The sequence below is a fragment of the Peromyscus eremicus genome, chromosome 1 (genome assembly GCF_949786415.1).
Source record: "Peromyscus eremicus chromosome 1, PerEre_H2_v1, whole genome shotgun sequence".
Lineage (NCBI taxonomy): Eukaryota > Metazoa > Chordata > Mammalia > Rodentia > Cricetidae > Peromyscus > Peromyscus eremicus.
The window spans coordinates 153,982,180-154,054,268 of NC_081416.1; the positions used below are offsets into that span (position 1 = coordinate 153,982,180).

At 45.1% G+C, this 72,089-nt stretch overlaps 1 long non-coding RNA gene across 1 annotated transcript; it reads right to left on the reverse strand.

Moving 5' to 3' along the window:
• Positions 1-36,546: 36,546 nt before the first annotated feature.
• On the reverse strand, positions 36,547-37,943 carry LOC131902376 (uncharacterized). Its single transcript, XR_009377075.1, has 2 exons — positions 37,831-37,943; positions 36,547-37,248 (listed from the first exon to the last, which is right to left on the reverse strand). It is a non-coding gene; the product is annotated as an uncharacterized LOC131902376 (long non-coding RNA).
• Between the last annotated feature and the right edge of the window lie 34,146 nt (positions 37,944-72,089).

The following is a 72,089-nucleotide window of genomic DNA, read 5'->3' on the forward strand; positions in this document are numbered from 1 at the left end:
AGATTGGAAGCCTTTGAGAGGATGTGGCTTCTGCTATTCCAGAGGTCAGAGTTGAAAAAGCAAGGACAGAGGAAGCCAGTGGCAACAGAGGTGGGGCCGGGAAGATGTTAGAGCTCTTGCCACTCAGGACAGTAGGCTTCGGAAACTGGGTGTCCTAACTTTGAGGGTTGCTAATGTTAGGGGAAAGAATTGCTGCAATGACCTGGCTTTCTCTTGTGTCCCGTTAGATACAACAGGAGGCAGGACAGCTGATGCTTAAGAGACTGTCATCCGAATCTGTCCAGGGTGAAGGGCAGCCCTTTGTGTGGAGGATAACAGGTGCAAAGAGGACATTCATGCCCTTGTGGGTGATGAGAAGTTGCCAGGGATGGGCATGATGGCACACACCTTTAATCTCAGCATGGTGAGCATAGGCAAGCAGAGCTCTGTGAGTTTGAAACTAGCCTGGTCTGCATAGAGAGTTCCACACTAGCCATGGCTACACAGTGAGACCCTGTCTCAAAGAAGGAGAAGGAAAAAGAGGAAAAGAAGTGGAAGGGGAGGAGGGAAGGAGACAGGGACAGAGAGGAGTAAGAAGAAAAAACTGGGGCTGGAGAGATGGCTTAGTGGTTAAGAGCACTGGCTACTCTTCCAGAGGACCTGGGTTCAATTCCCAGCACCCATATGGCAGCTCACAGCTGTCTGCAGTTCCAGTTCCAGGGGATCTGATTCCTTCATGCACATAAAATAAAGTTAAATAAACTGTTTTTTTTAAAAGAAGCAACTGTTGCCATAATGCAATGTAACACATAACACATAACAATGTAACATGTTGGGTCACAACTCTGGTTCAATGAAGGAACAGAATAAGCTTCTATCTTTACTGACTTCTTGTTTCCCCTCCTGTTACAGCCTTAATGGATGCTCCACTTCTGTGAACTGCAGGAAACCCTTATGTTATTGCTGAAGCAAAGGAAAAGTTGGGCAGCATGGCTAGTACTGGGCACACGGTGGGCATAGTACCTGTTCTTTGTCTATGTCAGGCATGATTACCAGCATTGCTTTTATTCCTAACTAATATTGAATCCCAAGAAGTATAAGAATGAGGGCAGAGCCACAGGTTCAGTGGTAACTTATTGTCATACCTTTTTTCTGGTTTTGTGTCCCCTTTAACTCTTAGCTCACCTCATATATCAATGTCAGAGGAGTCTACTTGTAAAGTTGATTTCATAATATTGTATCCAATTCTGCCATGCTAATGCTTTGGTTTTTCACTGGTCCCCATGGGATATTTATGACAATAATTCTATTAGACTCCTAAAATACATGAATAAACTCTTTAAAATGTTTTAATGGCCATATTATCTGATTGTCATGCAAACAAACTGCATAGAAGTAATGTGAAATGAGAAACTACTTGAAATTGAATGAACACATTTCTACATAACCCAGTAAAAGACAGAATACAACAACAAACACACTATGTGAAAAACAAGGAGAGAATGACACAGGAGGAAAATTCATGGGCTGCGGCCAAAGCCGTACTTATTATTACAATAATACTCTCGACCACTTCTCTTATTAAGCAAGACAATATTAAAAACACATACTCTGACCATTAGACTCAACAAATCAGCAAAAGTATTTTAAAAAATAAAGCAAGAGGAGGGAATTAGCAGAAATAACAAGCATAAATATTCAGTCAGCAGAATTGCTAAATAAATGAGGTCGGGTTCCCTGAAATGATGAATAAAATATTCAAAACTAAGAAATCTAATCAAGGAATGAGGAGACCAAAATAGGACTGAGAACAAAGATATAATCAAAGATATGAAGGGAGTTTGTAGACTTTCCAGAGACTTCTATGCACAACTCTGCTAAAAATGGAAACCACAAAACATTGAACATCTTCAAAGCAGACACATTGAAGTCAACTTAAGACAATGTAGAAAAAACACATAAACCAAAGACTTCTAAGAAGAAGAGCAGTGTGTGTTTGAAGCCACCCTGGCCTATAGTGAGCTCCAGGCCAGCCAGGGATACATAGTGAGACCCTGTATGAAGGAGCTGTGTAAAAGATGCTGAGACCCCAGAGAGGCCCAGGCAGGGATATCAACCCAGGAGGCAAGGGAGACTTTCATTGTTGATTCCTTTTGTCCTGAGGATTGAACTGTTTTCTGAGTCAGGGTTTCAATGTTAGGCAAGGATGGCCTTGAATTTGTAGTCTTCCCACCCCAGCCTTCCTAGTGATGGGGTCACAGGTGAGCACCAAGTTTGCCTGACTGAACTGTTCTTTAATGATTCTGAAGAATTGAGGAAGTTAGTAAGCTTCTCCCTGTCTCTATATCATAAGCACATATACTTACACACAAAAATAAATTTTATAATGTATTGAGGGTTTTAGCTCAGTGACAGAGTGTATGCTTAACATTCATGAAGACCTTTGTTCAGTCCCCAGCACCCAAAAGCAAATTAAAAAAACGAGGGACTATATTCTGTAGTTCTTTTGCTTGTAATATAACTACATACTTAGAAAACTCAAGAGAATCAACAAGAAACTCACTAGAATTGATAATAAAACCCGGTATGAGCACTATGGGTGAAGTATACTTACTATTTTACTAGAGACAACCAGTAGATAAATATAACAAAAAGATCCTCATTATGGAATAATTCCCAAACAATGCTCAGGAACAAATTTGACAAGAGTCATGCAGAACCAACAGGTGGGAAAAAAAAGCTTATAAAAATGCGTGAAGATGAAGCTGAGGCCAGCCTGGGTTACACAGCAATGACTTGTTTGCAAAAAATTCAACCCCTCTACATTATGGGGAGTTGTAATGTAAAACCTGTACATATAGACACAGGTAGAGGAGGATGGTAGCTAGAACCCAAGCTCAGGGGAGAGAGAGAGGTGGGGGGCATGGAGAGAGAGAACAGTAGGTTCCCTTTTATGGAGTCCAATATTGACCACATCCCTTTGGTCTGGCCTTGAACTTATGGCCTTCTTGTCTCAGCCTCCCCCACACTGGGGCTTCAAAAGAAAGAAATCTAAACAAAGAAAAAGGTGACCACAATAAGACTGAGAATAAAGCTATAGTCAAAGATATGATGGGAGTTGTGGATTTTCCAGAGGCTTCTGTGCACAGCTGGGACACTGCCTGGTTGAGACATTTTAAAATGCAGCATAGAAGTCCTTCCTACAGCCCATGCTGGAAAATTGCAGACGGAATGGATGGAGCATGAATGGAATGGATTGAGCATGGATGGAACATGGATGGAGCATGGATGGAGCATGGATGAAATGGATGGAGCATGAATGGAGCATGGATGGAGCATAAATGGAGCATGGATGGAGCATAGATGGAGCATGAATGGAGCATGGATAGAATGGATGGAGCATGAATGGAGCATGGACAGAGTATGGATGGAGCATGGTTGGAATGGATGGAGCATGAACGGAGCATGGATGGAGCATGAATGGAGCATGGATAGAATGGATGGAGCATGAATGGAGCATGAATGGAGCATGGATGGAATGGATGGAGCATAAATGGAGCATGGATGGAGCATAAATGGAGCATGGATGGAGCATGGATAGAATGGATGGAGCATGAATGGAGCATGGATGGAGCATGGATAGAATGGATGGAGCATGAATGGAGCATGGATGGAGCATGGATGGAATGGATGGAGAATGGATGGAGCATGAATGGAGCATGGATGGAGCATGAATGGAGCATGGATGGAATGGATGGAGCATGGAATGTTACATGGTGTAGAGCACTCTCTCTTCATTGTCTGCATCCAAATCAGTGAACCAGAGGCATCTGCATTCCTTGACAACAGACAAGATATGGGGTCAACCCTGGTCCCTATATATAGATGGATAGGTAAAGAAAATGTAGTACCTATGTGGCATGGTACCTTCTGAAGCTATCAGAGACAAATCTTACTTCCGAGATGTTAGTGAGAAATCCTCACACCCTGGATGTGTGGTCAGGAAGTGAAGCAGAGGCAGCACAGATTCTGTGCTGGGGAGAAGCCTGAACTACCACAGAGTTCCCACTAACTGCAGTGAGACACCCAGAGGAGAGCTGAGCAAGAAAGCCTTTCCTCCCACTGAAGCTGGGAGATCAGCTGTGCTCTCTTCCTTCTGGGAGTCTGTGTGTGTGTGTGTGTGTGTGTGTGTGTGTGTGTGTGTGTCTGTGTGTGTGTGTGTGTGTGTATTTGGTGTGGTATGTGTGGTGTGTGGTATGTGTGTGATGTGTGTGGTGTGTGTGTGGTTTATGTGTGTGTGAGTGTATGTGTGGTGTGTGTGGTATGTGTGTTGTGTGTGTGTGGTGTGTGTGATGTGTGTGGTGTGTGTGTGGTGTATGTGTGGTATATGTGTGTGTGTGGTATGTTATGTGTGTGTGTGTGGTGTGTATGTGATATATGTGTGTGTGTTGGGTATATATATGGTGTGAGTGTGTGGTATCTGTGTGGTATATGTGTGTGTGGTATGTGTGGTATGTATGTGTGGTGTATGTGTGTGGTATATGTGTGTGTGTTGAGTGTGTGTGATGTGTGTGATGTGTGTGCGTGATGTGTGTGTTTGGAATATGTGTGTATGTTGGGGGTGTGTGTGGTATGAGTGTGTGTGTGATGGGTGTGGTGTGTGTGTGATATGTGTGGTGTGTGTGTATGGTGGTGTGTGTGTGTGTGTGTGTGTGTGTGTGTGTGTGTGTGTGTATGGTGTATGTGTGTGGTGTGGTCACCACCTCCCCAAACCCCATTTCATGTTTTCCACCCTGACTGCTTCACAAATAGTTCACCTTCACCTCCCAGGTGAACAAGATCCACATTCCAAGACCCGGACTCTGGATTCATATTACAGCTCTAGAGCCTGCACAGTTGCATGCTACCCAGAAGGACTCTCTTCACAGTGGATAATGATACTCAAGCTTCTGCACTGATCTTGTCACTGTCTCACCTGGGCTTGACACTAAAGGCGAAAGAAGGTAGTTTTAATCCGTCTTGTGTAGTTGTTTCCTTCAGGTTGAAGGAGGGAGGCTCATGAATCTTGAAAGAAACTTAATAAAAGTCTTGAGGCTTCTCCCCACGTTATAAGCAGTGTGCATCCATTGGGGAAGTGCATCCTTTGGTGGTGTGTCTGCCCACACATTACACACTGTGCGGTGGTGGGGCTGCCCAAGAGTCACTTAGAGCTTCTATAAGTAATTCCAACAAACGCTCTGCTTCTCCAAGTAGTCTTGGGCAGAATCTTTTCCTGATCTATTAGTTGTACTTATTGTGTGTGATGAAAAGAAAGAATGTCCCCTGGGGAAAAAAAAAATCTCACAACATGTTTGTTAAAAGCCTCAGAAGCTAGTCCAGCTGAGTTACCTGTGGCTGTCCACACCGATATATAGGGCACTTATTTTTCACCCTCCACCATCTCTTTCTCTCTCTTTCTCTTCTTCTGAGACAAGGCATGTATCTCACTATGTAGTCCATGGCGATCTTGAACTTGTGGCAATCCACCTGTCTCAGCCTCCCAAGTGCTGAGATGTCAGATGTGAGCCACTGCGCCCACCCATTCACTATGGTGTCTGTAAGTGGACTATCCTATGGTCAGCTTGCAGGAGACCTACTCCTCACATTACAGATGCTTTCGTGGTCCCTCTCTGAAGCCACCACAGATACACCTGAGCTGCTTTTTTCACTGCTGTATCAAAATGCTTTGCAAGAGCAACCATATTTTCATGGTCTGTTCATCCACTGATGGCATCTAGGCTCACTATTGTAACTAGAGCTGCAATGAATATGAATGTGAGTCACATACAGGAGGATGTGGAAGTAGGAGGGGCCTTACTGGGAAGAGGGTTTCAGCAGAGAAGTGCTCGAGAGAGAGGAAAGGATGCTGAAAACAACTGAAATTCATTTTGTGTGTATATTAAACCATCAAATAATAACAAACATGGAGGAGGAGCCACTTAAGGCAGGAAGGATTTATTTTAGCTTACCGTTTGAGTATGCATTCCATTGTGGTGGCAGCAAGAACCTGAGGCATCTGGTGACATTGCCTCCATAGTCTCTCATTAGGTAATGAGAGGAGGTAAGAGAGATGAATTCTGATGCTCAGCCCATTTCCCTCTTTTTAGTCATTCCAGGACCTGTACTTTCAGACTGGGTCTTCCCTGCTCTATGAAACCCTTCTGGAAACATCCTCATACATACACAGAATTATACTTCTGTGATGGGTCTAAATCTAGGGGAGTTGACAATGAGCACTGACCACCATTACATGATGCCAATAGAAACAGTGACACAGGACTGTGAACGCCTGCATGGAAAGAAGTGTCTTAACTTCCTTTTAGCCAGACAACTATCTAAATGTATCCCATGGGTGAATTTCAGAGCCTCTATTGTGCCCACATACAGGTGGATTAACACCTGCCTCTGGCCCCTGTCATTTCCTGTATACTCTAGTTTGTAGGGTTATTGTGATGTATGCAAATATACTCCTTATTCTTTAAAAAAAAACTTTTTATTGATTCTTGGTGGATTTCACATCATGCATAGTCCTTATTTTTTTGATGCACCATTTTAATGCAACTCCATATCTAAGACATAGAAAAAGCAAACACTAGGATTTAAAATAATTTTTCTTATCAATTAACTAGTCAAGCTAACTATTTGATGTTATGTACTAGCTCAAGTTACAGCCAGTATCTGAAGGGTCCAAGGGGTTTTGCAGAAGTTTCCTGATTTTGTGCAACCAGCTAGCTCTTGGCTGTTCTCCGTACCTACGTGGGCAGTCAAGATGAATGAGGGAGGAAAAGTATAACAGGAAGGCCCTGAATAGATTCAGTGGTCAGGAGGCATTAATCTTGACATGCGAGGTCTGCTTCTCTGAGGAGCCATCGTCACCCTTTCTGACCACCACACTTCATTTGTCTGCTTAATGTCCCATAATCTAAGCCTTTTGATTAACCCTGTAAATGGGCTCTGCCCCTGGTGGGTCTTTGCCCCTTTGAGTTGTCTGGACAGTGCAGAATACTGAAATAGTTTCTTCAACCTGTTCATGGTTAGAAGCCTTTTCCTCCAGCCATCAGAGTCTGTCTTGATCCTTGTTAACTTCAACCTCACACAATCTGGTCCTATCAATGCTGCAACTGATTAAATCCTGGGGGAAAGGATTGGCACGCCTTCTCTGAGCACATACTTTGTGCCAGGCTCTGCATAATGTGCTGCTAGGAACAGGATTTGATGAACACCCAGTTTGGGAGGCTTTAACTGTTTCACCTGTTGGGACACAGTTTGCAGTGGAGGGATAATCCGAGAGAGGGAAGCAGAAAAAGTCAATGGCTGAGTCTCAGATGGGGTGATCCAGGGCGGCCCTGCGAAACAGGTGCACATTTGCTGGGCTAAGATGAGCAAGGTGGAGATCACAAAAGGTGCTCAAATTTGGTGTGAGAAAAACTTCAGATATGAGGAAGGAGCAGAGAAAAGCCAGACCAGGCTTCAAAATGGATTTTCCACCATATATGGTGGCATAAGCCTGTTGCTATAGCTACCCAAAAGCTTGAGGCAAGAGAATCACAAGTTTAGGATCTCTTTAGGCTATAGAGTGAATTGAAGGCCAGATGGAGTAATTTGGTTAGGTACTATCAAAATTAAGAGTTAGAAGATGGTAGAGAATGTAGATCTGTCATAGAGCCCCTGCCTAGAATCCCCCATGGAGGGGCTGGGGTATGGCTCAGTGGTAGAACCCCTGCCTAGAATCCCCTAGTGAGGGGCTGGATTGTGGCCCAGTGATAGAGCACTTGTGTAGAATCTTTCAGTTAGCAGCTAGAATAATGGCTCAGAGATAAAATTACTTGCCTAGCATGTAGAAGCCAGTAGCTTCAATCTTTGTTACCCTGAAATATTAAAAAGAAAACAGGTTTTTCCTTTCTCTAAGTTGCAAGAGGCCCAAAGACAGTAGGTGCTGTACTTCCTACAACGTCCTTCCTAACAGACACTTTGACTCTCAGATGAAGCACCTGAAAATTGGTCATATGCATCCTGACCCCTTCATAATCACACCGAGTCTCTTAAAAGGCTGAGAGAATACAGATGGCAGAAAGATCCACGTGACAGATTTAACTGCAAAAACTTGACTATGGCAAACACCCCTCCCTTGACTTTGCCTCTAGATAGGCGAGAAATACATATACAGGACTACCTAGACATAGGCGCGTACCTCACATCCTGGACTGCATCTCTGTTCCAAGATGCCTCTCCAATGGGAAAGCCCAGACTGGCAGGCCTGGCAGCAGAGACAGAGAGTTTGGTAAATTGATCTAGGCATGCTGATTGGCAGGAAAGCTTCCCATGGGCCACACAGGAGAAGGAACTTGTCTGTGGGGTACAGCCAATCCCACAGAGGGTCCTGAAGGATGGACCCTCAGGACCAGCCAGGCTGAAGCTTATCACCTGCTTCTTGCACATGTTCATCACAGCAGAATGTCACCAAAGCCAGGGTCAACTTAAAGTGTCTCCCAGATGGTAGAAAGCTTCACTGGCTCCCTAGGTCTCTCCCTCTCCCTTGATCAGACTGAGCAAGACCAAGAAGCATCAACTGGGAAGCAGAAGGAGATGAGCATGAAGGCAGCTTCCCAGTCAGTCTTCCTGCTGGGCAGCAACTCGCTTAAAGGGAGGGGTCAATGAGCAGAAGTAGCCAGCCTCTTAGAACAAGTTTGAAAGTTTCATGGTTTGGAGGTAAAATGGCCTCCATGGGCTCATGTGTTTGAGGACTTAGTACCTGGCTGGTGGTGGCTGGGAGGATGTAGACCCTTAGGAGGATGTAGACCCTGGAGAAGATGTGTAGCTGGAGAGGTTAAACTTGAAGGCTCTACTCCAGGTTCATTTCAAGCCCAAGCCCTCTCACTTTCCTGATCCACTGAGATGTGATCCACAACTCCGGCATCACTGGATGGAGCCCCAGATTCCTTGTTCACTAAATGGAAGCAAAACAAACCTCCCCAACTAAGTTGTTTCTGTCAGGTATTTTGGTCTCAGTAAGGAAAAGGTAACAGATTAATGATTATATGAGACTAGCTTTTACAGTTATTCAACTGAGTCTCTTTTGTGAATTAAAGCTATTGGAAGAGTCTCTTACTCCTATAACATACAAAACCATGGTTTGATTGAACTTGGAGGCAGAGGAAGGGATAACCTACCTGAAGATGAATGGGGTACTGTAGAAAGGAAGTGTCTGTTAAGTTGTATGCCAGATGCCTTCTACTTATTCCACACAGCACAGAATTTGGCCTCTGATCGAATGGGTCACAAATGCGTGCTTTTCAAAGGTGCCAAACTTTATGTGTAAAACTTTAGCTCTGAATGGCACTAAAGAAACAGAACATCTCTGAGGGCTAAGGTTGAATGGCAGCTCTTTTGGGTGGAGGAAGTTCTGGGAGATCAAGCACACCTCTGAGTGGTCTGTGACAGCATTCCAGGGGAAGAGATGCACTAGACAGCAGCAACAGTGTCTCATAGGCTATACAAAATAGTCAGAAAAAGGAGAAAGCCCACCCAACACAGGTATATTCTCTCTGTGTGTCTCTCTGCTTCCTCTTGGCCATGAGGCAAATAGCCTCTTCCTCCATATGCTCCTGCCAACAAGGCATCTGCCTCACCCTATACCCAGGATCAACAGAGACAAGAACTATAGGCTGAAATCTCCAAGACTGTGAGTCAAAACAAGTGAACTTTCCCTCTGGTCCTTTCGTCAGGTATTCTGGTCAGAGCTGTGCAAATGCAAACAGTAGAATTGGGGAAACCTCACTCCCTAACTTCTGCACTCACTTTTGTATAAGCAATATAGATGCTTATGGAAATGGAGAAGTCATTTTTCAACATTGTTATGCAGTTTTCAAAATTCTAATGACTGCATAATAGTCTACTTAACCAATCCCTGACGAATGGACATTAGGTTATTTCCAATTTTTCACCATTATAAATAACGCTATGATGAATATCCCTGTGCATAAATCTTGGTGGTCACCTCTGATCACGTGCTCAGGTGAAGGCAGTAGACATGGATTAGTGAGCTGAAGTAATGAGAAATTTTAAGGCTTTTCATACATAATTCCAATTTCCACAAAACCTTGTATAAATTTACAGTCCTATGTTTTTGCTTTAACCCCATGTTTCCAAGCAATGAACAAGAAATACGTTCAAGTCTTCTCGACCTAAAAAGGATAAATGGTGAGGCAGGAGATGTGGCTCGGCAGGTAACATGCATTTCTGTGCTCTTTTGGAAGACTGGAGTTCAGTTCCCGGCACCTGGGTTCCGTAGCTAACAACAGCGTGTAACTCTAGCTCCAGGAGATCCAGTGCCTTCTTCATGTGCTCGCGTGCACACACACACACACACACACACACACACACACACACACACAATTTACAAACTGAAAAAATAAATGCCATGCCAAAATTTTAATTTGTATTTCTTTAGACTCTAGTGAGAATAAGTAAATTTTCTATGTTGACCAAATGAATTTTCTTTACCTCTTTCTGAGTATATTTTTTCTTGTTTAATGAGTCTTTTTTAATGAGTGTTTTCCATAGCTGTTTACATGTACTCCATATGATAAAATTTCTAATCACATAAAATCTCTATTAAATTTGATGTATATTTTATCTACAGGTGTTATTTACCATTTGAGTTAGTACTTTTTGATATCTGAATATCTTATTTATTTATTTAAAATTTATTTAATTTATTTTATGTGTATGGGCATTTTGCCTGCATGCATGTCTGTACACCATGTGTATGCAGAACCCATAGAGGCCAGAAGAGGGTTTGGATCCCCTGAAATGGGCATTAACAGACAGTTAGGAGCTTCCATGTGGGTGTTGGGAACTGAATGCAGGTCTTCTGGAAAATCAGTCAGCGCTCTTAACCACTGAGAAATGTCTCCAGCCCTGATACCTTTAAATACTGTGGAGTAAAAATCCTTAGATCTGCCCCTGTCCTGGGCTCCACACTAGGGCCCACAGCCCCAGGAGCTTAACTGGAGGCCAGAGTAGTCTTAGGGAATCCCAGAGAAGACATAACCCACCATCCAGTTAATTCCTTTAAGCCTATCCAACAACCCCAGCCTGCACCTCCACCCCATATCCTACTACTTTGGAAGAAGTCTTCGGCTTTACAAGAGGTGAGCAGGATCTAGGAACCACATAGGCCAGGCTGTTTCTAGGGACCCAAGAAGAAGTCTTCGGTTTTACCAGAGGCCAGGCAGGATTTAGGAACCACAGATGCCTAAACGCCAGTGTAAGAACACAGTCAACAACAGAAAGGGCAACATGGCACCACCAGAGACCAGCTGTCCTACAACAGCAAGACCTGAACAATCCAACACAGCTAAAGCACAAGAGAATGACCTTAAAATGACTTTCTGAAGATGATAGAGGTCCTTAAAGAAGATATGAAAAAAAATCCCTTAAAGAAATTGAGGAAAAGACAAACAAAAATTGGAAGAAATTAGTAAATCCCTAAAGTATATAGATAGATAGATAGATAGATAGATAGATAGATAGATAGATAGATAGAGAGAGAGAGAGAGAGAGAGAGAGAGAGAGAGGGAGAGGGAGAGGGAGAGGGAGAGGGAGAGGGAGAGGGAGAGGGAGAGAGAGAGGTCATGAGTTTGAGATGGGGGTGGCACAGGAGGAATTTGAGGGAGAAGAGGGAGGGCTGGAAATGATGCAAATGCAGTCTGCTGATGTTTGAAATTCTGAAAAAGATAACTAGGGGCTGAAGAGATGGCTCAGCAGTTCAGAGCTGTCGTAACTCTTGCAGAGGACCCAGGTTCAGTTCCAGCACCCACACGGTGCCTCACAAGCATCTGCAAGTCCAGTTCCAGGTAATCCAACACCCTCTTCTGATCTCCGAGGCCACCAGGCACACACATGGTGCACAGACATACATGCAGGCAAAATGTTCATACACATAAAGTAAAAGTAAATAAATCTTGAAATAAAAATTTAAAAACAAATAGTTCTGAAAAAAAAAGGATGCTTGAGTCCTGGCTGGCCATAATATGTTGTCAACCTATGTCTCTGTGATAGGTGATTTTATAAAGAAAAAAAAAAACCCATATGTCACCAATTCAGTCACAAAAAGAGTGAAATCCAATTATTTGCAACAAAATGGATGGAGCTAGAGGGAATTATAAGCCAGCTACAGAAAGAAAAAGACAAATGTTTTCTCTCATATGTGGAAACTGAAAATGTTGATGTGAGCTAAGCATATTGACACATGCCTGTAATCCCAGCCCTCGGAGGCTGCAGAGGGACTGACAGACTAGTCTGAGCTAAACATGGAGAGATTGTGTGAAAATGGGGAAGAAGCTGTTTCTAGGAAGTTGGAGGAGAGGACATAGAAGAGAAGATGGAACCTAGCACAGGGTGAGGCTCTTACACCCCGCACCACTGTGGACCTGACCATGTTCATAACAAAACATTACACATTTTATGGGGAACTAGAAGAAAGCCTGGAGAATGCCAACATAAAGGAATGTTAATGAGATGCAAATTCTAGTTCCTCTGATTTGATCAGTATTCATTGTATACATCAATATCACACTGTACTCCATCTACAATTACTACGTGTTCAAAAAGAACAACAATGGGCTTTGAGGAATGAAAGTAAAAGCCTGCTTTGCTGTGGGTGTGGGGTCCGAGTTCAGGTTCAGCCTGTGTGTCTTCCACCACACTCCACCTGAGGTAGGAGTCCCTAAGATTCTGTTTCCAGAGTCTAGGGCCCCTTTGCCTTTCCACACTGCATCCCTTTCCTGCTTCAAACTCTTCCCACTCTCCACATCAAGATGCTTATTACATTCCTCTGTCTTGTCCAGGAAGCTCCTACCTGCGAAAAGCAAAAGTCAAAAAGGAGGTTGCCACCAGGAAAACTGCAATGTGTCTCAATTAGGTGCTCCTTACATTTTTGTATTTTAGATTTATTTATTTTATGTGTATGAGGGTTTGACCTGCATGTGTGTATGTATACCATATGCATGCCTGTAATCTCAGATGTCAGAAGAGGGCATTGGATCACTTGGAACAGGAAATAAGGACAACTGTGAACCACAATTCCCAGGGTGCTGGGAATTGAATCCAGATCTTCTGGAAGAGCAGCCAGTGCTCTTAGCCTCTGAGCCATCTCTCCAGCCCCCTCTGGAACTGAGTGAGGACAGCTGTGAGCCACCATGGGGGTGCTGAGAATTGAACCCATGTCCTCTGCAAGAGCAACAAGTCCTCTTAACTGCCGAGCCATCTCTCCAGCCCCTCAGTTGCACACCTGTAACCTCAGTTAAAATTGGTAGTACTCACTCTGCTCTCTCCCATTCTGTTTTGTCACTGTGATTTTGGAAGTCTGTATCATGCCCCTGGTTCCCACTACAGTCAAATTCAAACTGCTCTGTGCCTTTCGAGTGCTCACAAATTTTGTGATGAACCCCATTCTCTGATGTGAATTGTCCTCACCATACCCCTGGAGCTGGCCACTGCTTCCTCTGGCTTCTCTTCTTCTGGCCACTTTCTACTCTCATTTCAAGCAAAAAGCCATCCATCTACCTCCAGGAAACCTTCCATCCCTGGTCCTAAGGGATGAGGTGTCCCTTCCCAGAGCCCATTTTGCAGCCCTGTCCTTGACCCATTAGATGACCTGTTACATGGTTTTAGGTAACCTGCTTGTTCATTTACATTTCCTCTAGACTGGAAGGGCCATAAGGCAGGGGCCATGCCCAGAGTACAGCGGACATTCAGTGAATACAATCACCCTGCCCCTTGCCAACTACCACCAGCAGGTTCATCACTGGGTGACATTGGGATGATGGAAGTGTTGCTTTATCCAGTTTATCTGGACTATCACTTAATGCTGTGGTACCATTGGTTCTTGTATATCTGAGAGTCTCCCTCAGCTGCTCTGGGAGCTACTTAGCAGATGGGTGTGTCAATCCAGTCTTTCCCTACTGAGTTCTCAGATTAGAGGTAGATACAGGCTGTACACATGCTAGATCTTTCCTTTTTTGCTGCCTTTTTTTTTTTTTTGCATTCTTAAATATGGCCTATTTCTTTTGCTTCTGCCAAACTTCTCCAATTGCCTGGCTTATGAAAAGTGGTGATGCCAAAAGCAGGAAGGACAGGAAAATTGGGAGATGCAGCTGTGATCCCAGGGTGGAAGCAATGCAGCACCAGGTTGAAGGCCAGTGTCCTTCAGACTCCAGCTCTCACTAGCAATGGTTTGCAATGGCTGTCCTAAGACTCCCATGGAGAAGGCCTGAGAAGTGATTGAATCACAAGGGCTCTGACTTTGTCCGTGAACTCATTCATGGATGTGTTCACATTTTCATGGTGTTATGAGAAAGTGGTTGAAATGAGGTGGTGGGGGTCTCTTTGGAGGAATTAGGTCACTGGGGAAGGGGCTTTTGAAAGGTGACTTGTTCTAGACTTCTCTCAACCCTTGTTTCTTTCTTTCTCTTTTCTGATTGCTGTGCAGCTAGCAGCTTCCCTACCCTGTGTTCTGCCATATTTCTGTCTTGCAAAGAGCCTACACACAACAGGATCACTCATGAGAGACTGAACTCCATGAGACCATGAGCCAAGTACAGGATCACCCACGAGAGCCTGAACCCCAGGAAACTGTGAGCCAAGTACAGGATCAGCATGAGAGACTGAACCCCATGAAACTGTGAGTCAAGTATAGGGTCACTCATGAGAGACTGAACCCCATAAGACCATGAGCCAAATAACCCTCTGTCCTTCTAGGTTGTTTTCCCTCAGAGATTGCTCACAGTGATATAAAGCTGAGCAACACACGCTATGAAGTCCCATCTCTGGCTCACAGTCCTGTTCCTATAAACAGCTTCTGCAAATCCTTCTTTTCTTGTTCTTGCATGTCCCACAGCCAAAGCATAGTAGCCCAGGGTCAGGGCTCTGTACATAAGCAAACCTGTTTTCCACCCACATCACCACAGAACACAGAATTGCACGTGCTACTATTTGTTCCCCTTGGGATTTCCCTACCACACAGCCTGCCTCCCCTGGCACCCATGACATTGACTCATTCCTCATGTTGTACTCCGAGGGACCCTGCCTGACCTTGAGCCTCCTCAGACCTGCTGCTTCCTTGGTGTGCCGAATGCCTTCTTTTCAGTGCCATAGCCTCCACTGAAAACAAGCTCCTCACGGACAAGTGTGGCTCCCATGAGACGTCTGCACCAGTGCCCAGCATGGCATTTGATACCCAGGAGCAGTATAAATGCTACTGAGTGTGAGGCTGAGAGAATGCAAGAGTACTTCCACAAGAATCCTAAGTACGGATAGTTCAGAGGCTAAGAGCACTGGCTGCTCTTCAGAGGGCCCAGGTTCCATCCCCAGGATCTATACAGAAGCTTACAACCATCTGTAACTCCAGTTCCAGGGAATGTGACACCCTATTCTGACTTCTGCACACACCAGGCACACATAGTGCATGGGCATAAATGCAGGCAACACCCTCACCCCCCACCACACATACTTAAATAATCTTAAGCAGGGAATTGGAGAGATGGCCCACTGATTAAGAGCACACATTGCTCTTGCAAAGGGCCCAAATTGATCCCATCACCTACTTTGGGCAGTTCATAACCTCTTCTAACTCCAACTTCAGGAGATCTGATGTCCTCTTCTGGCCTTGGAAGACATCTGTACTCACATGCATATGCCCACACATAGACACACAGGGATGCACATAATTAAAATTGAAAGTAAATCTTAAGAATCCTAAGTAGACACTGGGAAGACTTTGTGTTTCTCTAAATGGTAGTGGTCACTATCATTGCTTATTCCCAGCCAAGCCCCTCTGAGGAGGCTGCATAGTCAGGAGGGACTAGAGTTTGCATGTGAAAAGCCCTCTCACCTGTAGGCTCATGGTGCTCAGTCTGTGGTGTTACTTGAGGAGGCTCTGGAAACTTCAGAAAGTAGCTGGAGGAAGTAGGCCAACGGAGGGAGGTCCTCTGGGTGTCTTGTTGCTGGTGTCTCCTGCTTTTCTCTCTGCTTCCTCTCTGACATTGAGATGAGTAATGTTTGTCACATGTTTCTGCCACCATGATACCTACCTCATGTCGGCCCCAGGGTAGGCTGTGACAATGAAACCATGAGCCAAAACAAACAGTTCAGGTTGTTTACAAACTCTTGCAGGTCACTAGAGCAAGCACATTAGGCTGGCTGGTGAAAGATGAGGATAATGCACTCCATAGTCCACAGTCACAAATACCCACAGGCTTTGCTTCAGTGACACACGGTTGGGGAGATGCATGTTCTTAGATTTAGGAAAAGCCAAATTTCACTCAATCCTCATCCACCTTAACTTTAGATGGCCTCAAGGGACCATGTTCCTCATACCCCATGCCTTTGCCACATAAACAAGGGTTCTGAGATTATTGGTGCTCACTTGTAAAAATAGATCAGAGGATATGATGGGGACAGAAGTCCAGACAGAGAAGCCTCGGGGTAGGGATACAGGCCCAGGAACAACAGAAAAACTGCAGGAGGCAGGTCACACAGCTCCTACTTGCTTCATCACCACCACCACCACCATCATCATCATCATCATGATTCCCTTTTCACATAGAATTCCAATAATGTTTACACAACCAGCTTTATCACTCAATTTCATACTTTGAAAGTTCCTCCCTATCCTGATAAGGGAAATACTTGAACACATTCTTGAAATTTAATCAGTTCCTCTAGTAGTGTTGTTGCCTGCAACAGCAGAGCCAACTGAACGTGAACTGAGAGACCCTGAGCCAATGTCAGTTCTTCCGCCTTTGAGTTCATTTTCTCTGTGTTTCAGCACACTGATGAAAAGCGGATAACTCGGAAATGAAATGGACAGGGACAAGCATCACCTTCCCTGCTGGAAAGTGGTTCCGGGTCAGGGATGTTTGACTGGTTACCTACCTGACATAGGGACCAGCCTCTCCTGCCTGCCTGACCACTTTCCCCACATTAACAGATGACACCATTTGCATTGCAGAGGCGAGAGATTTTTTGTGTGTGCCACAGGACCTCATGTTGTACCCAGGTTGTCCTTGTACTTGTAATTCTTAGGTCTCAGCCACCCAGGTGTAGGGATTTCAGAGGTTCGCCGTCAGACTTGGAATCAAGGAGAAGGTTTAAAAAGAAGATTTAAGAAATAAAAAGCAGCTCTACTCCCTGGCCCCTGCACAGAGTGGTCTGTGGTCCTGAAGGTCCAGTCTCCAGCCCCCCTCCTCTGCCTTCCCTTCATCGTGTGCTTTCCCTTTTTAGTGAACTGCTCTGTATTCTGAACGTTTGAATGAACCCTGTGGCCTTGTCGGCTCTGTCTTTAACCAGAAACACAACTGCCTCATTAACCTCTGGGGGGAGGTTGGGCTCTGCCCTCCAAGGGCTGGAGGTCGGGATTCCTGGGCGTGCCAGTGGCTTCCGCTTTGTTGGTCAGCCAGAATTAATGGGAGATCAGTGTGTTGGGGCAGTGCTCTCATTTGCTGGGGGAGGAGCAGACATTATTGATTTCTGTGCCACCGCACTCTGGCTCCTTAAGGCTGGAACTGCCTCTTCAGTTTGGGCTCATTCCCGGGAAGTCTGGACATATACACTTAGGGTTCACAAGGGAAGGACTGATTCTTGGTGCATTTTCTTCTGTGATGCTCACTCAGCAGCGGAAAGAAAGAAAGGAAAGAAGGAAGGAAGGAAGGAAGGAAGGAAGGAAGGAAGGAAGGAGAGAGAGAGAGAGAGAGAGAGAGAGAGAGAGAGAGAGAGAGAGAAAGAAAGAAAGAAAGAAAGAAAGAAAGAAAGAAAGAAAGAAAGAAAGAAAGAAAGAAAGAAAGAAAGAAAGAAAAAAAGCCAGAGGCGTTGGCAGTATTGTCCACCATTTGGAAGTAAAAAAAAAGCATCAAAGAGTGCGGTACTTACTTTTTCTACTCCTTTCAATTTCAACAGAGCATTGTTTGACCATACTCATAGGACAAGCAAAACTGGATGATAGAAGAATGACTGGATGTCTTAGAAGAAGATTGTAAGTACCCAGTTAGACCCTTCGGGTGTCGAGTCCTCTCTGTAACAATTCACCTGTGTTATCTTACTTGGTCTCATACAAGGACTTCAAGGCAGTCATGATGAGTCATCTGGGACTCAAATATAAAGCACGTCCATTAAGACAGGGTAGCTAGCAGGTGCCACACCACACACAAATCCTGCTCACTGAGAGGTCTGATGTTGACTGAGTCTCAGCCACTATACTCTGAGAAATTTGTGGCAATCCTGGAGGTACTGCAGCTGAGTCTATCCCAAGTACAAAATAAACAGAAGTATCTCCAAGAGAAGTTAAGCATAGTGATGTGTCTCTATAAAACCAGCATGAGAGGCGGAGGCAAGAAGATGGTGAGTTTAAGACCAGCAAAAAAAAAGGTGAGTGGGGAAAGAAAGAAGGAAAGAAGGAAGGAAGGATAGAAGGAAGGAAGGAAGGAAGGAAGGAAGGAAGGATAGAAGGAAGGAAGGAAGGAAGGAAGGAAGGAAGGAAGGAAGGAAGGAAGGAAAAAGCAATCTTCAAGAAGATAGAATGTTATAGAGTTCTTTCTACCATTATTATGATATCCTTTAGAAAACACTGAGTATAATGAACAAGGAAAATTCTAGACAATGTCGTGAAGATTTGCAAACCCTCCAGACTTCTCTTCTAGGCCCTTCTTCCTGGTGCTCAGAAAGAAGGAATTCCATCTCAACCCCAATACCTGAGCATCATCATTATGCAAAGCCAGTGTCCATTCACTCCAGACATTCCCAGAGGCTCCCTGGAAAAAGCTGTCTGGCCAGCACCCTCCTGATCAAGTGGCCTTTGGCTTTTCTCTTTGTCTATTTGGAGCTCTGCACCAGTGTAGAAATTTATCACTCACAGATCTCGAGGCTAGGTTTATGAGCACAGTAAGGACCTGGCAGGCTCAGTGCCCAGTGAGGGTCCAGCTCCTCATCCACAGAAGACTCCAGGCATCTTGCTACATCCTGCCTGCTAGGTGAAACTTCTGGTCTCTTGGGTCTCTTGTGCGGGCACTTACTCTACTCATAAGGGCGCCACCCTCGTGACCCAACCATCTCTACAAATTCTCACCAGTTAATATCATCCTGTTGGAGATTTGGGTTCAGTATATGGACTTTAGGAGAACACAGTCCATTGTAACTTGTAAATGTGCACTTGTCTGCAGCTTTCTCAGAAGACTGAGTGGACACTTTCATGGGTGTCATGAACTCTGCCTTTCTTAGCCCTGCTCTCCTACTTCACAGCAGGGCTTGTTCTGCCTTCCAGAACACTGCAGAGAGTTGGAATCTCACCTTGGTCAGCAGGAAACTTTCAGGGATAAGGGGCAGGCTCACATCCTGTCGTCAGGGCTGGCTGTGACTCCTGGCATGTCATGCATGTCATGGATGTCCCAGTGTCACAGAAATCCACTCTAGCACTGAGGGCCCCTGTGGTTACCACTATCAAATATCTACTATTAATAGTTCAGGTTGGCTTATGATGTTTTAGATTTTTGGGTTTTAGAGGCAGAGTTAAGAGCACTCTTTGATTTAAGAGTCTTTACAATGGTTGGCTAGTTTTAAGTTATTTTTCTTTTTTATTTTTAAAATATTTATTCATTTGTGTGTGCATGTATGCATGTGTGTGGGGGGGCACATATGTATGTGTGTGTGTGTGTGTGTGTGTGTGTGTGTGTGTACATGTGCCACTGAAATTGAATGCACATGGAAGTCAGAGAGCAACTTGTGGGGCATGCTTCTCTCCCTTCTACCATGAGGGTCCCAATGATTGAACTCAACTCTTTCCTCTTGGCTACAAAACACCTCTACCCACTAAGCATCTTACTTTTCATATTTTCACCCAACAGTTTCTATAACTAAATGGAAAGGCATTTCCGGTGAACAGCTGCATACCTACAGCCTAGCAGTCCCGTAATGAATTACTATAGACTAATCCACTTTGACAGATGTATCTGAGATAGATCTGACAGTTGGCTGATGAGCGACTCTGTGAAGGGAAGCCCATCTGTGCCTTCACTGTCCTAAGCACCTTCAAACAATTCTCAAATATTTTCTCACATTTTTATAAGAGGCATGCAGTGTTAGAAATACGTACGTGTGCTAGTATCATGGTTTGGATCTGGGACGTCACTATTGGTTTGAACACTGTCCCTGGCTTGTAGTGCTAGTTTGAAGGACTGTGGCACCCATAGGAGATGTGCCCTGGCTGGCAGAAGGAAGTCACTTCAGGCAGGAGTTCCCAGATGATTTGCAGCCTTTGTTCTGGCCTGTTATGCTTCCTAGTTCACTACATGTGAACAAGCTTCCAGCAAACACTCCTACTACCAGGAACCCCACCCTCCTATGCCCTGTCTCTTGGATGGAGTCACTCTGTCATGCCATCAGGAACAGAAATCTCTCTGAAGCCGTGAGTTAAAATAAACCCTTCCTGTAGTTGTTTCTGTCAGGTATTTGGTTAGAAAAACAATAAATTAACTAATACAGCCAGGCATGGTGATGCCCACCCGTAATCTCAATGCTCAGGAGGCACAGGCAGGAGGATCATGAATTTGAAAAAAACTCTGTCTCAAAAACACCAAACAAATGACTAGGAAGATCATTCAGTCAGTAAAGCGCTTGCCACCATGCCAGCATGAGGACGTGAGTTCAGATACCCAGCATTCACATAAAAGCCAGATATGGTGGCACACATCTATAATCCCAGTGCTGAGGAAGAGGATGGTGATGGGTAGATCCCTGGAGCTCATTGGCTAGGCAGTCAGTCTAGCTGCGTCCTTGGTCTCCAGGTTCAATGAGAGACCTTGTTTCAAACAAACAAACAAACAAACAAACAAACAAATAAGGTAGAGAGAGATGGAGGGAGACACCCACCGCTGTCAACCTCTGGCCTCTAGGCACACACAGGCACGAGCACTCACACAAACACATGTATACATCACACACACACACACACACACACACACACACACTGACACACAAGAGCTCTTATATATGAGCTCATTCAATGGAGCAAACTGTCCTGAACGAGAGCTGTTCCCCTCTGTCCACCAGCTTAACAAACAGGCAGAGTGAACAGAAGAGAAACCCAACCAGGAACTTCCCTCAGAAGGTCCAGTTTCATTCTCGAGGATCCAAAAGAACAAAGGGGTAGGGGCTTCTAAAGAGCTCTTCCTGAGTGAGGTCAGGTTCAGGAGAAGAGGGCTTGACAGCAAGCTGTGGCCAAGTGACTGCCTGGCAGCCAGGCATCTGAAGGGAAGGCCTACACTTACTACTTTCAAGAGCGGAATTAGTCCCAGCCGTGCCTGGATTTCCTCACCCATCTAGGCCATGGACTCACCTCACACTGACTGCGGTCCCTTGGAAGAGTGACGTGACAGAGGTTGTAAAAAAATGTGCAAATAGGAAATAATTATTGTCTTGCAAATTTGTGTCAATTTTGCCCGGGGAAAGAGCCTGTATTTTAAGATTAGCTCATGCCCTAAAAGACTGTGTGGCTTGGGAGACACCTCTTCACCTCTCTGGGCCCACCAGAATCTGGACCAGATGATTTCAAGGATCCTTCCAGCTTAGAGATTTCCAGATGGAACTGAGATGGGGCCAGAGGCTGTTGCCAAGAATGCACAGACATGTGTGCATGTGTGTGCTGTTTCCCTGGCACTTACACATATCCCTGCATAAGTGATTCTGTATATATGCTTGTGAGTGCATTCATGTGCATATGAACGTACATACTTAGAGTATGCACATGCTTCCGAACATGTGTAATTATGGACATGTGTGCTCCCATGAAAATATGTATGTTCCTCATTCAGTAGGTATGTGCATACTATGTCTTAAAATGGATAAAGTGTACCCCTTCTCTGAATTTCCTCATTGTACCCAAAGGCTTTTCCATTCCTGCCCACATGAATAGCAACATGGAGATTCCTGTTCTGGGTACAACAGTGGTAGCAATAGAGATGGCAGTAGAGGACTTCTGTAGGATCCAGTGCTCTGTCTGTGTGCTGTGGCCTGTCTGTTTCCAAGACCTTGTGATTGTATGTGAAATCCAAGTGGGACCAGTGGAAGGGGAAGGCAGATGGGAGCAAGCAGAGCTGACCTGGGGAGTGGGCTTCCATGGCCTCTGGCCCCCCTCTAGTGAGACCTCCTTGGCAGCAGCCTATCCATGGCCTCCTACAGAAGCACTGGGTTTGGGGATAAGATAGGTCTCTGGGAGCTCAGCTGCTGTGTGTATGTGTGCTGGGCTTGCCTGCCTTCTGTGCGCAGGACAGGATCAGAACGAGGGGGCAGTCATGTTAGATGCAGGCTCCAGGGATAGGGCACCATTGTTTCTCCCCCAGCCCCAGGGCTCTGCTCCTGCTGTAACACAACATCTAGAGCCACCTGGGTCTGGCAGTTTGTCACCACTAAAAGCCTCCTATCTTGGCTCCCCCTGCACTATTAATCTCGGAAAAACGCATTGTCAAAGCTAATGAAAAAGGGGAAGCCACCAAGGAGAAGGTGTCCACACCTCGGGCTGACAGTTGTCAGGCAGGCAGGCAGCAGCATCCTGCTGGGGACAGGGCTGTGTGAGCAGAAACAGTGGGGAGTGCCTGGGGAAATGACGGGGCTCCAGGCCTAGATACTGGATGAGCTGGTGCCTCACAACAGCAGGTGGCCCTGTGGTGTGGCAGAAAGGAGGACCAAGGACAGGGGCCTGAAGGGGACACTCTCAGGGACATGGATGGCACTCCCAAAGAGAAATGCCAGTGGCCAGAGCGTCTCTGTGTTGCTGAGATGCAGAGCAGGAAGTCCATGCAGCCAGGGACTGAGTTCCCAGCCCTGCCTCTCACTCTGGCTATGGCAAGGGGCAAGACTGGGTATGGTCTAGTCTGAGGCTTCATCCTGGTAGCATCCAGACTTCAACGGGTGTAGCTGAAGGTTTTAGCTACTCTATAGGACACTTCCTTTTGTGTTTTGTTTTCTTTTGTTTCTTGAGACAGGTTCTCACTACGCAGCCCAGCCTGACCTCAAATTTACAATCCTCCTGACTCAGCCTCTCAATTGTTGGGGTTACAGGTGTGCATCATCATGCCTGGCTTCACCATCTCAGCTGTCCACAGAGAACTCAGCCTTCCCACTTTAAAATGAGGATGATTTCCGTAGCTGACTCCTTCCTGCAGCTCACACAGCTGCCTCTGCCTCTCTTTCCTGTTTTGTTAGGACTGTCTGCAAGGAGTTCCTCCCAGGCTTTCTCATAGATTATTCTTTCTGCTCAAAGGGCCAATGGTTTTCAGCCTTTGGGACTCAGTACAAACCACATGGAAAGTGACCAGTGAATCCTCTTAGTTGGCTAAGGATAGAGATGACATTTTATGAAGCCAAGGTCACTTCCAAGTAGGTGGGATGGAAACATGGATCAACAATGTGGTACCTGTAAATAGAAAGTGATTTATGTAAAGAAATTTTTGTAATATCCCTCCTGTCTGTCTATGTCCACAAGCCTTGTTCTGTTCTGCTATAGTTGGGTAAGGAACTGGGTATTGAAAGCTAAAACCTACCAGGCAATAGAACACCCTAGACTCAGGAAAGCTGGGTAGTGCGACATGAGTTAAAGGTCAGAGTGGCTGGGGATAAACAAGTCAGCAAGATTGGCTCAGCAGTTAAAAGCACCCGCTGCTCTTACAAAGAACCCAAGTTTAATTCTCGCACCCTAACTCCAGCTCTAAGGGATCTAATCCCCTCTTCTGGCCTCTGTGGGCACTGCACCCATGTGATGCACACGAAATAAGCAGGCACACACACATACACATACACAAAAACAAGTTAAAAGTAGTGGCATCATTACTCTTGGTTGTCAGCAGAACTGGATTGAAGCAAACATGGGAAATTAGGAAGCCTGGACATAGGGTATGTCTGTAAGGATGTGTTCAGAGATACTAGATCATGAGTGTTTGGATCCAATCAGTGTTTTAATTCATCGATGGATTCAGCTATAATTTGATTATTAGAAGGTAGTGAAGTAAGGAATGTGGGGACCAGTTGAAACTACTAGGATATGCCCCAGAAATATGTGTCTTGTCCTTTCTCCTCTCTCCCCTGCTCGCTCTCTGTCTCTCTCTCTCCCCTTCCTGATCACTATAAAATGAGTATCTCTCTCTCCCAAGCCCTTCTTTTGTGATGCTTTGCCTCCCTGTGCTACAGCAGGAGTGGAATCAGCCAACAGTAGACTATGCACTCTGAGGCCACGAGCCAAAATGAACCTTTCCTACTTGTAAATTGTTCTTGTTGGTTATCTGTCGCAGCGACAAAAGCCAGCACAAGCACACACGTACACTGTGGGAATAATGTTGGCATTCTCTTTCCATCCAGGAGAGGGAGGAACTTTCTCCCCCTGGGGTCTCTGTGAGTATTCCAGTTGGCTGGGAGGCATCTTCCTGGCAGGGATGAAGTGGAGCCAAGGGCAAGACACCATGGAGGCTGAGTTAACACAGCACCAGTTGGATCAGTTGGCCGTCATTCCCACTGCATCCCTGCAGCCCTTGGCTCTGGATGCATGCATTTTAGCCACCAGAGGTGACTCAGCAGTGTTACTCCCAGCCTCCTCCAAGTCTACCCTTTCCACAGACGCAAAGGAATTTCCCTTTCCCATGACATTCTCTACATGTATTTCGTGACTTGTGTGAGCAATAGCATGCCTCCATTACAAGCCTCCTACTGTGTCTCTACTCCAAGCTCTCTGCACCTGTCAAGTGATACCAGGATGTTGAGAGATGCTGTGTCAGGGTGAGTCACTTTCTCCTCTTCCTTCTGAAGATGCCTAGGGAAGGAGCCCCTGACTGGGAGTTCTGCACAGTTGGTGACATTCCTCCACAAGGTGAATCCCCCCAGGGATGCCAATACCTCTCTGTCCCCTATTAAGGTGCTTCTTACAAAGGACCCTGTGTGCTTGATGCTGCTCCATTCTGGAGGACCAGAGTAGATCTTATCTATGAGTGGGAGTCTAAAGCAACACACCAAGGGAGATCACCAAGAGATGAATGGTCACTGAGCCATCCCTTAACTTCTGCTAAATCGAGATTCAGAAGCCTCAAAGTGACATCTCCATCTCAGCTTCTTTGGTTAGATTCTGCCATTCAGCAAGACAGTGAGCAGAACCACCTAGGTGACTTAATTACACATTTTTTCTTTTCATTTAATAAACATTTTATCAGGGCTGTATTGATGACTCAGTAGTTAAGAGCACTTACTGCTTTTCCAGAGGAACCATGTTTGGTTCCTAACAACCACACAGTGGCTCACAACCATCTGTAACTCCAATTCAAGGGTTTCCAGTCTCTCTTCTGACTTCTGTGGGCACTGTATGCACATGATGCACACACATACACACAGGCAAACAGACATAAGATAAAACAAAATGAAACAAATGAGGAGCTATTGGCAGTTGATGCTAATGAGGGAGAGGCAGCTTTTCTTCAAGGATGTAGCCACTGAGAAGCTTCCCAAGGTCCCAGTAGATGGCTCCGCACTTGCTCCCACAGGCAGCACTGAGTTGACTCGGTGGCTTTTACAAAGCACATGAACTTAGGAGGGGGAGCAGTGGTCGTGAGTATTGGAGGAGGAGGAGGAGAGGGAATAGAGAGTGGATTTGATTAAAATTTGCATGTAAGATGTTTTCAAACAATAAAATAGTTTTTAAAAACATACTGTAAAGTTTCACGGCAATGCAAGGGTTGGTACATGCCTCTTTGAGTCATAATGTTGTTGTTCTGCTGTTTTTTCTTAAAGAAAATAAAATTAATCACCGCCTAAGGCCACCCCCACCCCATGTTAGCAATTGGGTACATTCTTCCTGTCCCCAGCCTGTATGTTTGTCTGTATAAAGTCAAAAGCACGGAGATTTCAACCTTGCTTTTTACTGTCATGTAGCAGCAAGGCTTCCTTTGAATTGCAGTTTGTATTAGGAGGGCTGGTACTTGTGTAATATTCCAGTTGTGGGGTATCATGATGTGTTAAATCAGCCCACGTTGAATACTTGGTTTGTCACTGCTGAGTTTGCATCTGGAAAATGTCTTTGGAGAAGTTATAGGTCGTGTTCTCTTAGGTCGAGGTTCCTAAAAACCACTAATGGGTGAATGGAATAAGCATCTTTTAAAGAATTGTTGTTGATAGTAGTACATATGCATTATGTAAAATGATGGGCATACTGATATTTTCCATGTCATGTACTTTGCTCATAGTCACCCCACCAGTATCTTTCCTTGCCCCTCCCACTTGCCCTAGTTCTTTCCCCACATAGTCTCCTTCCTATTTTCTCATCTTTATTTTGTAAACCTACATTCAATAAATGAGAGATAACATGTGATATTGGTTTTTCTCAGTCTAGCTTATTTTGAAAATCATTCATTGATAATTTTATACATGGCATACATTGCACTTTGATCAAGCTGCTTGCTCCCTCCCCCTTTCCTCTCCTCCATTTCATCCCCTATCCCTCCATTCCACTTTCCCTCTCCCAACTTCATGAACTCTTCTTGAAAACATACTGAGCTCACTCAGTGTTACATATATGTGCATGGTGAAGGGTCACCTACGGGAGCATCAGTAGCCTCTCAGCATCCTTCACCTCTGAAGGTAATTGCCTCATTTCCCTAACCATCATCAGTTGCCAATAGACAAAACAGGGTGGAAAGATGATAAGAGCCAAGGGTAGTTAACATCTTTAACATGACAGTGCTGCTACAAACATGAACTCAAAGAGACCATGACTATGGGCACAAGATCAACACAAGATCAAGCCATCTCAGATCCTAGCAGGGATGGAGAGGGACTCACGAAGACTGGTTTATTTTAGTTAGCGTGATAGCCTCCAGTCTATCCATTTTCCCACAAATGGAACAGTTTTTTCCTTTACAGCTGAAGGCATTTAGCCTAATTATGTCTGGACTGTTGTGAGGTAATAAACATGGATGTCCAGATATCTCTGTATTGTGCTGACTTATATTCCTTTAGCCATATACCTTGACATACATTTTAAAGAAATTCTATTAGAGATTTTGAAGAATTTCTATATTGATTTCAGACATGAGCATCTCTTCACTCTGAGTGAGGTCACACTACCTCTCTTCCAAATTCACTGAAGAGGAAAATATCAGGAAGTTGGTGTGAGATTGAGACCGGCTGACTTTTCATCCTAGGGATCATTAAGCAACAGCACAGCACCCCAGGAGACTGGTGAAAGACCCCACTTCTCTCTATCAATAGGGACAGAAGATGCTGGTGTTCCTGCTACCTAGATCTTCAAAATCAAGGACACAAACAGGTTATCTGAGTATCTTCCAATGCCAAGGTAACCTTCTGCATATAAAAACCAGGGACTGAGAAAGTCAGAAGTCCAGGATGTTCCATGCTGACACTAGTGCCCAATTTTGAGAGTGTGAGATGAAGGTTGTGGGATGTGGCGTGTGGCATGTGTTGGCCCGCTTCCTTCCTGATGGCTAGGAGTCAAGATGCATTTCCTTAAGCACAGTGGGGTAAGTGCTTATTACACTTGGGGCTCATTTGTAACATAAGGTCCCTACTACAACCCCACTGTTCATGTAAAATTGCCAATCTGTGGCCATAGTCCTTGTTTAGTAAACAAAGCTATCCAAATACTGTAATTACAACATGCACCAGCAGCCTAGGGTTCCCGACATTAATGCAGACTGTGGATACATTCGTCAAATCCAGTTTCTCTCTCTCTCTCTCTCTCTCTCTCTCTCTCTCTCTCTCTCTCTCTCTCTCTCTGCCTTCTTCTCTGGGTACTTTTAAGTTCAGGGACAGAGAACATGTCTTCATTAGAAACATTAACATTCACAGGCTGTAGTAAATTTTGACAGTGAAAAGGTCTCCGTAACCTTTAGTTGTGGAGAAATTTACTTCCCAAGAAAATTACATCTGGCACTGTCTTAATTAATGCTAGCTTTCTTTTCTGAAAATTGTGGGCTTGTCAGTAAAAAAGGCAGAAAAACTTGAATTTAAAAGGCTGGACACAAAAGACGCCGGGAAATAAAACTCTGTGAGGTTTCATAATATTGCACTGTTTTTGTTCCTTCGAGCAAGGAGATGAAAAGATCTCATTTGATTTTGCCAAATGCGGCAACATACATGTAATGTAGAATTGATCTGCATTTTTCCTCTTTTGTCTCCGAGTGTTATCACAGAAAGCGTGCCTGGGAAGGTATTCTATTTTAAAAGCAATAGGTCAAATAAAATCTATATGTGTGAGGGGTGGGGGGATAATGTATGGGTTCGTTTTTAAGCCTTTCTCTAGCTGCTTGTATTAATCGCACTTACACTAAGAATGGAGGCTGTGTTTTCTCACATGAATTCTGATAACCTGCTCTCTTCCTGGCTGGAAGAGGCTCTCAGGAGGACGGGAGTCCATGGCTTTACATTCAGCTATTTCTTTCACAAAGCTCAGACTTCTATTTTGACAACAAGTAGCTTCTGGTTCCTGTGTGGTTTAGGGTTCACTTAGGTTTGCTTTTCTTCTCTTCGTTATTTGATGGTCAAGTGTCCCTTTTCTCTAGTTTGAGGAAGACGTATCACGTACTAGTCCCTGGTAGCTCTTTCTGACAGCACATGCTTTGCGTCACTTGATAGTAAATGACACTTTCAAGCATGGCTTACTTGCTAGGTGTGAATGGGGCTTAAGGAATGGGCAGGCACATGTTCTGAGGGGAGCCCTGGAACGGTCCAGACTCTCTGAAAGCTGACGATAAGAAAGAGGACGGCCCTCCCCTAGCCAAGTAGTGGCTCAGTTCCAGGTTTTCAGGTTCTCTGCTCTCTATTGCGCCATCCTAAGACACTGTGGTTTGGTTTTGTTCTGGGGTTCTGGTGAGGGATTCCAGGACTTCCTGTTTTGCTAGTCAAGAGCTTACCACCGAGCCACACCTCTTGCTCCTCACTGCTAGATTCTAAAGCAGTGATCTACCACTGAGCCACGCCCCTTCCTCCTCACCGCTGGATTCTAAAGCAGTGCTCTACCACTGAGCCACATCCCCAGCTCTGCACTGGTGGATTCTAGGGAGTGCCCTGCCGATAAGATACAGCCTAGCTTCCTTTCTACTTGTTTATTTTTGGACAGAGCCTCACCATTTAGCCAAAGCTGGCCTTGAACTTGCTATCCTCTGGTCCCAGCCTCTTAAGCAGCTGGGATTACAGGCCTGCACCAACCTTCCATCTGCAAGGTGATGCCTCTGCAAACAAACAGTGGCATCATCATTGTTCTCCAGTTGGGTCCAGCACCTCTGAAAACATTCATAACCACTGTGGGAGCCTTCAGCATTTAGTGATGTCTCTCCAGATGGGTGGGAGCACATTCATCTTGCTCGGAGTAGGGACTCCATGGGTGCTCTTAGTCCTTCAGGGTCAGGCAGAAAGGCTCTCATGGGCTCCAGCACACTTGGACGCCTCCCCTTTTAATGGAGTGAGCAGGCTCAGCCTTCACCAAGCCTTCATATTGAGCTGGAATTTAATTACATGGTTTTGTTTCCATTATAAGCTTTTTTAATGGTTATTTTATATTTATGGTAAGTGCTATTAGTTTTTTTTCATGGTAATGATATAAAGCTTCTTTTAAAAATTAAATCTATTTAAGTAAAAAAGGATGAATATAAATTAAATAAAGATATTAAGTAAAATAGAATATCAGTGGTTCTTGGGTGTGGCCCAAAATGGTGAGGGTGGTGGAGGAAAGCCTTGAGTTCACATTGAGTAAAAGTGTGTTGAAGAGACAGAGGGTCTCAGGAGGTGGCAGTCTAAACCCCTATGGGTCACCTTTTCTCCACTTCCCAGTTTGTGTGGTGGTATCCAATCTACGTGATTTGCTCGTGTTTGTCCGGTGCATGCCTCTTCCTCATTTAGTGACTTACAGTGGAGCACGTTACAAGGCTCCCTCCCTAAGCCTGGCCCACGATGTCTTCCTATAGCTTCATGACTGCCTGATATGAGGCAACAGGTTGACAAGAAAGTGGGTTTTAAGTGGTAGCTGGACTGGCCAAACACTCCCATCTACTTCTCTATCTGACCAGTCCAGGGCAGTACTGAGTTGGAGTGAATCTAGGCCTCCATATTTAACGTATAAATTGTATGTAGAACCTAAAGTTAATGTCCTCACAGTTTTCACGGCTTAACAGCCCACCCTGAACCAATAGGCAAGTCTGGGGAGAGGCAATCAGAGGTGCAAGGAGAAAACATAGAGATCACTAATGCTGGCAGGGAAAGGCCCCACCCCAGAAAGACAGCAGCTCCCTCTTGGTGAACAGGTAAAGTGGAGAAGCGGAGGTGTAGGGGACCCTGGCGGCCAGTGAGCTGTCTGTGCACACCGTTGGGATCAATGGGGTCCATGCTGAGCCCTGGAAGACCGGGACTATGGGGATCAACAGGAGATCATGAGGGGATGTACGGGTGGGTGGAGCTATGAGGTCTGTACAGGGATATGGGGGCTTGTGGATCTGGGAAGAGTCTCTAGGATAGGCAGTTTCTAGACTATCTATGACTCACCTTTTCATATTCCACCTGTCTTATTGGAACTGCTTAGGAAATGAAATAAAATAATGTTAACTTGAAAAATTAGAGCTAAAACCAGAAGAACAAAAATCTGCAGGTCTAAGGTGAGATGTCCTGAGTGTCCTGGGAATGAAAGCAAAGAGGGCGGGAGAACAGGACTTCACAAATGTTAGTGTAGGGAGCCTGGTGTGTGTGCTTGTGTGCGTGCGTGCATGTGTGTTTTTGCTTGCAACTGAAACTTGGGCTGGTACTGGGCTAAGGCTAGGCAAACTCTGTCTCACTGAGCCACGCCCCCAGCCCCACACTGGAGGATTCTAGGCAGGGGCCCCACCCCTGAGCCACACTCCCACTCCCTCACTGGGGCTTCTAGGCAGGGGCTCTACCACTGAGCCACACCCCAGCCCCTCACTGGGGGATTCTAGGCAGGGGCTCTACCACTGAGCCATACATACCCTTAGGCCCTCACTGGTGGATATTAGGCAAGTGTTCTGAACCACTCCACAGCCCCTCACTGGGGGATTCTAGGCAGGTGCTCTACCATTGAGCCACACCCCAGCCCCTCACTGGAGGCTTCTAGGCAGGGGCCCCACCCCTGAGCCACACTCTCAGCCCCTCACTTGGGGATTCTTGATAACAATGTGCTGCTCAGCCCCACCCCAGCCCTCAGTTTATTTGTGTTTTGAGACAAAGTGTCATTAATGTTGTTCAGACCAGTCCTGAACTCTGTCCGTAGCACAGGTTGGCTGAGAATTTTGGATCCTTTGGCCTCAGCCTCTCAAGTCGCTGAGATAACAGGCCTGAACCACTAGGCTCATTCCACCTAGGATATTACAAAGGCAGGTGGTGGTTTGGAAAGAGCAGGACAGAGGCTGTGAGTTCTGCATTGACAGCTAGCTCCAGCGGACTGTTCTTGGAGGAATGACTTGAAACCATCCGGTGCCCATACCCTGAAAACTGGGAAGCAGCTAACCACAGGCAGAGGCCATCTTGGTGCTGAGAACAAAAGAGCTCAGACCTCACAGAACAGCGGGTGCCTGGAGTCAAAGCACTCAAGTCACATGAGGTTGGGGCCAGCAGGCTTGAAACCAAATGGAAACATTTGCGTAGGGTACCACTTCCAAGTTAGGAATTTCTTCCTCCTTTGTGGGGGGTGACATGAAGTGCTCCGGGTAGAGAACAGACTTCAGATACACAGGTAGCTTTCTCTCAAGGTGTCCTAAAGAGCAGGGTCAGATCCTCCCTCCTGTGAACACCTACAGCCCCACTTGACCCAGACCCATAGCTGATGCTTGACCCAAACCTGTGTGTAGCCTTAGACCTCCACAGACTATGAGTTTGGAGCAAGAAGGAAAGATGCTAAGTTTGGGTGGCATGTCAGCACTTCAGTGGCCAAGAGGCCCTGGGGCTAGCAGAAGCTATTTTTCCACACCATATGCTCTCTGGAACTTAAGAAGATGTCCGATGTCATTGTTTCAGACCCTCTGGACCATGTGTCCAGGGAGGAGAGAAAGCTGTGGAAAGAGGAGAACATACCTGAGGGCCTTGACTGAGACCCTGCTCCCTGAGAGCTCCATCAGCTCTTAGATATCCCTCAAAGGCTGTTGAGTGACTGTCATCTCAGAGAGCTGATCGGATGCTCGCAGGAACCAGGGAACCCTGGAAGCTAAAGTTAAGAGGCCCCCTTTGCATGAACCAAAGATATAAAATTAAATTGCATTACATCTTTTAAATTTATTGAAACAGAGTTTTGCTATGTGCCCAGATTCTAGGTGTGTACCATCACATCTGATGTGCACAAAGGTCATGAGTTTGGAACTGGTAAAACGTGAGGGCTTGGAGGGGGACCTTGAAGTGAGATATTGGAGGCCTGCCACACTGACATGAGACAGTTCGTGCACCCCCATGTATTTCTGTTTTCATAGTGTTCTCAAAAGGATTTGGAAGCTGAAACACAATAAAAGAGAACAAAAGGTATGATTTGCAGACACATGACACAAGACGGCACCAGTAGCGGGACATGGCTCTGCTCCTTTCTCAAGGCATTCCTGCACTCCAAAGCTTTTTACTTATTTAAACACGCAGGTCCTCTGAGGAGGCACCCCCACCAATCTCTCCCTTGGAGCTGAGAGGCCTCCTGAAAGAGACCGCACACTGCACACTTAGGAGACCCGACCTTGCAATTCACTAGCCCTGTCCCACAGCCTCAGCTCAGTCCAGCTTTCCAAGTGGCCACCAGGGGGGCTTCAGACTGTTTTCTTTTGCTGCCGCTGTCCCCTGGTGTCACCAGTCCCGGAGTGTCCTGCCTTACGGTGCCAGTACATCTGTCTTTGCTCACACACCTTGTGCTTCATTTCTGTCTCCTGTGAAGCTCTAGGGAGGGCTGGATGGGAACAACACATTACCACGTTCTTTGCCTAACAATTGACAACAGATGACACGTATATTCGCCCCAAGATAATGTACAAATATGTTTTACAGGGTTTCCTAATGATAATCATGGTATTTCATTCTTCTTGCCCTTCTAATAATGATAACAGTCTGGCGTTATTATTTTTTAACTGTTCTCAGCAAGTGTGACATTCAGTTCAGAGAATCGAATGTCAGCAAGAAATCCATACGCATATTCCCAGAAGCTGGGAGAAGCCCCTTGCATTTATTTTTAGGTTGCAGGAAGAATGAAGTGAACTCACCTGATTATTTTTTTTCTCTCTCTCAGAAAGGTGTTTGGCATTGAGTGCCTTTCTGATGTTTATGCAATCCAACCCTTTTGCAAGTTGCCCTTATCCAAGCTAAATGTATGTGGAAGTATGGGGTGGGGTGTGGGGAGTATGGGGAGGGTGGGAGTGGGTGTGGGTATGTGGGGGTGTCTGGGCGTATATGAGAATGTGGAGGTGTACAGGGATGTGTGTGTGTGGGGGGGTGGGAGTGGGCATGAGTATCTGGGAGTGTGGGTTATCTTGGAGTGGTGTGTGTGTGTGTGTGTGTGTGTGTGTGTGTGTGTGTGTTCATGTGTGTGTGTGGCATATGTGTGTATGTTGTGTGTCTTGGGTAGTTGGGGTGTGTATATGAGTGTGGGGGGTGTAGGGAGTGGGGGAGTGGGGAGGTGAGTGTGGATGGGTGTAGGTATGTGTGGATGTGTGGGTGTATCTGGGTGTGTGTGGAGAGTGTGAGTGTGTGGGATGTGTTGGGGTGTGGAGGTGTTGGGGTTGTGGGTATGTGTATGTGTGAGGATGTGGGTGTTGTGTGTGTGGGAGGCTGTGGGTGTGTTGGGGGTGTGGGTATATGTATGTGTGTGGGTGTGGGAGTGTGGGTGTGAGGGTGTGGGTTTGGGGGTGTTGGGGATATGAGGGTGTTGGGGGTGTGGGTATGTGTATGGGTTTGTGTGTGTGTGTGTGTGTGTGTGTGTGTGTGTGTGTGTGTGCTGGAAATGTGGGTATGTGTATGGGTGTGGCTGTGGCGTGACTGTGGGAGGTGGGGGTTTGTAGGGACTTGCTGTCATGGTCTGAATGTGGGGAAGGGAAAGAAAGCATCCTTCCTCCCGTAAGGGTTCTTTTCAAAGTGCACTGTGTACCCCAAGTGACCAATGGCTTCGGCCCCTCAGCAGAAGACTCAACTAATTAGCAGGTAACAAAAACACATTAAGATTCCTCACAGACACTAGGCAGAGACACCTGCTTTGTATTTTAGCTTTTCACTCTGCACAGCTACTCTGCTGTCTGGAGGACACGTGTGACTTTCCAATGTAGTTGTTCATTCTTGCCTTCCACTGTTAGGGAGACTTAGCTGCAGGGATGAACACCCAGAAACGATGTGTGTGTGTGTGTGTGTGTGTGTGTGTGTGTGTGTGTGTATGTATTTACAATACAAATAGCATATGCTTACAATGTCTATTTAGAATACATAAGCTATGTATTTATACACAAACTGTATACATGAACAATACATATAACACACACACATACATACATATATATGGTGTACACATATATGTGTGTGTATATATTAACAATTTTTCCATTCTGGGCATACTTAAAACCATGCATGTTCTTACCAGGGCCCAAAGGGTTTGGAGAGATGTGGTAAACAGCACAGGCTACTGCTCTTCCAGAGGATCTGGGCTCCATTCCTAGCACCCATATGGCTGTTCACAGCTGTCTGTAACTCCAGTTCCAAAGGATCTGATGCCCTCATCTGGCCTATGTGGGCACTGCATGTACTGTAACAGACACATGCAGGCTAGACACACAAACACATAAAATGAAAATAAATACCAGGGACTATGTATAAGAAATTAGGGTTGATCAGAATGGGGGTGTGGCTCTGTGATAGAGCATCTGCCTAGCATTGCAAAAAGCTACTTGAGAAAAAACAAAAACATCAAAAAGCCAACAGGAAGGAAAAGGAAGCATACGTCTGATAAAACTGTAAATGATAGTCAAGCTGCACATTGTCACTTCTCTCAACTACAAATTATTTTATTCTAGTTTATTTATTTGAAATAAAATCTCACTCTGTAGGCCAGGAGGCCTTGGAATCTCAGTGATCCTCCCGACTCAGCCTTCTGAATACTAGGTGACAGGCATGAACTACCACACACAGCTCAAAAACCCTTTAGATACTTTTAAGATTTATTTGTTTATATTTTATGTGTGTAAGTATTGCGCACCCTACGTGCACCTGGAGCCCTAGGATCCCGGGAATTGGAGTTACCGGCAATTGAGGGCTGCCACGTGGGGACTCAGAACCAAACTTGCATCCTCTGCAAGAGCAGGAAGTGCTCTTAACCACAGAGTCCTCTCTCCTACTACCCAGATTTCTTAGTTTTAAGGTAAAACATAGTTGGCTAGGCCTGTTAGCATAGGCCCATCATTTTAACACATGGAGGGTGAGGCAGGGGGAGGGTTAGGCCAGTTTGGTTTGAGTACATAGAACTTGTCTCAGAAGTGAACAAAACCTCCAAACAACCCAAACTAAAACAACAATTAAAACAATACAGTAAAACAAGGCACATTTGTTCAAATTATCTATTTGACCAATTGGTTTTTTTTTGTCAGTCTGTTTTGATTTTGTTTGAAGTCTCCAAACTTAAGTCTTTCTCTTCAAAGGTGAGGATGGCCACCTGATGCCTGGGGACTGTCAGCCACACCCTGATGGTGTGCTACTGGAGGCCACTGCTGGACTGGGATAGCTAGAGCCTGAAGCTTCTGTGAATGTGCTAAATGAAATCCTAGAGAGCAAAATTGATCCTTTGTGAAGACCCTGGAGAGGTGGGGCTGGTGCCTGTGCCTGCCCGGCTGTGGCAGATTAGGATGACCACACGGAATGAGCAGGCGGCTCCAGCCGACTTTGGGTGTTTATTGACAATCCCTACACTCATGATTAATCACGCATTCGAAATGTGCATGCCTTGGAAATTGACTGCAACGCAGCAGAAGCAAAGTTTTCGGTTATTCTCATATAATAAATTGAAGCTATATCTCTAAGCAGAATTGTCTTCAAGATTCCAATTGCCTTGTTAAAAGTGTTGTTTACACAATAGTTAGCAAAAACGGAAGTAATTGCACACAGAATCCATTCTAAGCAATTCTTAATGTTCCCCCCCCCCTTTATTGGCTTTCCATCTTCATTACCCAATATTTTGGTCGCTGTCAGCAGAAACCTGACTAGTGAGATGTGGCCAGGACCCCAAGGATCAGTGACTTTTCAGGTTTGGGGGACCTCGTTTTTTTTCTAAATAGGAAGATAGTATGGGGGACCCCTGCAGGCCCAAAGGGGAGGCATCTAGTCAGCCACAGGGCATGACTTACAAGGACAGTACTGGAATGGCTTCTGTGTTATATTTCATGTCCTAAAACAATATTTACCTCTGGAGAAGCCTCCCATTTATTTCTTTCTTTCTGGGCAAAGCAGCTTTGTACACACACAGCGCTGCGGCGAGCCACATCTGTTTTAGATGCTGCAACCGGCAGGATTTTATTTCATAAATATCATCGGCGTCCAGGATTCGGCTTTCAGAATGCAAATTGTGTTGGAGTGAGTAAACAGGAGCCGAGCAGGGGAGAGTGCTGCAGGCGGTGGCTGCAGCCTTGTCTCTAGAGACTCTGCACTCCATCCCCGTGGAGAACGCAGGGTTGGTGAAGCTACCTGCCTGAGAAGGGATGGGATGAGGGCAATGCCCACCACTGAGAGGATGCCCTCCTGCATACTCAGGCTTCCCAGTGGCTCCTGGTTACTCTCCCTGGAAGACAGACCTCATCCGTAACTATCAGGAGAGGCCTAATTATAGAGCTCGGGGATTTTAATGGCACAGGAAAATTTAAATGCGGTGTAAAATATGAATATTCCTAAGCCAGCAGTCAAAATACGAAATGATTGGCTTCCAAATCAATGAATTATAATTTCCCAGCGCGTTCTCCAAGGTGGAGCCTCTCTGCCTTCCCGGGGAAGAGTTTTGTGCAGGCGGCATATTTTAACAAACGACGGCTGGGTCTTGTTCGCACAGCTTTGCTCTCCCTGATGTGGCTGCCCCGTCTACTGAGAAGAGACCACAAGAGACAAAAAGAAGCGCTCAAAATTAATCCATCGCAGGGTCCTGCTGCAGTGAGGGAGGCCAGGTGCTCCTGAGCCAGACTCCAGTTCCCGTAACTGCAGGAGAAATTGCAAGAAGGTTTCAAAGTGGGAAGGGGGCTATCGGGCTGGCCTTTCTCATGCACTAGAACCTCTTCTCTCAAAGTCACCTTGCTCTTTACAGCAAAGTCTTCTCCAGCAGGTACCTCAGTGGATCTTATGGGAGATGTGCCCCCTCCTGTCTCAGGACCCCTTTCTCATGGGGCTCCTGTTCTGGAGAAGTGCTGCTATATCTTTACCTATGGAGGAGATAAGGATGTGCCCAGCTGCCGTCCATGCAACCCTCAAACTGGAGAGTCACACCATAAATCCCACTTTATTTTATGGACAAATAAATGCTGGAGTAAAATATTCCAGGGCCGTCTCTTGAATACTTGCATAGCAGCCGTAGTGTAATAACCACGGTGACATTAATTTACTGCATTGTGCCGTGGGAAGAAAGAAGAGGAGGGAGAGGGGCATTAAAAGAGAAAAATGACTTTCCTGCGAATTTATTGGGATTGGCCTCCCTCATTTTCAGCCATCATTAGTTGATTAGGGCCTGATGACAGTGCGGACAATTGGGCTGGGATATTCGGCGGGGAGACGCCCCAAAGGTACCTTGTTAATTGAGATGATGTCCGTTTGTAGTTACTGGACATCACTGCAGACAGTGACACTGGTGGGTGCTGCATTGGAACGGAGCAGGGCTGGTCAGCGGGTAGCGGAGCATCTGTGATCCTGTGATGTCATAGTTTGCAGAATGCTGGCTACTTGATGTCAGTGCTGAGCAGGACCGATGAGCCTGTCAAAAGAGGCTCAAGGAAGTTTCCTGTTTATCCCTGGAGCAGTTATCAGCGGCCACCAAGCAGCTCACTCCAGGGAAGCCCCCTCTATAAGCTTAGACATTGGGAAGTGAAGTACAAAGGTTATTCTGGAAGTTTCCAGGGTACATCCCAAACTTTAGATGAGTGAAGGGGTTCCCTGGTTTCCAACACAGCCAAGTCTTGCTACCCTTGATGCTGTACAAGTCATTTATAGGGAACCAGAAGGAAGACTTGTCGGTGCCAGTGACTAAAGTTTACCAGCCTAGTCTGTTGTCTGTTGTTGTGATAGAGGACCTGACACTGGGTGATTCATCAAGAAAAACAAGTCTCTTTAGCTGAGCATGGTGGCTTTAATCCTACCATCCAGAAAGCAGAGCTGAAGGACCTCTATGAATTCCAGGCCAGCCCGGGCTACACAGTGAGACCCTGTCTCAATCCCACCCCACCCTACAAGGCTCTTCAGCTGACAGCTCTTAAGGTCCAAGAAAATGATGCTAATGTTTGCTCTACTTCTGGGAATGGGATAGATGTTCCATGTGCGTGCAGCAGAAATGTGAAAAGGGAAACAGGTGGATGCAGGAGAGAGCGAGGATAAAGGTACTCCATGCTCATGAGAACATATGTATGACCAAGAGAGCTACACTAATCCCTTCATGGAGGCAGATTCCCCTACAACCCAAATGCCTGCTGAAGGTTGCAGCACATTGTAACACTCTCTCGAACTGGAGACAGAGCCTCAGTGTTGTTTTTGAGGGGAAGAAACCATGTCCAGACCTTCCCACTAGTATTTGAGAATCTGTCTGGGCAGAGTTTACATGTCTCATGGTGGAGACCCTGTTTTCCCATTCTCAAGCTCCCTTTGCAGTGGCCTTGGCTGTGCCATCTACTAAGCAAGAAGGACAACCTCTGAAATACAATCTTCACTTAAACATCTTCAGAGACCTGACCCACAGTCTACCCTCACAGCGGGAGTCATCCTGAATGGGGGTTTAGGAGAGACAAAGGAGCCTGAGGGTTTCTAAACGGCTTGAGGAGGGTGGAATACAGTCCTTGGCACTTAGCATCATTCATCGCTGGAGGCTGTTTGTCTCACTCAGATAGAAAGAAACAAACCTCAGAAGAGGGGTTTGGAGGCCCAAAGGCTGCAGGAGTCTGTAACGGAGAAGTGGGCAATACAATCTCTCCTCAGAGATGAGGGAACTGCAGAAACCCCAAAGCCAAGGTTCCCCGGGGCAGAACCCAGCTGTGCCTTTATTTGGCCTGTGTGCTCAGATCTTAGCTTTTGTTTCAGTTCTAAAAGAGAATTGAGTACAGAGGATCATGGTGTGGGCTGAATGTCTGTTTGTAACTCTTGGGTATGGCTGTTCAGGGGTATTAACAGTCCCCCCCTACTGCCTCCAGTTCAAGTCCTAAGGTAGAGCTCCTGAGAGCCCCTCTGTTCCCAAATATGCTAAGCACCTGTGCTTCCTCCCACCCACCATGCCTGTCACATCTGGACAAGCAGACAGATACACAGGCCAGCGAAGTTTGACAAATGCACTCATGAGATGCAGTGTGTGAAATGGCAGTGGCCTTTGTTCCCTGACGTTTTCCCATGCCCTTGAAGGGATTAGAAGTGGATTAATGTGAGAGGAACTGTTATCACCTGGTTATAGGATAATGACTTTATCTAGTTGGCCTCATAAGGGCTTCCATCCCCAGCAACTTTTTTTTCTTTCACCTAGAGGGTTTCAGGTAACATCTTTAAATCTAAATAGACCCAGTGAACCCCCAAGATATCAAAATATCCAACAGGAAGGAGGAGATTCCCTTCTCCCTTCCTGTTCAACGTGAGCAGTGATTCTAAAAACGTGTGTAGTCACTGAGAACTAAAACTCATTTTGCCATCTTCAACGCTGCCCCCCCAATTCCTCCTTGCACATGCACACAGCACACCCCCCATTCCTCTTTGCACATGCACACAGCACACCCCCCATTCCTCTTTGCACATGCACACAGCACTTTGAAGTTTTAGAGTTTTTTTCACCCCTCCTTAACTCAGATGATTGGCAGGACAGTCTGTGTGAGTTGGGTAGAGAGAGAATTCAACACCCATTATACAGGCAGGGAGACGAAATGCAAGGCTCAAGAAAGCCAAGGAGCTTGCCAACACCCATGTCAAGTTTAAAAGAAGAGCCAAGATCAAACCCAGCTCATCTGGAAAAACCCAGCATTCATTTCCCCGCCTGAAGCCGGCTACAACCTGCCCTGTCTGCCCAAGGAGCTTTCCCTAACACGCTGAGCCCCAGTACCCTTCACAGAAAACATCTGTTCAGACAGATGTTCCAGAAGGTCTCTGGCTGAAGTCCCCTTCCTAGTTGCAAGGCTCCCAGTGCACGTTATACTTCTTGGGAAAAAAAAAAAAGAATCATCTTTACTGAGGTATAGTTCACATGCAAGATAAACAGCCTGATTTGTCGAATTTTTGAAAACATACACAGCTATGAAACTAGCAACATAGTCAAGAATGAGAACATTTCCCACAGAAGTTCCTCTGTGTGCCTCTTGTTTCACTCTCCAACAGTCCCCAAGCAATCATGGCCTCTCTGTCAACCATCATTTTGCTTTTTTTTTTCCCTAAGAATTTCAAATAAGTGAGACCACACAGAGTGGGTAGGTTCTTTTCCTCATGCCTTTTTAAGAGACTGCAGCAACTTGGTGTGTATTTAGTTAGTTTTTATCTATTGCAGAGCATTATTCCACTGTGTGGATGCACCACCAAATGGTTGCTCTATTTCCCCATTTTGAATGACTCTGTAGATTCCAGCTTGAGGACACTCCGAATAAAGATACTGTGAGCACTAAAGTACCATTTTCTATGTTAAAATATGTTAGATTTGTCTTACAGAGTCACCCAGTAGCTGGATTACTGGGCCAAACAGGCCATCAGTACTATATGAGCTCCAGTTGCTCCATGTCTCTGCCAGCACTTAGTATTGTCAGTCTCCCTGGGTTTGCCTTCTTGTGTGTATATAGCTGTGTCAAATTGAGATGGTATTGCATTTACTTAAGAGCTGATGGTGTTGGCTGGGTATTCATGTTCTGGACTTCCTAATATATTTTGTTGTGAAAGAATGATAGAGAGCTTTAGTCTAATTGAATTGCTTGTTTTCTCATATTTAAGCTGTACCAGTTCTTTATATATTCTTGATACTTACCTCATTCATGCACATACATTATCTTGCTCTCTGTGTATTTATTATTTGCAGAATTGCAATGGAGGCAGAGCCTTTCTGATGCTGGGCAAGGGATCTAGCACTGAGCCACACACCAGCCCCTCACCGGGGATTCTAGGCAGGGGCTCTACCACTGAGCCACACCCCAGCCCCTCACTGGGGGATTCTAGGCAGGTGCTCTACTACTGAGCCACACCCCAGCCCCTCACTGGGGGATTCTAAGCAGGGGCTCTACCACTGAGCCACACCCCAGCCCCTCACTGGGGGATTCTAGGCAGTTGTTCTACCACTGAGCCACACCACAGCCCCTCACTGGGGGATTCTAAGCAGGGGCTCTACCACTGAGCTACACCACAGCCCCTCACTGGGGGATTCTAGGCAGGGGCTCTACCACTGAGCCACGCCCCCAGCCCCTCACTGGTAGCTCTCTACTACTGAGCTATACCCTCAATCCTATTCTTTAGATAAAGTTCCCAAATATTTTCACATTTCACCTTATATATTTAAAAAAAAAAACAACATTTTTTTTGACAAGTAAAAGTTTGAAATTTCCTGAAGTCCATTTTTTTTCAGTCTTTCCTTTTAGGGTTTGTTATATTTTATCTGAGAAATTTTGCAGAATTTTCTCAATTTTCTTCTGTTCAGCTCTGTGTACAGCATTATGTCAGGACATAATGGACATCTGTATTGTTTGTACAGATATGTGGTTGTTTTAGCATGGTTTATCATACACGTTTCTTTCTCCCCTGAGGACCTGGGAGCTCCATCAAAACTCCATCCACCATAGGAACATAGTTCCATCGCTGGGCTCTATTCTGTTCAGTTCATCTGTCTCCTTTTGTGTGACACCAATACCGAACTATCTTCATTACTACGGCTCTATAGCCATTTTTAAAACGGAGTAGCTTAAGTCCCTCACCTCTGGTTTTACCTTCAATCTCATCTCCACATGCGTGTGCATTTCCATAGCACATTTAGACTCAGTTTATCAAAACTCTTAAGGGATTTTGGCTGAGGTGTTAAGTCTATAGATTAATTTGAGACAGTAAAATACTCATACTATTGAGTGTTCCATCCTTCAATACAGCAGAGCTCAGTGTCATTTTCCTACCTTATCTCAGCAATAAGTTTTACTTTTCACACTTTCAGTGTTCTACTTCATTCATTTATCTTTAAATACTACTTTGATTACACTATTACCAAAAAAAGATATGTATATATTTGAGACAAGATCTCATGCAGCCTGGGCTGGGTTTAAACTTGCTGTGTAGCTGAAGGGGACCTTGAACTTGTGAACCTCCCAGCTCCAGCTGCAGAGTGCAGGGCTTACAGGTATGCACACCATGTCTGACATGGTGTGATGCAGAGATCAAACCCAAGACTTCAGGCATCCTAGGAAGGCACTCTACTGACAGAGCCGCATCCCCGGCCCACAGACTTTTGATCCTCTACAACACTAGTTTGTTTTTAAGATAGGGTCTCACTGTGTAGCCCAGGCTGGTCTAGAACTCACTATGTAGTTCATGTTGATCTTGAACTCATGATCCTTCTGCCTCAAATTCCTATGTATTGGTATTAAAGTAAGTGCTGCCATGCCTTAAAAGGTTCCATTCTTAAAATTTTCTAGGTGTTGGCTATGTATTTTATTTTGACTACCTCACTAAATTCATGGATTAATTCTGATTTTGGTATATTATTTGGATTTTCTTCATAGATTGGTGTATTAGCTATGTACCATTTATCTATGCATGTGTGTGTTTGTATGTGCACGTGTGTGTGTGTGTGTGTGTGTGTGTGTGTGTGTGGTGTGTATTTTGTCTTGCTATACTATAGGGGGGACCTCTATTACAAATTTTAATGGAGATAGTAAGTCATATACTTTTGCCTCATTCCCATCTCAAGAGAGGCATTTGATATTCTGTAATTAGATACAACACAAAGTAGTTTCTTCATTGGCATCGTTAATCTAGTCCAGGAAGTCCTCTTTCACAGATATGGCTGTTCCCTCCATTTATGACGGGGCTGCATCCACATCCATGTAGTAGATAATGTCTAAGGGGGAAATGAGGCGACTGGATTAACCTACCAAACACCCTGGTTTAGCAAGGCAGTGCACTGCAGAGCATCAGTTGTTTACTCGGCGGCCACCTGCTGACTGAGAACTTGCTGTTACTACCTAGCATCACTAGAGAGTGTCACAGCATGTCCCTAGCCTGGGAAAGGATTAAAATTCAAAATTCAAAGTACAGTTTCTACTGAATCCATGTCACTTTCACACCATCCCGAAGTCAAAAATTTATAAGTTGAAACATAGTAAGTCAGGCACCATCTGTATTCCGCCTTTGCTGAGAGTTTCTTGTCTTGAATTGGTGCTGAATTTTGTCCAATGCTTTTTCTGTGTCTATTAAGATGATTGCAATTAGTTCTGCTGTAACAGGGTGCATATTCCTGAAAAGCATGATGCTATTTTAAATCTTCTGAGGAAAACCTTCGTGCTTATAGAAAAGTTGGGGTGAGAGCACAACAGACAAAAACTGTATTGATCACACACACACACACACACACACACACACACACACACACACACACACACACAGGCCTAATAAAACAGCAGCCCTGGTTTGGATGCATCTTGTTGTTAGGAAAGGCAAGATGACTACAATACACATCCTACGTATTTATCTGGAAAATACTGAGTTTGTTTGGGGAAGAGTCTATCAGGGAGGCTGCAGCTCATGAATTCATGTGAAGCGGTGGAGAACGGTGAGAAGTATGTGGCTCAGTCAAGGTGCTAAGCTGAAATTGCTGGGGCTGGTTGGAATGTGTGGCTGTGGGCTCTGTGTTATCAAGCCGCTTAATGCAACTGAAAGCAGTGTTCTAGGTTGGTGCTGTGTTTGACGAAATTGTTCAGATTCAGTTTGCACAATTCAAATAGTTTTTTCCTGGGTTCATTCATGTTGACACAAATGTATATTTCGAAATCAGTGTTATAGCAGTACTGGCATGAATTTATTCTTTATTTCAGTTTTCTAGTGAAGGTAAATTGCATTGATTAATATTTGACTGTAAGATTAGTCTATCAGTCCTTGAATAAGCCCACTAAGTGATGATCTCTTATCATATTTGTGTTTTGATAGACTGGATTCGTAAAAATTGTATACAGAATTTTTGTTCTTATTTTGAAATGGGATCCCAAACTGGTCTTTGAGCCTCTGTTATCTTGCCTCAGCACTTCTAAGAGCTGGGATTACAGGAGTGCACCACTGTACCTGGCTCTGTTGAGTATTTTTATATCCATGGGGTACATTAATGTGCAATTCTCCTTTACAGTGATATATTTTTCTACCTTTGATATCAGGTCAATGCTAAACAAATAAATAAGAATGTATTTTTTATCTTGTATTTTCTGGAGTCTTTGTGTACAATTGATATTGTCTATTGCACAAAAAAATGTTGAAATTCTTCATTCTATCAGCTAGCCTGTTTTTGTCAGACATTTTTGAATTATGAATTTAATTTCTTCAATAACTGGCTGACTCTTCTTCACCTTTCTTCTTGTTCTCCTCTTCTTCTGTCTCCTCTTTCCTGTGTTGATGATGGAACCCAAGGCATCACACACACACCTGCTAGTCCAGCCATCTAGCACAGAACTAAACATCCGTCCCTATCTGCTTCTCCTTTTCTTCTTGAATTAATTTTAGTAAGAAAAGTCATCCAAGAGATTTGTCTATTTCACATAGGATTTTAAAACTGCATCCACAAAACTTATTTATGATATCCCTACTCTCTTCTTCATGTCTGTAGGATGTGTAGTGGTGTCTCCTTCTGCACACTCAGAATTGAAGATTTGTGCATCCTTTTTCACTACTAACCACTGTGTCTGGAACTTTCTCAGTGTGAAACCTTCAAAGAATCCCATTTTGTTTCCAAGTTTCTTTAGCTGCTTCTCTCTTTTCTGTGTCATTGATGTCTGATCCTTAGCCCTTTCTTCAATTCTGCATTGAAGAGTTTACTCCTTTTAATTTCTTCTAGTAAAAGGCAAAGTCATTTGTTTCAGTGTTTTCTTCTCTAATAGAAGCTGTTTGTAGCATAAGTGTTCAACACTTACTGCTTTGGATACAACTCACTCATTTTGATGTTTTCTTTATTTTTCAGTTAGTATTTCCATGACTTTTTTTTTATTATTCATTTCTCTTGAAGTATCTTTTTTTCTGGTCCTGGAGATATTTAGGGGTCTATTGTTTAAGTTCCAAACATTTGTGGATTTTCTTAATGACATATTTATATTTCTGTTGAGCTTTGTTTCATGGCAGATAGAGAATATATTTCTTATGGTTTCAATTATCTTATATTTTTTTACTATTTAATGAATTTTTTCATGCTTTAATGCCTGTTTTATGAATATGGGTTCTCTTGGTGAACAACTAACATAGACACAGAAAAGTTTTTTTTCTACCAATATGGATGCTTTTTAAATGCCACTGAATATTACTGAATTCTGGTTGATAATGGTATCTCAAGAAATTCTGACTGGATCTCAGAGGAGACAAGGCTTGCTAGCAGCAAGAAGAAACAGATGGGTTGATGGTTTAGTTCTGTAGTAGAGTGTTTTGAAGGCACTCTTGGTCATCTTGATTCTTTCCCCAACAGACAAATAAGAAGGGGGAGGAGGGAGAGGACTAAGAAGAGGAAGAAGAGGAGGAGGTGAAATAACTCTTTACTGAAGAAACAGAATTCATAATTTTCAAGCTTTTGAAAGAAAAGAAAAAAAACTATCCAACTGAAGAATCCTATTATCCACTTAAATCACCAATGTGATATTTTAGCTGCTAGTGTGACATCCATGAATGTGGACCTGAGAAGAGATGGAGACAAAGTCTTTCTGCTAATCAGAGCATATCTGGTGGGCACACTGCTGCACACAATGTTAAAAGCTATTATGTCTTTATTGACATGTTTGATCTTGTTTTCAATTACTGATGCTTTTTAAATGATGTTTAAATCTTCATCAATTCCTGTCTTTTTTCCCATTCTCTTTTGAGTTCTTGTAGCCCCTGTTTTGATGTTCCTTAAAGCTATATTACTATTACTGCTATTTGCTATACTGAGGATGGAGCCCAGGGCCTGGTGTGTGCTACCTGCATGCTCTGCATCCTTAGCCCCTTGTTGTGTTATTAAGTAAATATGTGTCTAGATACGCCATGTCTTCTTGACAAACTCATTGATATGCCATCACATAGACCTCTTACTTAAGTGTATTTATCTGGTACTAACACAGCTGCTCCAGCTTTCCTTTCATTAGTGCTTAGGTGGTAAAACATTTTCCATCCTTTCATTTTACAAAGAATTGTTTTGGAACAGCATTAGGTTTACAGAAGAGTTGAAAAGACATTACTAAGATTCCCTGTATGCCTTTTATGTCTCTTTCTCTAATGCTCAAGCTTTACTTAACTTCTTTACATTTGTCAAATCATTAAGGGAACATTGATGCATTATTTGCTAAACACCAAACCTTCTTTTTCACAGGCTTTTCATCAGTTCCCCCTCTGTCTTGGGGCACAGTCTAAGAGCTCACATTTGTACATGTCTCCTTAGGTTTCTCCGGTCTGGGATGAAACCTCAACATTCTCTGTCTGCTTTCTATCATCGTCTTACATTCTTGAAGAGTCCTGGTCAAATATTGCAGAAAAACCTCAGCTTAGGTTTTTCTGATACATTGTAATAATTATGTGTAGCTAGAGTTTTCCTGCCTGGCCCACAGTCAGGACAAATCTCTCTCACCTGCCAGTCCCACAGCCGCTCAGACCCGACCAAGTAAACACAGAGACTTACACTGGTTACAAACTGTATGGCCGTGGCAGGCTTCTTGCTAACTGTTCTTATAGCTTAAATTAATCCATTTCTATTAATCTATACCTTGCCACGTGGCTCGTGGCTTACCGGTACTTTACATCTTCCTTCTCCTGAAGGCGGCTGGCAGTGTCTCCCTCACCCAGCTTCTTGTTCTCTCTATTCTCCTCTCTGTTAGTCCCGCCTATACTTCCTGCCTGGCCACCGGCCAATCAGTGATTTATTTATTGACCAATCAGCAACACATTTGACATACAGACTATCCCACAGCAATTATGTTGAGGTTATAGAAGGCAGACACCCTTCTCATCACAGCCTGTGAAGGGGACAGTGGCACAAATTGACATCTCTGGTGATTACAAGTTAAATGCCATGTAAGAAAACACTTTGGGCCGGGCGGTGGTGGCGCACGCCTTTAATCCCAGCACTCGGGAGGCAGAGCCAGGCGGATCTCTGTGAGTTCGAGGCCAGCCTGGACTACCAAGTGAGTCCCAGGAAAGGCGCAAAGCTACACAGAGAAACCCTGTCTCGAAAAACAAAAAAAAACAAACAAACAGAAAACACTTTGGATTCATTAGTTCTTTTTATTGATATGATTTAATTTTCCTATTCTGAAAAGAAAACTCAAGACCCCGTGCTTGTGAGGCAAGCATTACACCACTGAGCTGTGTTCTCTACCCTTGGTTTTCAGAGTGGGCTTTCACTGTGTAGCCCGGGCTAGCTTCGAACCCATGATCCCCCTGTCTCTGCTCTCTGGGCGATGGGGTTACAGGTGTGCCCTCACCCAAATTAAGTTATAATATTGTAGAATATTGCTCCCCTACTCTCCTTGGCCCAGATACATTGCTGACAGTCTATAGTCTCATCTTGAGCTCAACCAAGGTTGGATCCAAAATAGTTTTCTTGTTATTCAGTAAACAATACAGTGCAACACCTATTTATACAGCATTTACATTATAGTGGACCTTCTAAGTACTCAAGAGATGATTTAATGCATACAGCATATGTGTGTGTGTGTCTTGGTGTCTTGCAAGCAATGTAGCATCTGTAGATTTTGGTATCTACTGGGGGTTCTGGAACCACCTACTCATAGATGCACAGGATGATTCTATTTATTTGATTCCTCAAAACAATACCTTGAGACTTTCAGTTTTACATTCATTTTATAGATTATGAAACTGAAGATTAATGAGGATATAAATGATTTTCCTAGAGTCACAGTTAGTTAAGGGCCAGCTCAACTTCTCACAAATGCACAAGGCCAACCATCCCTCCACAAGAAATCTAAGAGAATAGGCAGCCATCAGGACCAAGATGGAAGAAAGCTGGGTGTCCCCAAAGTATTCCATTCTCCAGGAGACATCCTACTTGTTAATGTCAAAGTTAGTATATCCAGTGATGTCATTTTATGCCATTTTCCCCTTCATAGGCTATGATGAGAAAGATGCTTGCCTTCTATGACATTAACATACTCATTACAATATATTAGAAAAACCCAGACTGAGGAACAGTCCACACATTATGTAACTAATACTCTATTGTGGAGGGGCATAACCCTATCATTTAGGGAGATAGGAGGACCATGGGCTCAGGGATTCCCTCTTTTTCCTTCATCCAATTTCTATGGGCCAAGTCCAGGGCAGAAACAGAACAGCAGAAAGAAGACAAAGGCAGTAATGTCTTACTTATAAAGCCAGAAGCCCGGGATGGAGGGCATGGGCAAAGTTGACAGCACAGATTCCAGAGAGATGGGCATCAAGAAGTGGATGACGTCAGAATAAGAGACAGTTAATCTGTAGCAGCAAAAGGTGAAGCAAGGGGAACCTGAAGAGTGAGAGTCTTTGAGGTCCTGAGCATGGGCTATATTTCTAGCCTAGACTCCACAGAAGTTATAGAGTCCACTGGGAGTACTTTTGGACCCACCAATGGTTGAAGAAGGCAGGAAGAGATCCAGAGTTTCATTACTGGAGCCAGCCTGGAGTCCCATAGGCTTGGTGCTGTGTTTGAAACAGGCCCTGTTAGTAATACAGCAGGGCCATCAGAATGGTCCACTAACACCTGACTGCATGGTGTCAAAGCTGATGGTACTTGGAGACAGGAAATGTGTTGCCCTCCAATATACCTTGCAGGGACGGGCCTCCTGGGGCCACACAGGGAGTGCCAGGAGGAGGAGAATGGGAAGTGAAAGTTTCTCTCTTCCATTGTTTCTAAACATGTGCAGGTTAAATGGATTTATAATTTCCTAATATACTGTCTATAACAACACACACCCAAGACCTCAAATCTGTGCAGTGATTTGAACTACCCAAGCCTCTGTTGTGTTCATAGCTGTATAATCCTCCCAGTAGACAATCAGAAAGTAAGGCCTAAGTATCAGGAAGCTGGCAGAGCTGGGGATATATGGAAGTGGTGGAGTGCATACCTAGAACTCATTGTTGTGGATGTGGGGGTGGCTCGGTGGTACAGTGTTACAGACAGGCTGCAACAGAAACTTAGCTGGTGGGGTAGTAACTCTGGCCATGTGCAGCCTTTTTGTGAATTTGTGCCCCCCAAATTGGGCACCAGATGTAGCATGAATCCTAATTGGTCTTATTAATGAAAACCCGGCCTCAAACTCACAAAGATCCGCCTGCCTCTGCCTCCCGAGTGCTGGGATTAAAGGCGTGTACCAAGGCACAAAACTACACAGAAAGAAACCCTGTCTCGAAAAACCAAAATAATAATAAGAAGAAGAAAAGAAAAGAAAAGAAAAACCCGGAGCCAGATATCAGGGTGAAAGCTGAAAGATCAGAGAAGCAGAGCATCAGCCACTAGCTCTTACCTCTATGAAATCCTCAGCTAAAGAGAACTGAGCTCCTGTCTCCTCCCACCTTATATTCCTCTCTCTGCCCAGTCATATCACTTCTTGTCTCCACCTCCCTAGTGGTGGGATTAAAGGTGTGAGATCCCACCTTTGGTGTGAGATCAAAGGTGTGTACCACCACTGCCTGGCTCTATTTCTCTTTTATATTAGATCAATCTTGTGTAGCCCAGGGTGGCCTTGAACTCACAAGAGATCCAGCTGCCTCTGCCTCCTGAGTGCTTGGATTAAAGGTGTGTGCCACCACTGCTTGGCCTCTATGGCTAACTAGTGGCTTAGCTCTGCACTCTGATCTTCAGGCAAGCTTTATTTGTTAGATCACAAACAAAATATCACCACAATACAGTACTTTCATAGAATTCAACCATGAGGGGTCATGGCCCAGTGGTAGAGCCCCTGCCTAGAATTCCCCAGTGAGAGGCTGGAGGCGTGGCTCAGTGGTACAGTGCTTGCCTAGCATATAAAAGGCCCTTGAGCACTGGGACCTGGGCACATGGACACTGCAGAAAGGGGACCCACTCTGGTGGGGCTGACAGTTCACAGCAATGCGTGTAGGCTAATCAGCTGAGGGCAGGACTTAGTTCATCATTATATCTTGAGGACTGAGCAGGGGCAAGATTGGCTCACTCCAGGAAGTTTGCCTCCCCCTCCTCCTCTTCCTCCTCCTCCTCCTCCTCCTCCTCCTCCTCCTCAGTTTTCTTGTGATTCTTAAAGTCCATCAATGCATAACTGTTAGCAAAGCAGTACACAGCATCTCTGGCCCAGATGGCTCCTCTGGAGGATGCAAAATCCATGTGACATAATCAGTGTGCAGCAGACAGCAAGCAAGGGAGGCTGTACCAGGTACCCTGCTTTCTGCTATTATGATTACCACCCTCTCTGTGGTAGCTGGTGCCCTTGCCACCTTTATGCCCACTCTGCTTTGGAGTAGGTTGTGATGAGATTGGAAAACAGGACTTGCATTGGATAAAAGTCACCTGACTTCAGGATAGAACCATGGCTCTTGCTTTCTTGTCCCCAAGTCTCCCTCACAATGCTTGCCTCATCTCTGGACCATGCCCACCACCGCTTGCTGGCATCTCGTCACATTCATTGTATTCTCCTACCTTTCTCACATGCACAAGTGCATTTCAAAACAGAAAACAGCTACCATAAGCCGGAAGGTCCTTCATCTGACAGCAAGGTGTATTGGCAGGATCATGTCATGATAAAGCAGTCTCTTTGAGTAGGGGGCAGATTTCTCTCTCTGCCTGACTAGGACTGAGCTGGCTTTCATTTAACAGAGAACCCCCAGGACTAACTGGAGAGTGTAAAGCAACACACTGTCTCCTCATGGAAACTTAATGTCATCTATATCTTGTGCCTCTGCCCTGTGTCTCGGGTCTGTCTTTCACTCCCTTCACCTGCAGATTGCTCTAACTAGTCCCAACCTGGCTCTCCTTTGTCCCTGTTTCTTGATCCTGAGCAAGTTGGAAGATGAAGACAGTGTTGTATGTGTAGAAAGTAGTTGAAACTGTTAAAGAAATTAGCACTGCCAAGGAAAACCTAGGTCCTGGAAAGATGGCTCAGGCGGCCCCTATAGAGGACTTTGATTTGATTCCCAGCAGCCACATGGCAGCTCATACTTGTTTGCAACTCCAGTTCTCAGGGATCTAACACCCTCTTCTGGTCACTTTGAGCACTGAACATATGTGGTGTGTGTGTGTGTGTGCGCGCGCGCGACACACGCACACACACACACACAAAGTTAAATAAATAAAAAGCAAAAACTTGTACTCTCCATTGGGACAATAGAAAAAGCTGGCCTCTGGACAAGATTGCGCCCTCTGAAGTCTCCAATTTTTGAAAATGCAAATTTAATTTGAAAGGAGGGAGCCTGAGCTGAAAATACACCTGCAGGAGCACCCTCCTCAAAAACAACTGCCTAGGGTAGTGTCTTCTCAGAGGCAGCTGTCAAAGCACACAGAGGTCACTGAAGCTGATGTCCAGCTCACCTCCAGCTAACAGCAGGACCTGCAGCACCATCCCTGTGGTACTGGTTTTGAAGGCTTGAAAGCTACAAAATTGAAGGAGTTATAGAGTCTGGTGTTCAAGTTCCAGTGAGCCTCTGAGGCCGTGAGAGGCCACTGCTGTGGCCAGTTACCTGAGATGATTCCTTTAAGTGGAGAAAGGTTTATTTTGGCCTCTAACCTGTGAGTCTTTGAGGATATTCCAGAGCAAACCACAACATGGAATCATTCCCATTCTCCTCTCTCCCCCTACCCTCTCTCTTCTCAGGCTCCCCTCTACTCCTCTCTTTCCCCTTCACCACCCCCTCCCTGTGTCCCCACCCTTACTCTCCTCTCCTCCACCCCTTCCACAGGAAGCATGAAAAGCTCCACTCAGCAGATTTCCAGTATAGAATAACAGGTACTGTGTAGTATGGCAGGTCATAAGTTTATGACCTTATAAGAGATTCTATACCCATTACTTTAAAAAAATATGGTGAACAGAAAGTTATTTTCCCCTTAACCCACATCCAGAATTTGTAATTTGAGATTCTTAAATATGATACAATGTCTAAGCTATAAATGGGGTACACAAAACTCCTATTGCCACTCAGGATATTGCTATTGCTCCTCCCAGAGAGTTCCTTGGTCTGCAGCATGTATGTTCCTCCTGGCTCTGGCCATGTTCTTGCCCTAGGGAGACACAGGATTTGGCAGGCTACATGGTTCATGTATACTCATTAGGCAGGTGGGATCAGTCAGTAACTAGTGCCCCAATACTGGCATTTAGTCTGGGCTCAGCTGTGTTCTTTCTGTTATACTGACACTTCCAAATAAAGATTCTTTTATGGCTTGCATCTGAAGTGTCCCCCAAAGACTCCTGTGTTGGTTTGGTTGCAAATGATGGCTTTGGGGAAGTGAATGGATCATGAAGGCTCTGATGTCACAGATGGGTTAATCCCCGGATGGAGTCCTAATATGACGGCATTTCATGCAGGTGGTGGAAAGTGGCAGGTGGGGTGTGGCTGGAAGAAGATCACGGTGAGGGTGCCTTTGGAGGATAGCATTTATCTCCAGACCCATGCCCTCCTTCTTTCTGCTTCCCAGCTACCATGTGGTGGTCAGCTTTACTCCATTAACACAATGCTTTGCCTCAGTGCAAAGCCTGTAAACACAGAGCCAAATGACCACGGGCTTCATGGACACTGTGGAACCACGAACCACCGTAACTCTTTCCTTCTTTAAGTTGACTTCCCCAGGCATTCTTCCCATTTTAAAGACAGGATTTTATACTTCTGTAAAACAATCAGGAGGCAGGGACACACTTGACCTATTGTTTTATTTTTCTGAGATTAATATAATTACACCATACCCCCTTCCTTTTTCCTCACTCCAATCCCTTCCATATACCCCTCCTTGCTCTCTTTCAAATTCATGGCCTCTTTTTTCAGTAATCGTTGCTACACACACACACACACACACACACACACACACACATACACACACACACACACAACTTCTAAACTTCTAAATATCTAAATATAACACACTCATTCTGTATAATGTTACTAGTATGTATGTTTTCAGGGCTGGCCATTTGGTATTAGATAACCGATTGGTGTGGTCTTCCCTGGAGAAAACTATTTGTTTTCTGTTGAGGCTCCTGAGATTTCTCCCACCTACAATAGTCTACTGTTGTTCTGGACCTATTGTTTTACAACTAGAGGTGAGCCTCACTTTCTCTGGGATCCTGGGTCCTGATTCCTCTGGCTCTAAAGTGCCCTCTTTATTCAACCTTTTCTCTCTGAAATACCCCAGGTCAAAGGCCACTCCTCCATCATCAAGCAGCCTTGAGACACGGTCAAGATTCCTGCATATGTATGTTTCTTTGAAGGCTTATATTTTATCTTTTCAAAGAGTGCTCTCCATTTAAGGATAGAGAGTTGGGCTATGGTTCAGATAGCTTCACAAGTCTTCACAATACAATGTAATCCCCATCGTGAGGTGAAAAGAGGTTGGTTCAGGTGGGACAGGTTGAAGTGATGAGCTTCTGAAGTCCTGAGTATAGTCTACCCTCATGAGTGGAATAACCCACTCATGGACTCATATGAAAGCTGGTGTGGCTGACTGGTTGTCCCTTTCACCCCGTCATGCCCTGGGACCCTGAATATTCTTCAGAGGGTTCCCACTAGCAAGAAGGATGTCCCCAGACACCCCTGTCTGCTCACGGACTTGGTGCAGCCTCTGATACTTGTTATAGCAACATAAGAAGGACTAAGTCATGTGTGTTTAAAATGGAATGTGTTTTTCCTATAATATGTAATAAATGTGTCCTTCCTGGAAGGAGGGCCAGGCTACTCATAACCTGAGGGTGTCACCCCAGGGGAAGTACAAGGTGCCCTTAGTGTTACTGTTTAACACATTTTTAGTTCCTTTTCCGAATCTTCCAAATTATTCATTGTTGGCACCTTTTATAATCAGACATAAAAAGTCCTATGCTGAATTAGTCTTAATCTGGGGGTGTGTGGGTAGCTCTCACCCTCAGAGCTACAGGCTTACCCATAGTACTTGTGTGGAGAAGGGGTCATGCCATATACCCACATGTGGCCTGGCTGACCTGTCCGTCCCAGGAGCTACTTATCCAGCCCCATCCTCGGAAACTTTGGTGGGTTATGGCTTATGAAGGGTTCCGGAGAGTTCAGACGCAAATCAATAGCATACATTACAAGAGAGTGTGAGCTAACAAAGGTGCCGGTGGGTCATGCATCTTAAAACAGCTTCTCGGGGACTTTAATTGTCGGGATGTTCAGGAGAAGACTATGACCTTAGGGGCCGTTTTCTAGAATAGAACAGTCTATATATTAAAGGCAGCAAATGATTCATAACTGGTTAGCGGCTGAGCCTATAGGTCCCTGTTTCCCATGTGAATTTTTTTTTCTGCATTGCAAACTCTTACATTAAATTGTGATAAATGAAGAGTGGGGGCTACTCATACAAATCAATGACTCCAGTGTGTGTGTCATTAGCCTGAGAGATGCAGGCAGCGGTCAGTCCCATAAATCATGTGATGATCTGCTGTCTGCAACACGATGCAAGCAAGCAGGCGCATTAGGAAGGTTAAGGAATGAAATTAATCTGTGCATTTTCCTCTCCCCCTGCCTCCTTCCCCATCACCTGGTCACACGGAAAGAATTAAAATCACATGATCCGAACTGAACCAGCTTCAGAAGAGTAAATTGGTCAAGTTCAACTTCACCTTTCCACTTCTAGTTAATTATGTATTAGGGGATTAATTTATGGGACTGGAGAATAGGCGGAACCCACCATCCAGGTGCCAAGATTATGAATTGTTCAGGCTGTGCTACAGGCTACCTGAGCGGAGGCTGGGGAGGGTCGGGAGGGCCGGGGGCTGTCAGCATGTGTGTTTGTTTGATCTTTTCCTGACCTAAGCTTAGCAGACAGACACACAGAGGGTACTGCTGCTTGCTTGGGTCATAGAAGAATCCTCAACCTGTGTTACCCAGGGATTACAAAGACGACTGTAGTGCTTGGTTGCTGGAATGTTCTAGAAGGCTGAATTAGGAGACCTTTACATGCACGTAGTCAGAACCCGCTGCACATGGCCGATGTCCCTGTTGGGGCCATTGTTCTTGGTTCCAAGATTTTGGATTAAATCTCAGCTTGTAATATTATTCCACCCCTCAGGCTCCACTCTGGTGGGTGCAGCTAACTGTATCGGAGTTCCTCCACAGACACTCCAAATCAGAGATTATTTTCCCTACTGATTCCCTAAGTGTCAACAGCTTAATTCACAGGCCTCTTGTCACCGGATTCTCCTTCTCAGTAGGTCAATCACTCGAATTCCCTTCTCTGATGTTGTCTCAGCCAGTGAAAATGTAGGCAAAACAGTCCCAGTGAGAACTGAGGCAAAGAAGTGACTCGTTCCTCAGGGTTCCTTCCTGGTGGCAGGTGGGCACAGGACCATGCAGGAGCTGGAGTTTCATCTCTGCTCACACCTGCCTGGCCATACAGAAATAGTTTTCAGTGGAGTCTCAATGCCAGTGTTGCCTGCCTTGAGCCACACAAGAGAAATTTTTTAAGGAATATTAGTCTGTTGAAAATTAAAATGTGAGTTGCTGGATGGATTTTACATTGACCCCGTGTTGATACATGCTTCTCACTGAGTATGTGTAGCACCTTGCAGCTTGCTGCATGCTTTCTTCTGGTTAGACAGTATTGTTACATCTTCTCCATGGCCCAGGACACAGGCCCAAGGATTCTAATTTGACTCGAAAGGAAACTGAGGCTCAGAGAGTTTAAAGGACTTCCCTGGGGTCAGGTGGCTAGGGAGTAGATCCGTGGCCATGAGACCCAGACAGAGTTGTCTAGGGGTTCCCTTGGGTTGTCTTCCTGTTGTACCTCTGAGTAGGTCTCTGAGACCTAGTCTACTTGATGCACGATTTGAAGCTCAGCGGAACCTCAGATCTGTGCACTGTATTCAACAGTTGTGCAAATCGTTTTAACCAGTTAAGCTAAAAAAACAAAACAAAACAAAAAAACCAACCACCACCACCACCAACAACAACAAGCAAACAACAACAACAACAAAAACCAAGAGCTCTCAATGTAATAGGATTTTAGCTTTTTTTGAGAACTTGAGGCCTGGGTTCTGGGCTGACATTTTGCTTTGATAGTGTTGGGCTTTAGGCAAACGTAGGATCCTGTTCAGAGGGCACCAGCCTTCCGCAGGTCAGCACCCACACCCTAGTGTCTCACTAGCCATGCTCAGTGAGGTGATCAAACACCTCTGACTCTTCCCTGGCCAGCCTTACTGCCCTTCTCTCCCTGTAGCATCCACAGCACTCCCATCATGCAGTCTGCTTTCTTCTGCCCAAGCCCTCCCTAGCCTTAGCATCTAAGGGCTTCCTTGGGAAGACCCTCTGCTGCCCCGCTTCTTCTCAGATCTCAGCTGATCAACACAGATAGGAACAGCAGAGCCTGACAGCCCCGAAACATCTGAACTCAACCTTCAGGTCTCCATTATGTAATTAAAGACAGAAGGTTCCTGGCCTTCTGTGTGGCCATCTCTATGTCCAGCCATTCTCTCCAGTCCCAGGGAGCCCTCCCAGTTACATAGGTATCTGAAGCACTCCTCAATTTTATTATTTGGAGGAACACACACACACACACACACACACACACACACACACACACACACACACACACACCAGAGAAAAGCCAAATATCTAAGTCTCAAACATTCATTTTAAAAAATAAATAAATAAAAAGCACTTGCAAGAGACATTTTTAAAAGTCAAGGACTCTGAGCTCCTATTTGAGGGAGCTGGCTCACTCAAGCCTCTGTGTTCACTGCCCTCTCCTTGCTAATCCAAGTTGAACTGGAGAGCTCAAGCAAACACTCCACCACAGCCCCTTCCAGTTCCTTTCATACCCCTTCTGGCTCCTCCCCCCCCCCGCCCCCACACTCTGTCTTTCCAAAGGTGGTTACCGTTGTTGTTGATCTTCCAAATCCATGTGAACCATGTGTCCTTGCTTTTATGGCTGCACAAGAGTTTAAGTCGATGCAAATCTCCTTTGCATTTTTCTCATCCTCTTTGCATGTTGGAGGTCTATCTCCAGCCCAGCTTGGCAAAGTGGTCTTCCATGAGAGAAATACCACCTGATTTCCCTACTTCTCCTTTGATGGCCATTCCAGTTGTTTCTGCTTTTCACCATTATGGTCATTCTTCTCTGAGTGTGTCATGGGATACAGCTGGAGTGACAGTGACGCCTTCTGGGGATCAAAAGGACCTTTGGTATTTTTCCTGCAATATTCCACCACATCCCTCTGTAAGCTCTTATGGAGCTGATATGGGTTGGGCAGCCCCCTCCCCATTCCAGCTGACTATGTCCCCATGTGGAAGCCCTAGGGAACCCCAACCCACAGCCTACTCATCTCAGGCCCATTAAACCTCTCACTTTGTATTTCCTAATTCCTGTAAGAAATCCCAAACCTGTCTCCTTGGATATAAATAAAATAAATGTAATATCTATTGCTATCGCTTAAACACAAATTATAGTATTTTTTATTAAATACTCTGTTGTCAAATGCTTGACATTCTTCATAATAGATTTTTTAAAAAGGCAACTAAAACTAGTTATTTTCTGTTACCTTAGAGGCTTGCAACATAGTTTGTATTGTATTTACTTGTTATGTTCTGCTTGTCCAATTTCATTATAAGCCCACGAATTATTTTCCCCATTAAATTAAAAGACAATCTCCCCTCCCCCTGCTACCCTTGAGCTTTTATGAAAGGTCAAGGTCTTAAGACAGGGATGCTGAGAAAAGCCAGCTGGTGGTTGGGGCTACAGACCTTCTATCAGGCAGTACCCCTGCCTGGCATGGGCCTGGCTAGCCCCTGCTTGAGATGGAGTTGGGACACAGTCCAGGGACAGAGGACTGTGGAGAACAGGAGCTGCTGTTGAGTGGCTACTCAACCCACTTACCCATCACGGCTGGGATGTGTGTTGTCATCTTCCTGACAGCCCTACACAGCATATCGAGGTCTATTATACCCATTTCACAGATGGGCAGGGATTCTGAGCTAAGGCACTTTGGGGCTGTGGTCTGCGCCAAATGCTTCGAAGACTGCCTCATGTGCCAGGCTTCAGCTGACACTAACAATAGTTCTGTGACCTAGGAGTGTTGCTGACTTTCTTTTATTTCTGCAGTATTAGGCATTGGACTCTGGGCCTCATACACGCTTTGCCATTGAGCTACGTCCACAGCCCTCTTTTTACTTTTTATTTTGTGACAGTCTCACTAAGGTGGCCAGGCTGGACTTTAACTCACTCTAAAATCCAGTCAGGCCTCAAACTTGTGGTCTTTCTGCCTCAGACTCTGATGAACTCAGAACTTACCTGCCGGCACCACCAGGCCTAGTTTGGTTACTTATCTTCTATCATTTTCTAAGAAATAAATTGCAGTTCATGGTAGATAAAGACTTTACCACTGAGCCACACCCCCAGCCCCTCACTGGGGGATTCTAGGCAGGGGCTCTACCAGTGAGTCACACCCCAGCCCCTCACTGGGGAATTCTAGGCAGGGTCTCCACTCCTGAGCCACACCCCAGCCCCTCGCTCGGGATTCTAGGCAGGGGCTCTACCATTGAGTCACATCCTCAAATTTTGTTTTTTTAATTTAAGGCAAGTCTTGCTGAATTTCCAGGCTGATCTTGAGCTTATTCTGTAGCCTAGCAGTACTTAAACAGTATACTAAACCTTCAAAGTAGCAAGAGCGATGGTCATGTGACACCAGGGCCCTTGGATTGCTCCCTTTGTCTCTTTTTACCCAAACTGAACTAAGTCAGACAAAATGCTGCGTCTCCCATGTCTACTTCTTCCAAAAACTATTTCCTGTATCTGAGACAGTCTCCAGACAAAATTTGCTATGGGTATGGGCAGAATTTGACAGTGAAAATTCTTCCAGAGCTAAGCCAAGCCCTGGATTTCTTTGAGCCCTTGAGGGTTTGGAAGGTAGTCTCCTGTAGCCTTTGCCTCCCCTCAGACATTCCAGTCCTTGTGGCTTCTCCTCTGCCTCCCAATGTCACTTTGCTTTCAAAGAAGGCTAAAGACCTCAGCTTGCAAGTCCAAGAGTTGTCCATAAAGCCCAGTTTCCTCACATGTAGATGGCAGAGTTCGTGCTAGAGGTTGTGTATCTTTGCAAAGGCTGCTTTGTCCTTAGACCAAGGTGTCTCATACATTTGCATTGCTCCTCTCCTGACACACTTAGCTAGGGGTCCCCAGCTTGACCTGTTCTTGCTGTTTAATCTTACAGAGAACATTCTCAGGAGACCTGCTATCTTGATGTGTCTTTCAACACCAGCCACTCCATCATCTGAAAGCTTTGTCCTCCAACAGAGGCTGGCTTCCCCAACATGCACAGTTCCCAGAGGGGCTGATAACACCCCACAGTGCAGGGAGGACAGGAGCTGATAAGGCCACATACACATCACAAAATGATGCTTCTTAAACACCACGGCCGCATGACTCTGTGGCTGGAAATATGTCTGCAGGTATCTATGGAGGGAGGAGATAATGGGAAAATACCTTGACATTCTTTGGATGGGAGAGAGGAAGCCAGCTGAGCGTGGGAATGCACATCTGTATCCCCTGCATATTGGAGGCAGAGATGAGATTGAGAGTTCAAGGTCAGCTTGAGCTACTACATAGCTCAAAATTAGAAGAAAAGAGGAAACCAAACAAGAATGGAGTGTTCTTACATGTACTTTATCAGGATCTTAAAACTGCTATCCAGACCACTGTGATGGTCTCCCCACAGCACACACTGGTCAGTGGACATACGAATTGACAAAGGTTATGAATGGAAAGAGGAGGCCTTGGAACCGACTGAGGGACTGACTCAATCAAAAAAATACTCACTGACACTCTTGACACCTGAGTCTGATCCTCAGAGTCCAAGTAAAAATGCCAACCATTACAAGTGGTACAGACTTGGAAGCCCAGTGTACAGAAGGCAGAGACAGGAGAATTTCTGGGACTCCATGCCAGTCAGACTAACCTAATGGGTGAGTTATGGACCAATGTGAGACCCTGTCTCAAAGGAAGTTAGCTTTCAAGAAGATAACAGCTGAGGTTTACCCTGTTGTCTACATGTATGTTCACCTATGTACACTAACAAACACCCATAGAGAGATGCACACTTGTGTACACCTGAAAATGTACGCACATGTGCATGTGCACACACACACATGCACACACACACACACACACACACACACACACACACACACGCAAGACAGAGATAGACGGGCAGACACACAGGGTGGGGGATGAAGGAGACCCTGCTCTTCATTATACAATGAGTCCTTGTGGGCTGGCAGAGTATACGCAACAGGATCAAGGCTTCACAGTGCCCAGATAGGTTGCAAAGAGAGAAGCCACTGACCCTGGAAGTGGCTTCTTCTCCTCTAAGACAGTTAGGTAGCACAGTAGTCTCCCAGGACATAGACTATCTTGATGCTGATGGAGAAATCAATACATCGTAAGTCAGCACTTAACCAGGTAAGTGCACGTGTGGTATTCATTCTCAAACCTTCCTCCAGAAGCTTTGACTCTCCACAGCTCACTGTGCTGACATCTTTCAAGTCAATTGATAATGGGTCGGGATTGAGCCAAGCTGGGCAAGTGAATTACCTTTTAGCTGTCCCGTCAACTTTAGGGTTGCAGCCACCAACAAAATCAATGGTGAAGGATTCTTGTCCAGGGCAAAACCTACGGTGACTCCTAATGAAATAAGCCATCGGAGCCTTTTAATCAGACCACCTGCCTGAAAGGAGGAAGCCATCCGGGAGGAGGCTGGGACTCTAGGGATCTATTTCCCCTCACGGGTCAACGCATGAGTGCTTCTTTAATTGTAGTAATGATGCGTTTACCCTAGACCCAGACACTGGGGCAGCAGAAGGCAGCAGTCCTTTGGGGCAGAGGGTCGATGTGACCTCAGCTGGAGCTTTGTGGGTCCCTGAGCTGGGCTGCACCACGAGGGACTGTCCTGGGGGCCCCCAGGTTAGGGGTCTGTTTCACTCCCAGACATGTGATAAGTCTCTGTTGGAAGAGAGGCCTACAGTGAATGAGGACCTGCTGTATATCTGAATTCTAGTCAGTCCCACAAAGATGGGGAGGAGGGGGCTGCATAAAAACTTCGGTCACGGGTTTCTGCTCCCATCCCTCACTCTCTTCTTCTCCTCTGCCTATAGCCTTTTGAAAAAACAAGTAGATGCAGACATTAAGAATTTCAGGGATGTTTGAGTGCATCAGAATTGATGGGAAGCTCTCTAAGCAGCCCTTTGTATCCTATGCTCATGGTTATGGTTTACCCCTCTTTAGGGACCATCTCCTGATTTTTTGGGACGTGCACTCTACTCTTTCTTCTGTGTCTGAGAGTGCCCGTCTCTAAGATCAGGATGGATTCAGAATCCAGGTCCAAGGCCTAATCAGTTCAGCTGGTTCGTTAGCCTAGCTCAGCCCATGCCAAAACAGTGACACTCAGGACATGGAGTGATTAACATAAAAGACCCAGATTTCCCTTTTCAGTGGAATACATGAACCCAGCTGTGCACCTTGGTAGCACATTAGTGCAGGAAGATCCCGTCTGAGAACCTCACACACTAAAGACGTTGTACCCACAGGTTAAGGCAATGGTCCTGAACCCCATAGTCACCAGCTGAGGTTGTGTCTCTCTGGTCACCTGCAGAATAGCTTTCCTGTGTTTGTCTTGATCTGTATCCCTCTCTGCTTCCTCTCCCTCTCCTTCTTTTGTCTCTCTCTCCATGGCATCCTTCATTGGTCCCTATAAGCCATTCCTCTTTCCCTTCCTTGATCCTCTCTCCCCTACCTTCTCTGTCCTTCTTTCCTTATTCTTACCATAAACAAGCAGTGAATCCCAGTGGCTATCTCTCAGCTGCAAGGAAATAGCTGTGGACATTGAGACTTCTGGCTCTTCTGGACAAGAAATCCTTCCAGGGAACCCACTGAAGAATTATCTTAAGTAACCATGGCACCCACTCATGGGTTTCCTGACTTCCACAAAGAGCTTTGCAACAATCTATGGGCTGGGGTGAAGGGGGAAGAGAACTGTTCTTAATGGGAGGTAAAGTTAAAAACCAACCACCTGTCATGCCAGAGTCAAGTCATGTGATCTCTTGAGTCCTGATTTTCTCATGGCTCACAGAGGAGTGTCTGCTGTGTATAACTCTGAGAATACCCCAATGTACCCAGACTAGCCTTGGATGAGCCTCCCATCAGCCAGCTCCCTCTAAGTCTTCCCATGGCAGACTTCCAAGTCCCTAGGGTAAGGCTGCTCCTATTCTGCATTACTGGGGCCATGGAGATGGCATGCAAGTTAAATAGAAGCAGGTGAGACACAAAGCAGGCAAAAGTCGAAGTCAGATCATCACATCCAAATTGATCTTTCCATTGGGTCGGTGTGAAGGCTGCCTCCATAGCTGCACACTCAGATGCTAGCAGGTCTCTTCCACATCAGATCTCTCCTTTGAGTCCAGTACTGCACATGGCCACACAGTACTGGCCATGTGCTGTCTGCAGATCCCCATGTAGGAGGCGGGTGGGATGCCTGCCGCCCTTTGTCTACCCCAGTGATGAATGCTTGTTGACATGACTAAACAAAGGTATTATTAGCAGATTACATCGGAGAGGCTGGACCACTTGGAAGGAGGGCAACAGAGCCCTGGGCCCGCTCGACTCCCAATTACTCCACAAAAGCCTAAACCATCGGGTCAGGGATAAAAGCGAATAAATGTTTCTAAATTCTTATCTTAAACACACTTAAGCTTAAAGCTATTTAACTGGGGCTTTAAAAGCATGTGAGCTTCACGGAGCCCAGCTACCTGCCTCATTCTCTTTCTCTTATTTTTGCTTTTATCCTTTTAGTCTTGAAGAAGCCTAATTAGAAGCTTGAACAGGGCTCTCTCTCTCTGCCCTTAAATCAGTAATTGGCTTCAGTGCAGAGACTGTCAGGAAATTAACACATCACAACATGACAGCTGTTAATTTTTTCTCCTTATTTGTCATGTGATTCACTGCTGATTTACCAGAGTGCATAACAAATTAGTGGGCTGTAATCAGAGGCCTCTCTTCTGCGAGCTGTACCGTCTCCATATTCCCCCGTCCTCCTTTCTGCCCCCCTTTTTCCTCTCTCCCACCAAAGTCCATTACTTCACCGCTTCACAGAGATGGCTGTTCCTAGGTGTGTCATTGTCAATAAATCAAAATAAGCAAATGCTAAAAGCGCAAGAAGCTCTTTAAACTTTGATGAAGGCTTTTAGTTACATTTTTAAACTTACACTCATAACTGGAATTTTTTTTAAATTGTCACTCCCTGGTAGTGATAGACTGTCAGGTTTCCAGTCATTTCCTCATCCCGACATGCCAGGGAAGGTGGAATTTCCAAGTGTCATTTGCACAAGTGCTGGCTGAGATGAGGTGGAGGAGGTGTCGAGGGAGAGAAGGAGGGAGGCAGGCACCACAGATTCGAACAGGGTCCGATGAAAAAGGTCTTGATTTTTCTGGGTGAGCGATGTAGAGATGTGGAAAGGGAGCAGCCTAGGCAGGAGGAATCCTGGGTTCTGGGCACCATCATGGATTCTAACTTGACTCTTTGCACACCGTGATGGGTCACATGAAAAAGAGTGTGAGCCTTTGTTTGAACGTCATTGGGATGAGAGCTGGGACCACCAAGGACAGTTGTGGACTCTGGAACTTTCCTGCTAGTGCAGCCGAGCAGAAGCACCATTGGTGTGTCTTGTGCTTGGTATGTTGCCTCCAGGAAGGAGGGGGCACAGGAGGGTAGCAGCAGTGAGGGAGCTTCCAGAAGCGGGCTTCAGCATCACTCTCTAAAGAGGAAAATAAATCTCTGCTCTTTGAAGCTGTACAGAGTCTGTGTAGAAAACTGTTTTCTTTTCTCTTGGAATCCTTCTGGCCTGAGAAGTTGGAGTCACTTTAAGTTGTGTCCAACGGAGTGGATGGTAGCTTCACATAGGGGCACAGCCTCTCTGGGCTCTTCCAGCATGTTCTCTGAGCTGTTACAGACATACTGAAACTAAAGGTGAGAGAATATCGGGATGGCTTTTAATCCCATCTAGCTAACTGACCATCCACCTGCTGATCCACCCACCCTCTATCTACCCACCCATCTGCCTATCCATCTACTCTCCCAGCTAGCCACCTGTCAATCCATTCACCTATTAATCTGTCCACCTACTTGCTCATCTATCCATCCACCTATCTGCCCACCCTTCATCTACCCATAAATCCACTTGTCCACCCACTCACCTATCCATCCATCCACCCACCCATCCATCCATCCATCCATCCATCCATTCATCCATCCATCTATCCATTCATCCATCCACCAATCCAACCACATGCCTCCATCTACCCATCCATCCACCTATCTACCCATTCATAAACTTACTTATCCTTTCACCTATCCATCTTGCCACCTGTTCATCCATTCACTCACCCTTTATCTACCCATTCATACATCTATCCACACTCTCACTCACCCATCCATCTATGCATCACTTCATTTACCATCTATTCACCCACCCATCCATCCATCCATCCATCCATTCATCCACTCACCTGTCCATCTATCATCAGTGTGTTTTGTGTATAGTTATGTGGCATGAGACCAACTCATGGACCAGATAAGGAGGAGAAGATGTAGAGGGGCAATGGATAAATTGATTCAAGATAGGAAATCCTAGCATTAGAAATAAACTCATTAGACCCATCCCCTCTCTGAGAAGTGCCTTTTGAGAGGAACATGGAGGGAGAATGGGAAGGTCTTGCTCCCTCAGGCATAACCATCAGATAGGTGATTCTGCCCACATAATGGCCTATGGAATCATTCTCCCAAGAGCATTGCCAGTGGCTTTCTTGTGCTACATTCTAGTTTGGCCACTTGACAACTGAGTTCAATTCCATGTACCCATCACATTGCTAGGACCACTGTGTCTTAAATGCTCATTTAGAGACCAGGAACCAGTTCCTAAACATTCAATACTTTCAATAAACTGGTTTCATATCTTTGACAAATGTGCATGTCTTACAAAAACTATGGTAATTTAAACATTATTTAAAAAAAATTTGAACAAGTGGAGCCACACAGAATAGAGAGAGTAAAAACTATTTTTCTGTCTTTCCTGAGGACTGAAATGTTCCACCCTAAGAAACACAAAATTGCCATTTAGCTAGCATTAGCCATTTTGATAGTTAGGACTTGAAGTCCAGTTCATGAAAAGCCACTGAAATCTTCTGGAAATTAAATAATTGTCATTCCTCCTCCGCCACCCCCTCTCTCTCTCCCTTTCTCCCTCCCTCTCTCCCTCTCCCCCCACCCTCAGTAATTTATACATGTTGATATGTGTACATGCAACATGCTCCACTTTATATAAATTCCTGCTAAGAAAGTTTCTTATGTCATTTTTATAACCTCAAGAAAGGAGACCTCTGATTTTACAATAGTTGTCTACTCATACATGACATGACATGGAACTGGTCTTCAGGTAGAACCTTGGCTCAATAGGAGTGTAACACAAGCTTCATCGAGACAAGAGTTATGGGAATTTGAATTCCCATAACCAGGCCACTGTAGGTGTGGATCACTTGTTGTTCTAGCTGTGTCCCTCAGGGCATGCAGTACATGAGGTGATGGTGCTGGATTTGATGGAGTCTGATGTAGGAAGTGGTTACAACTCTTAGTGAGGATCCAATGGCCCAGTGAACCCCACAGCCTGCTGACTGCCTTTCCAGAGGAAGAAGGAAATGTGTCCTTTTCACTCTGGATCTTTCTGGACTGACAGTTTGAGTCCAGCAGGGAAGTGATGGAAGCTTAACATGACAATGTGGCCTTTCAGGCCTCTGCTAGCATGTGACCTTGGATATTATAGATTTATATTAAAATAACAGTGAACTAATACTGGGGATAGACTTCTTCATCTATCCATATGCCTACCCACTCCCCTGTCCATCCAGCATTCCATCTACCCACCTATCTGTCTACCTGCCCATCCATCCATCCATCCATCTGTTCATCCACCCACCTTTCTACCCATCCACCTATCTATCCACCCATCTATTTACACATATATTTTACCTATTCTTTCATCTTCTCATTCATCCACCCATCTATCCATCTATCTACCCACCCATCTTCTCATTCACAATATATATGGATAAGGCATGGATGGATAAATTGTTGCCTTTGTACCTTGAGAGACCAAGTGGAGCTAACCAGCCCCCTTATCTCTGCCCCTTTCCTTGGCCTTCAGTTATCTAGTTTCCTGGTTCATCCCTTCTTCTATTCTGTCCCTGCTTTCAAAGAACACTTTACTGGTGTTCCAAGCTCCTCTAAGTGGTACTATAGAAATTGTGTCCCATGATAAACAAACCTACTTAAATGACCTCATCTACTCAATGTCCTCATTCTGCTTTTATTGACACCATGGTCTTGACAATATGTTTCTGAAACAAGCTTTACACTAAGGTGGCATGTGGGCAACAAGCATATTCCTTGGCCCCCATAGCCTTTAGGAAGCCTGCTTGGATCCCTCAACACAGAGATAAACACCTCTTGGCTGGACTAATCTATCCTCTTATGATTTCCAGAATGTACAACTACCCCAGACACTTTCTCATTCCATTAAAACTGAGCCAACACCTTCACATACACACACACACACACACACAATCAATCTCTTCAAGCCAAACATGGAATGTCTATTACTCATCACTGATGTTTTGTAGATGACTAACCCAGTTGTTCATCTCAGTGACTGGTGCTTGAGCATTTATATCTAAAGCTAGGTGCCAGTCATCCCCAGCAGAACTCTACCCTTCCCACAAACAAAAAACACCAAGTCCTTCAACGTCTCATTCTTTAACCCAGTGACTGTCTTCTCCTAATTTTGTGAAGAAACCAGAGGCCTCAACCCAGACTGACTCTTTTGATGAAGACTTGCAGGTAAAGATGCACAGACAAAGGGGTTTGCTGTGTGTGACTCACTGTGTCACACTACAGCTTCCATGATGAGATTTTTAAATCTCCCTTTTTACTTTTCCCTTTCTTCTCTTAATTTTTGTTTTATTAGCCAGGCAGTGGTGGTGTATGCCTTTAATCCCAGCACTCGGGAGGCAGAGCCAGGCGGACCTTTGTGAGTTCGAGGCCAGCCTGGGCTACCAAGTGAGTTCCAGGAAAGGTGCAAAGCTACACAGAAAAACCCTGTCTTGAAAAAAAAAATTGTTTTATTAAGGGAGGGTGTAAGGGTGGAGAGCAGATGCGAAGGGACAGGGAAATGAATGGGATCAAGATACATGATGTAAAAGATGCATAGAATAAATAAAAAGAGAGAAAAGAATTTTCTGTTTTACTGAGATATCTGGGTTCTGGTTGTAAACATCAACTCTCTTTCTAGCAAAACGTCTTGGTTTCTACTCATGGTCCCCGGGGTCTGTTGCTGCTTTTCTCATGTCAGTATCACTGGGCTCTTCCGCATCCATCCTATCCTGAGTAAGTCCATTCTTCTTCCTCATGTCCTCCGCCATCATTTGCTGAAGAACAAGGAGGAGCCCACATTGTTTTACACAAGTGCTCAGGGTCAAAAGAACTTTGCCACTACTCAAACACTGCTTTTCTTACTTCTCCTGTCTGGCTTTCTCTGCAAAAGAGGAAATTATCACCAAGGACTACTTTAAAGCCTTTCTGTGCTTTTTCTAACCTCCTAGCTCCCACCTTTCTCCTTGCATCACAGTGGAAAACCCATCCACCTGCACTAGAGATGTGTCCGCCCACCTCTCACCTCTCACCTGCTGCGGCTTTCTCCCACTCCTGCCCCCCAGAAGGCTGTGGCTAGACAATTCATTCTTCTAGCCTGTTTGTTAACATCCTTTGCTTTCTTCGCTCTGTGAAACCCTCTCTAAACTTGGACAGTTTTCAGAGAGAGAGAGCTACAACCCTGAGTGTCTTCTTGTCCTTGACATCAGTTTTCTGACTGAGCCATTTTCATTCTGTGTATCTTCTCCTAGTCCCCCAACATACAAATATGTATTCCAAATACACGTATTTTATACATTATATAATATATTATATATGTAATATATAGCAATTTATAATATGTGTTATATTCCAAATATATATGTTCCTTGAACATATATATAAAACTAGGGATGGAGCCTAGGGCTTGGCATGTGCTACTGAAGTGCTCTATCATTATGCTGCATCCTCATCCCAGTTCTACTCTTTTATTTTGAAACAGGATCTCACTAAGTTGTCCAGGCTAATCTTGAACTCATTCTGTTGCCAAGGCAGGCCTTCAACTTGAAATCCTCTTGTCTCAAGTCCCCGAGTATCTGGAAAACAAACCTGTGCCATCAGACATGACTGTCTATGTCACTACAGTTGGCCTCTGAGCTTTGCATCACTGGGAAGATCTTTCAATCATCTGTAGGCGTACAAGCAAAAGACATTGGGTACTTTTTAGCACTCCTGAAATTTTTTTCTCTCTACAATCCTTAAGGTCAAAATATTCCTTGAAATCTTGACTTAGAAGGCAGCATATCCCCTTCTCTGTGTCTCCTTCTCCGTCTCCGTCTCCGTCTCCCTCTCCCTCCCTCTCTGTCTCTGTCTCTGTCTCTCTCTGTCTCTGTCTCTCTCTCTCTCTCTCTCTCTCTCTCTCTCTCTCTCTCTCTCTCTCTCTGTGTGTGTTCACATACCACCTTTTTGGTCATTTTTAAACATTCTTTTTGGTCTCCATCATAGACCACCTTCTCACCCTTCATGGATTACCTTCTCAAGAGCTTTCTCCCATTAGCTATGTAATCTCCTTGAGATTGCATTGTCTCCAATTTTCAATCTGCTTTATTCTCTGTAGGCAAGCTTAATTCTCCTCTTTGATTTCAATTAAGACTTCTGTTCTAAACTCCTTGAACATCTAATCTTGGACATCTCATGCCTCTCCAAGGTCCCCATGACACCCCGTTCCCTACTTTATATACTTTAAGTTCTTCATCTCACAATCAACAACTAAAGATGGTCCTGGATTTCTTCCTCTCTTGTAGAGCCACTGTCTAATAAATCACCCTTGGGTACTGATTCCCATATCTGTCCATTTTTGCCATGGCCACTGTAGTGACCAATGCCATGTTCTCTTATCTGATCAATACCACAAGTTCCATCTTGCCAGCCTTCAATTTGTCTAATATATTACCACACTACTACCAGAATCCTCTTCCTCAAAGCAAAATGAAGAGCTAGGGATACAGCTCAGTGGTAGTTCTTGCATGTTTAAGGCTCTGGATTTTATCCCTAGCACTGCCAGAAAATAAAATTCTTATCATTAAGCAAAATTGACTTCAAGGATCATATACTTAGACAGGGATGGAGTCTCTTCATCTTTGACATGGTATATTGGCTACTTTTCTGTTACTGTGAAAAAGTATTGTGACCGGAGGGAACTTATGGAGCAAAAGGGTTTATTTTAGCTTAGAGTTCCAGATGATAGAGTCCATGATGACAGGGAAGGCATGACATGATGGTAGGAGCTGGAAGCTGGTTGATGATGTTTTCATACACACACTGGAAGCAGAAAGAGAAGGAATAGTAAGGGAGGCAAGGCTATTTACCCTCAAAGTCCACCCACAATGATGGGTGGCTCCAGCAAGGCTTTCTAAAGATTCCATACCACTCACCCCCCATAGAGAGCACTACCAACAGGAGACTATGTGTTCAAAGACAGGAGCCTATGGGGGACATTCCTTATTCAAGCCACCACATGTGATGGTTTTATTTGAGGATTTTATTATGGGAATCTGTGCCCTCCCTAGAGTAGACCATCTTCTATTCAAGACCACACATTATACTACAAGAGTATAACTTTATTTAGCTCTCTGGAAAATTTTCTTTCATGTCTATATCTTTGTTCATAGTGTCCCTGTTGCCCAGGACACCTTTGCTACCTACTGACCCTCAGGCTTAAACATCAGTGTTGCATTTTCTGTGCAAAACTTTCCTAATATCTGTTCTCTGACTCTCAACTTTGTGCCTGGGGCTCAAACTCAGCCTGATGTAGCAGTTCACGTCATATGGCCCTGTCTGTATAGTGAGGAACTACAAGGCAACTCTACGCAGTTTATCTGGTAGTTAAAAGAGGTTTATTTGGGGTAACTTACAACCAGTAAAGGGATCTGTTACAGGATCTCTGAGAGGTGAGGTACAGTCCAGCATGGTTCTCTAGAGAACTGTTACTTGGTCTGCCATCCAGCATCCAGGATCACAAGGAGCCAGGAAAGCTGGCATGTACGAATCTTGGATCTTAAGGGCTTCCATCTTGGCCATGCCCCAGGGGCAGGTCATAGCCTTGCATGGCAGTTACTGGCTGCCTCACTAGGGGCAGTGCTTCAAGGTCAAAGCTGGAACAGTTACCCACTACATGTCTGTGCCGCCAAATCAAGCCCCACTCTGGCAGACGGTACTTCACATTAAGGCAGAAACTATCTTGTGTCAATTGATAGAGCCCTGTGCCAGTCCCACACTTGGCCAACGGGAAGGCCACTGTATATGTCACTTGACTAGTCAACTGCTTTTAAGGTAAATATCCACAGCAACAGAGTTGGGTGATACATTTCACTTTCTTGTTTGAAAATAAATCTATATGTTGGGCTAAGTAGTTTTGAATAAAATGTGATACCTGAATAACTTTCAAATTTTTCATTTGGGAACATGGGTTTTGAGGATGGAACTCAGGGCCTCCAGCATGCTAAACAAGTGCTCCACTCAAAACCCTTGGCTCCAGCCCCTCATTGGGGCTTCTAGGCAGGGGCTCTACCACTGAGTCACACCACAGCCCCTCACTGGGGAATTCTAGGCAGGGCTCTACCACTGAGCCACACCACAGCCCCTCACTGGGGGATTCTAGGTAGGTGCCCTACCACTGAGCCACACCCTAGCCCCTCACTGGGGGATTCTAGGCAGGTGCCCTACCACTGAGCCACACCTTTAACCCCTCATTGGTGGATATTAAACAAGTATTCTACCACTAATCCATGCCCCAGCTCCTTATGTGGGGTTGGGGGTGTGTGGATGGATTCGAGGCAGGAGCTCTACCACTAAAACACATATCTACCTCACTGGGGGATTCTAAGAAAGCACTCTTCCTTGGAGCTACATTGCTAATCTGTTTTGTTTATTTGTTGTTTTAATGTTAAGGAACTCACTCACTAGTCTAGACAGGCCTTGGACTTGTGATCCTCCCTCCTGTCTTTGCTTGCAGAGTGGAGCTGGGATTCTAGGTCCATGTCACCACATCTGGTCTAAGGTTTTAAAGACAGCTGAGTATATTCATTACCCTCCCCACAGGAACTTTGAAGAATCTAGGAAGTTTTTTTTTTTCTCTCCCAGCATGCAACTAACTAGCTGGTGGTTTCAATCTTCAAGCAGATGTTTGGCCCAGTATAGGCCCAGCTGGGTTCACACATCTGTGAACCCATCCCTTGTATTCTGGAGAAGACCTCTCACCTAGAAAATTCCCTTCACTTCAGCTGT